Raw genomic sequence first — 54,930 nt, 5'->3', positions numbered from 1 at the left:
GGGGAGGGGATCGGTACCGGGAAGGAGGGGTGCTGGTGCCGGTAGGGAATGGGGAGGGGATCGGTACCGGGAAGGAGGGGTGCTGGTGCCGGTAAGGAATGGGGAGGGGATCGGTACCGGGATGGAGGGGTGCTGGTGCCGGTAGAGGGGATCGGTGCCGGTGCGCCGCTGACGGCTGTGGGCAGGGGCGGCTGCGGGCGCTGGCACTGGGAGGCTGCGGGCTGCTGCTGGGCTCGGCGCTGGCGGCAGGAGACGAGCGACTCTACGCGGCGGCGGTGATGCCCGCGCTCCGGGCGCTGCCCCCCGAGACCGCCCACGGCCTGGCTCTGCGCGCTGCTGCCCTTGGGCTGCTGCCCCCCGCCCGTCCTGACGGCCCCGCGCTGGTGCGGCTCTGGCAGGAGGAGATCGGGGGTGGGGCGGGGATTGGGGCACGGAGTCGGGAGGGCGGAGTGGACGAGGGGGCGGTCGGTCGGGTGCCAGTGGAAACCTGTCACAGTCCGCGGGGGAAGACGAGGGTTTCTCGGGCAGGCACTCCATGGGGCAGAGGAAGGGAGGTCAGGGGAGGCAGCTGGGGTTGTTCGGGAGGGGTCTGGAGCGAGGCCCCGGCTGTGGTTTCTGCGGTCGGTGGGCTCTGACTCAGACTTGTCCCCGCAGGAGGTGCGAGTCCTCGGGCAGCGATTCCGCAACCCCCTGGGCCTGGCCGCTGGCTTTGACAAGCAGGGTGAGGCTGTGGATGGGCTATACAAGATGGGCTTTGGCTTTGTGGAAGTGGGGACCGTCACACCCAAGCCCCAGGAAGGGAACCCCAAGCCCAGAGTCTTCCGGCTGGCAGAGGACGAGGCGGTCATCAACAGGTGGGATCTGAGGGCAGTGTTCAGCCGTGTCCTGCAGTCTGCCCACCTCGAGGGTGGTTATTTGGGGAAGGTCAGGGGTGATTTTCACCCCATGTCTGGCTTGCACTCATAGGGCAGCAAGTCCCTCTGTGCCAGCACCTGCGGGTGCACGTGGCAGTGCAGGGTTATTTGGGTTGTCCCAGCTCCGTGGTTGGTGCTGTGGTGGTTTTTGGGTTGGATGTGCTGAGCAGAGCTGCAGAGACTACGCATCTGCCTTGTTTCTCCCGTGTTCTGTTTGGGGTTTGTGGACACTAGCCCAGCCCTGAACCGTCTGTCCTGGTGCAGGTATGGATTCAATAGCCATGGCCACGTTGCAGTGGAGCATAGGCTGCGGGCCCGCCAGGAGACGCAGACCAGGCTCACTGGTGGTGAGACAAGCTTGTAAGACTTTGCTCTTGGGGTCTGCAGGGTGGGTTTGGGGGTCTCCCAGGTAGCTGTAGGCCAGAAAAGGTGTGTTACACCAGTGTCCAGGCACAGGAGCACCCTGGCCAGAGCAAGGTACACTCAAACAGCAGGACCCTCTTGGGGCTGTAGCCTCTCCCCTTGGGATTGTGATTAGTCACCTTTCTCCTGCCATTTTCTTTGGGACCGAGCTGCACATACTGCTTTAGGCAGAACATGTTAAAGCCAAAGCTAAGAGGACCCCAGCTGGGCAGATCCTGACAGCAACCTCTGCCAGGCTGTGGTGCTGGGAGGTGCTGAGTGGGGCAGCTGTGGCGATGCTCCTGTGGCTGTGGGACAGTGCCAGGCCCATTCCCATGAAATACATGGGCTGCATATCCCCATCTTGATTTTAGCTGGTCCTAGAGCCTCCCTTTTTGGTGCTCTGGCCCTTGAGTGGGGGTTGGTCCTGCCCTAGTTTAGCCATGTCTATGTTCCAGCGGGGATGCCCCTTGGAATCAACCTGGGCAAGAACAAGAGCTCCATAGACGCTGCAGCTGACTACGTGGCTGGAGTCCGGACACTGGGCCCTTTGGCTGACTACCTGGTTGTGAACGTGTCCAGCCCGAACACCCCAGGGCTGCGGGACCTGCAGGGCAAGACTGAGCTGCAGGACCTGCTGAGAAAGGTGGGTCACTTCCCCCAGCCAGCCCAACCTGCAGCTGCAGCACTGGATGCATCATGTGCCCTGGCAGTGTCTGCTCCACTCCAGCCAGTGGGTTTGCCCTGGCACAGGGATAAGTGGGGCAGCTCCCAGGAGTGGGGGGCAGGATTGCTGAGATGTCCCCTGATCAGCTGCTGCCGTGGGGTGCACCAGGGCACTGTACCCCAGCAGAGGGCTCAGGAGCAGTGAGGTATCGCCATCCACTCTGTTCCTGCCAGAGGCAGCAAGTCACCCACCCCATGGCTTTGGGTGTCCTCGGGGTCCTGTGCTGACCGTGTGCCCTAGGCCCTGTATTGAGGGTGCCTCTCTGTCAGGAATGCCATGTAGAGGAGCAGGGCCTGTCCCTGTGCTGGTTGGTGCCCGTGGCTCCTGGTCAGGGCACAAGGTTTCTCCCTGCCATGCACTGCCATGTGCACCCGCAGGTGCTGGCGGAGAGGGACCTGCTGCCCTGCGAGCACAAGCCAGCCGTGCTGGTGAAGATCGCCCCTGATCTCACTCCACAGGACAAGCGCGACATTGCCAGCGTTATCTGCGAGGTGAGATGGGAAGGGGAGGCTGGTGTGCCTCCTGCCTCACCTCACACAGCACGGGGGCAGGACCATGGCACTCCTGACAGGTCTCCTCTCTGAAAGATAGGTGCACCTGCAGCTCCCTGGCTGCCATAGGGGTGGTATCCTGGGTAGCTTGGAGTCTGTGAGGACCTATGTGTGTCAACCAGACCTTGAGTGACCCAGATAGTCCAGGCAGTGAGGGGCAGCTGCTTTGTGCCCAGGCATGTTTCTGGGGTTATGTGCTGGGGGAGCCCTGACCCGGCATCCCAGGAATGGGATGGGATGGGATGGGATGGGATGAGGGGGAGCTGCTTGTTGCTGCTGTGTCCTCACGCTGCTGGCCCCCTCAGCTAGGTGTGGATGGGCTGATTGTCAGCAACACCACCGTGAGCCGCCCCAGCAGCCTCCGGAGCAGGCAGCGCATGGAGCCCGGGGGCCTCAGCGGGAAGCCCCTGCGGGAGCTCTCCACACAGACCATCAGGGAGATGTACTGCCTCACCCAAGGTGGGAGCAGAGCAGGGCTTGGGGGGTGCATGCCCTCATCGCCTGTGCCTTCCTGACCCTGTGCCTGCCCACAGGCCGGGTGCCCATCATCGGGGTGGGTGGGGTGAGCAGCGGGCGGGATGCCCTGGAGAAGATCCGTGCCGGAGCCTCCCTTGTGCAGCTGTACACAGCCCTTGTGTACCATGGGCCACCGGTGGTGGGGGCAGTGAAGCGGGAACTGGAGGAACTGCTGAGGTGAGGGGGCTCCAGGCACCTCCCCAGGGAGCCCCTGGGCCCAGGGTGGCTCTGAACAACTTTGTACTGGTGCCCAAGCAGTGCACCACCAGGCTGAGCTGCAGTGCCAGGCTGGCCCTGCCATCTCGCACTGTCCCTGGTTAGGGAGCAGGGCTTCAAGAACGTCATGGAGGCGGTTGGAGCAGATCACCGGTGCTGACATGCTGCAGAACCAAGGTCTAGCCAGGAGGGGCCATGGCTGAGCAGGAATGAGTCTGATAATTCCAGTGCTGGGCAGGCTGGGACCAAGCCAAGGTCTTGGTTCCAGGCCCTGAGAAGAGCCTCTGATGGGTGAAGCAGGGGCTGCATTAGTGGGGAGCAGGGGAGGGGACCTCCACACCAGTGCCACTGCCCAGGGCTGTGTTTTGGCTTTCCTGTGGGCAGCCGAACCCATCCCAAGTATCAATAAACATTTGGCTCACCTAGTCGTGTATGCTGCTCCGGGGATGCCTCATGGGCTGGAGGGACACAGCCCAGATCTCCTGAGCCAAGCAGGATCGGCTCTCTATGTTGCTCCCACTTTTCTGGTGGGAGAAGCTGCAGGGTAGCTGAGCTCTGGTATGAACCGACAGAAGTGCACCAGGGCTCCCCTCATAGAGATCTCTGCCCGAGGCCAGGCACTTGGGGTTGCTGGGTGCCAGTTCTTCCCTTTGCTGCCAGTACACAGCTGTTTGGAGATGGCTGCGGTTATGCCCTGTTATTGTGGAAAAGGTCTGATTGGTAGTGCTTCTGCCTGTTGGTTTTGTTTCTGGAGCCTCCAGCACTGACTGTTCCTTCACCCTGAACTTCCTGAAGTTACCTTGGGCTTTGCTTGAACAAGAGCTTGCCCTGGACACAGCATTTCCTTTGGCAGCCTTTCGCAGTCCACCCTGCAGAGCAGGATTGCGCCACAGCACTTCCCCAAAGTTGTTTACAGCTCCTGCCCCTGCTCCGAGTGGCACTCAGCTCGTGTCAGGGTCATCACCAACCTCCTTCCCCCTTCTGCAGCCCCCTGCACCAGCCTCTTCATGTCCCAGATTCTCTGCTGTGGGCAGGTGACACCTATCACTGCTCTAACAGGGAATTCACCTGATCTGTCGGCCAAGGTGTTGATGTGCTTTAGAGAGTGCCTGGAAGACTCTTGCTCTTTCAGGCTGAGGGTGACACAGCACCTTCCTAAGGTACTGGTGCTGTTCACGGATCAGAGCTGCCAAGCCCTGATGCATTTGGTGCTGGACTCAAGCCTTCTGTGTGGTGGTACAAGTATGGCTGCTGCTGGATCAGGGATGTCAAGCTCTGCATTGTTTGGGAACACAAATGCCCCATGAGATGGGAAGAAGCTCACAGAGGATGGGAAAGCCACCTGGGGTGTCTGGGACCAGCCACAGATGTCCCTCCTGAGCCCAAAGAGCTGGAGCATCCAAGGGGCAGGGGGGCACTGGCAAGACCCTGGCAGGCCAAGCTTCAATGGCTCAGGGCTGGGGCTAGCACCACATGCTATGAATGGTTTTGGGGTGGCTTCCCTGCAGCACTGGCTCCCTCCTCTCCTGCTGCCCCTCAGCTGTACTCCTGCTGGAGGCAGACTGCTCGTGGGAATAGGCTGATGTGCTCTGCCCTGCACCCCTGCTGCCCAGCCACATCCAGCTGGGCACTGGCCAGCAGTTGCTGCTGTGAGTTCCCGTAAGCCTGGGTTGAGCCCTCGATGCTGCTGACAAACAACCTGCACCCCTGGGGCCAGGGGCTGCCAGGACACAGGGCTGTGGCCCCACTGCGTGGGAAGGGGTGGTTACGGGTTGGAAGCCGGATTGGCTGCAGTCCCTCAGAACCTGTCCCTGGTGTGGGACATGCTGCTCCCCTTGGCCAGCAGGGTGGCACTGCCCAGGGCACTGGTACCCCAGCTCTAGGTGGGTGTGCTCTGACTGTGAGCAAAGCCAGGCACAGGATGGGATGGGACCTGGCTCCTGGGACCCAGCTTCTCCTGCCAGCACTGGGGTGGTCACCTGTGCCCTGCAGGGACTGTGGTAGGTGTGGGCACAGGGCAGGTTTGCCAAGGGCAGTGGCTGGTCTGCTCTCTGTGAGCCTCAGCTGGTGTCACAGTGCCAGGGCACTAGTCTGCAGCCAGACCCCCCCATATTTGTAGCTACAAAATCCGGGAAACTCTTGGCACATTGGCTTCCCGTGGGGGCTTGGCAGCTTCTCGAGAGCCTCTGCCAAGCCGGCACAGAGCCAGGTGGGGCTTTTTGTGCTCCTCCTGCTGGGAAAGGTGCTGGCTGCAGGCAGCAGGGTCAGGAGGTCTGGAGCTCTTGGGCTGCACCAGGGGGAGGAAGGTGACAATAAAAGGGGTGAGGAGGGAGCCCCGAGCAGCAGTGACCTGCAGGAGGAGGCTGCTGTGAGCAGGGAGCTGCGAGCATGGGGTAAGCAACACTGATGTGTCCCTCCATGTGCTCGGTGCTCTGTCTGTCCTGCTTGCCTGGCTGAGGGCCTGGCTGAGGACCTGGCCCTACTGAGGGCCATGGCAGAACCCATATTGGGCCTGGAAGCACCCCAGGTCCCAACACTGCAGCCTTGCCCTCTGCAGCAGCAGGGTCCAGGTCTGGCTCCTGGCTGTCTGATGGGCAGCCCCGAGGGCCCTCCTGGGACAGGACAGGAGCCCAAACAGGGTCCTGGTGGAGCCCACGGCTGGGAGCAGGGGAGCTTTCTGGGAGCTCTCTGCTGATGCTGCTCTCTTCTCCCTGCAGACCTGCAGAGCTGCTGATCGCTGGCCTGGCCTGGAGCGTGCTGGGGACTGCAGCTGCCACCGGTACCTTCCAGGGCAGGCAGGGAGCACTGGGGTTCAGACGAAGGGGAGGGGACTTGGCAGGGAGCAGGCAGGGTCAGGGAAGATGGAACTAGGGAGGGACCCAATGGAGGTGAGAGCATGTCCTGGGCTCAGTGCTCTGGGCCAGCTGAGCATTGTCTGCCTGCAGAGCGGAGCTGTGCAAAGCCTGCAGAGATTGAACACGGCCACGTGGAGCACCTGGTGGTCAGGTACCGCTGCGACCCATACTACCGGCTGCGCGGCTCCGATGATGGTGAGGCACATCCCCAGCTCCAGGGGATGCAAGGGGCTGCCCCAATGCCAGGGATGCAGCCCCCTACCCCACTTCCTCAGGGGTATGAGTAGCTACATCTGCTCACCCAAGCCCCAGGGAGGTACAAGCACCTCTGTTCCTCCCTGGCTGCAGGGCAGGGATGTTGACTCTGGTTTCTCTCCAAAGGGACATACAAATGTGATGGGAATCAGGTGTGGGTGAGTCCTGAAGCTGGTAAGGAGGTGCCTGTCTGCGAGCCAGGTGAGAGCAGAGTCACAGGGGCTGGGGCTGTGAGCAGTCTGCGCAGCCAAAGGGCTGTAGGGGCTGTTCCCTGGGGCTGCTGAACACCACTGGGCTGAGAGGGCTCAACCTGGGCCCTGCTCTGCCCTATGCAGTGTGTGGGAAGCCGAAGAACCCCCCCAGGCAGATGCAGCGCATCATTGGGGGTCTGCTGGCTCAGAAGGGCAGCTTCCCTTGGCAGGCCCGGATGGTGACCCGCCACAACCTCACTGTGGGGGCCACACTTATCAGTGATCAGTGGCTGCTAACCACTGGCAGGAACGTGTACCTGAACCACAGCGAGAACACCAATCCAGAGGAAATCGCCCCTACGCTGCAGCTGTTCCTGGGCAGCCGGGAGCAGCCCGCCTTGGGCATCGAGCGCATTGTGCTGCACCCCGGCTACCCACAGGCTGTGGACCTGGCCTTGCTGAAGCTCAAACAGAAGGTGCTTGTTGGAGAGGAAGTGATGCCCATCTGCCTGCCCCAGAAAGACTACGTGCAGCCAGGGCGGGTGGGCTATGTCTCAGGCTGGGGCCGTGGTGCCACCTTCGCCTTCTCTGACATGCTGAAGTACGTGATGCTCCCAGTGGCTGAGGACAAGCAGTGCCAGGAGTACTACGGGGCACGGAATGCATCCTACTGGGTGCAGCCCATCCTCAGCAACGATACCTTCTGCGTGGGCATGAGTGAGCTGCGGGAGGACACCTGCTATGGGGATGCTGGTGGGGCCTTTGCTGTGCAGGACCCTGATGACGACACCTGGTATGCAGCTGGCATCCTCAGCTATGACAAGACCTGCACGGCCTCCAAGTATGGTGTGTACGTGGACGTGCAGCACGTCTTGGCCTGGGTGAAGGAGACAGTTACAGCCAGCTGAGGGGCCACGGGGGAATAAAACTGTCCTGCCTCGGGCTGCAGGCTGTGTCTCTGTGCAGACTGTGTGTGTGTGTCTGTCTGTCCGCAGGCTCTGTGCAGCACATGGGCCTGTCTGCGCAGGGGCGAGCATGTGCCTCCTCTCGCCCCACCACATCCCGGTGGGTCCCTGGAAGCCTTCGCCGGCGGTTGGCTGGAAGGCTCGGGGCTGCAGGGACTACCCGGGGCTCTGGGGGGTTCTCGCCGCCCTCCGCGGTGTGTGAGTGTCCGTGGGGGGCTCTCCCCGTGGGGGACTCTCTGTCCCCGTGAGGGCTCTCTGTCCCCGGGCTGCCGCCGCCGGTCCCGCCCGTCCGTAACTCCCCCGCTGCCTCAGCGGCCACGTGACCCCGCGGGCGTTCCCCACGCCGGAAGTCCGCCAGGAGCGATAGCGCGTCTTGCCCAGCGGTGTTTTCACCCTGCGGTGGCGGCGCTCCCATAGGCCCTGGCCGCTGTGTCTATGGTGCGTGTGGCTAGAGCGGCTCCTCCCGCGGAGCACTGTGGGGCGGCCATGGCGGCGCTCGGGGAGCTGGGTTACGGTCGCTGAGGAAGCTGCGGGCGGTGCCGGCGGGGGGGCCCGGGCGGCGCTGCGGCTGCGATGGCCGCGGCGAGCGAGGACTCGCTGCACCGGCTGTCGGGGACGAGCCCGGGCGGTGAGGCGGGCGGGCTGGTGCTGCGGGCGCAGGGCGCCGAACAGCACATCTTCAAGGCGCCGGCCCCGCGCACCTCCCTGTTGGGCCTGGACGTGCTGGCGGCGCAGAAGCGGCGGGAGCGCCAGGAGGAGGAGGCCGGAGGGAAGCGATCCCGGGTCGCATCCTACAAAGACTGGGAAGAGGGTCGTGACGAGGCGGGCAGCGCCGAGGAGGAGGACGAGGAAGAGGATGAGGACGACCGGAGCAGCCGCAAAGCTCGCAGGAACAGGTGGGGTCTGCGGAGGGCTCCTGATGCCCGCGAGGGTCGCTCCCGGCCGGGAAGGGAGCGGGGGGGCGAGCACAGGCGGTGTCACGGGGCTGCGGCCTCCGGCGTGGCAGAGAGGGAGGCCTGAGGGGGACCGCGGGCCACTATGGCAGAGCTTGAAACTGGAGCCGTACGAGACCAGCTGAAAGGCAGCTACTGCTCAGCACTCCTGAGCGTTTCTTCTTTCTGCTCTGCCTGCCCAGGCATTACCGCTCCGTCCACGTGGAGACACCTTCATACACAGGGGGTGTCAGCGAGGAGTTCTGGGAACGCAGCCGGCAGCGGGAGAGGGAGCGTCGGGAACACGGAGTCTTTGCCTCCTCCAAGGAGGAGAAGGAACGGAAGAAGGAACGCAGTAGGGAGCGGGACCACGATCGTAAACGGGACCGTGGTAACTGCTCAGAGACCTTTGTGGTGCTTCTTGGTTTGGGTCTGGGCTTGTCCTGCCGCCTGTTTGTAGTTCTTAGCTAACGTTTGTGGTGATTTCTCCAGCAGACTTGGGAAGCTTGTTTGTGCAATAGGCACCTGATCCTACTTTGTTTTCACAGAGGAGCGGGACAGGAGTCGTCACAGCAGCAGATCGGAAAGGGATGGCTTGTCAGAACGGAGCAGCAGGAGGAGTGAACCTGAGAGCCCCCGACATCGGCCCAAAGGTGGGAGTGGGACCCGGTAGAGCTCTTGTCTGAGACTTAACAGGGAGGGGTTTGGTTTTTTTTTTTGCTTCCTGCTGGTTGTATAAGGACAGAGATGCGTGAAAATCAGGCAGATCTCTGCCGAGTGGGGTCTGTTCTGGGTCTGTGTGATGGAAATGTGGCCCTTTGGCAATTCCTTGGAATCACTGGGTCAGCCCCTGCCCTTAGAGGGAGGGAAAAAGGAATACTCTCTCTCCCTGCTCCTTGCTAGAAGGTGTTAGGTGGCTCCAGTTGCTCGGGGCTGCTGTTGGAACATCAGGTGTCAAACCCCACCTCCTCTACCAGATGCAGCCACACCATCTCGCTCCAGCTGGGAGGAAGATGATAATGGCTACAGCAGTACCCGTCGCTCACAGTGGGAATCTCCCTCACCCACGCCTTCCTATCGGGACTCGGAGCGCAGCCACCGGCCATCGTCACTGCGGGACACGGACCGGCGGGAACGGGACAGGTACCAGTGCCTGGGGTAGGACTGTGAGCTGTGGGGCTGCAGAAGGGGGACAGTGTGCTTGTGAGCAGCGCTGAGCTGTGACACCAGTTTCTCACTCCTGCTCTGTTTTCAGGTCTGTGAGGAGCAGGTACTCAGACAAGACGCCATTGCCCACCCCGTCGTACAAATACAACGAGTGGGCTGACGACAGGAAGCACCTCGGAGCCACACCACGGCTGTCCCGAGGGAGAGGTGAGGAGTCTGGGCTGGGCTGCCCAGGGTGGGCAGTGCGGAATCCCTTTCCCTGCGGCACAGGGTCAGCTCTGTGGGGTTTCCTTGGGAGCGTTCTGGACCAACTGGCACACCTGCAGGGCGGCGCGCAGATGGCGAGGAGGGCATCACCTTTGAGACAGAGGAGGAGCGGCAGCAGTGGGAGGATGACCAGCGGGTGAGAGCCGAGGGCAGGTGAGGGGCTTGGGGCCGCCGGGCTCTGGGGACGGGCAGAGCTGAGTGCTGCACCTCTCCCTTCTCAGCAAGCTGACCGGGACTGGTACATGATGGATGAGGGCTATGATGAGTTTCACAACCCCTTGGCCTACTCCTCTGAGGAGTACGTGAAGAAGCGCGAGCAGCACTTACACAAGCAGAGGCAGAAGCGGATCTCAGCACAGCGGCGGCAGATCAATGAGGTAGGGCCAAGATGTGGGGTTTGCTGCCCCTTGGGAGACCATGGGCTGAGCCCTTGCTGTCAAGTGGAGAAGGACACTCTTGGTCCTGGCCCAAGCTGAGGGAAGGCTCACCGGGAAGCTGTGATTGTGTCCCTCTGGAAATTCCAGCTCTGCATCTCTTGTGTGGGCAGAATTTGCAGTTCAAGTGGTTGGTGGATTGCAGTTCCAAGGCAGCAGGAGTGCAAAGGGCTGTGCTCCTGTTGTTATGGGTGTGAGGTACATTTACTAGTATTGTCCACTATTGGCCCAATGGATGCTGGGGGCAGCTGCCCTCAGCACACGAGCAGGACTATGTCCAGGCTCTTCACGTATTCTGAGTGGTATGGGGGCCTTGTGGGCAGTGTCTGTCCTGCATTTCCTTGGAGGCAGTCCTGCTGACCACGTGGCTCGTATGGCCAGTCTGTTTCTTGTACTCTACTTCCAGTTATTGTTTCTTCCCTCATGCTCACTTTCAGGCTCCCTAGGTTGGAACCATCAGTTCCATCCTGTTGCCAGTGTGGTGCCCAGGCCTGAGCTCAGTGTTCTGGTGTGATCTCTGGGACTTTCTGTGAGTCTTCTGTGTGTTTATGATATGTTGTTTCTTGCAGGATAACGAGCGCTGGGAGACGAATCGCATGCTGACCAGTGGTGTGGTCCATCGGATTGAAGTAGATGAAGATTTTGAAGAGGATAACTCTGCTAAAGTTCACTTGTTGGTGCACAACCTCGTGCCTCCTTTCCTGGATGGAAGGATTGTCTTCACTAAGCAGGTAGAGGCTGAAGCTGAAGGTGCTGATGGCTGCATGTGTGAGCCCTTTGTACTGAAGCAATGCCTCCTCCCTCCAGCCAGAGCCAGTTATCCCTGTGAAGGATGCCACCTCGGATTTGGCCATCATAGCCCGGAAAGGCAGCCAGCTGGTGCGCAAGCACAGGGAGCAGAAGGAGCGTAAGAGGGTATGCTGTGACCTTTTGGCTTACTGCCCACTGTACATGTTAGGTAGTGCCTCACAGTCTTGTTTGGACTCTGCAGAATTTGGGCTTTGGCAGCAGTGATGATAAGGATTTCTTATTTTTGTAACTTGGGACATCTTGGCAGCCCAGCTCACTGCATTGCCTCATAGCAGCTGCTGTGCTGTGATTGCCTTGGGCACTGCCTGGGACATGAATCACTGTGCACTTGTGCAGAGGAGGCTGATCCAAAGGACATTTGAGTTGTGGAAGAAGAAAGCAGATGGAAGAATGCCAGTCAGCTTAGGGACAGTCAGCAGGCAGTATGGTAGCAGTATGGCATACTATTTTCTTAGGAGGCGGTTGCTCATCCTGTGCCTGTATCCATAGCAGTGTCTTAAAACTCTGCTCCAATTCATTTGGAAGAGGGAGACCTGATGAAGAGTGGGATGTGTATTCTGCATTGGGAAATTGTGGGACCTAGGCTTATAACTAGGATTGTCTGTGCTTCTTGTGGTAAAGTTATGCTGCTCTCTATCTTTCCAGGCACAGCACAAGCACTGGGAGCTGGCAGGCACTAAACTGGGAGACATTATGGGGATCAAGAAAGAGGAGGAGAAGGATGAGATGGTGACGGAAGATGGCAAAGTGGATTACAAGTAGGGACTTGCTCTGAATTTCTGTGTTCAGCTGGTGATGGGGGCTGTGGGTATAGCAGAGTGTGTGGAGAAGCAGCTTCAGGACTTGTGATGTGTCCTTAGGACTGAGCAGAAGTTTGCTGAACACATGAAAGAAAAAAGTGAAGCCAGCAGTGAGTTTGCCAAGAAGAAATCAATCCTGGAGCAGAGACAATACCTGCCTATCTTTGCTGTGCAGCAGGAACTGCTCTCCATCCTCAGGTATGGCTGCCAGGGCATCCCCAGGACATTGGCCTACATTTGGGAACCCAAGTGAGGAATTCTCCTAGACTCGTGGCTGTTTGGAAGCTGTATTCTTGGGGAACAAACGGCACTGCTGTCCGTGGGTGACGGCAGCTCCTGCCTGAGCAGGATGATACTTGACTGGCGAACACAAAAACTTTTCTTCGTGGTGTACAAAGAAATACTTTTTCTCTTTCCTCAGAGACAACAGCATTGTGATTGTGGTAGGGGAGACGGGGAGTGGGAAGACGACTCAGCTGACGCAGTACCTGCACGAGGATGGCTACACTGACTATGGCATGATCGGCTGCACTCAGCCCCGCAGAGTGGCCGCAATGTCGGTGGCCAAGCGGGTCAGTGAGGAGATGGGGGTCCGTCTGGGGGAGGAGGTGAGTCTGGCAGAGGGTGCAGGGGTACCACCCAATGACAGTGAGTGCATGGGGCTGTTGGAAGACTTGCTGGTATCTCTGCCTTCCCAGGTGGGCTATGCCATCCGTTTTGAGGACTGCACGTCCGAGAACACAGTAATCAAGTACATGACAGATGGGATCCTCCTCCGTGAGTCACTGAGGGAGGCTGACCTGGACAACTACAGTGCTATCATCATGGATGAGGCTCATGAGCGCTCGCTCAACACTGATGTGCTCTTCGGGCTGCTTCGGGAGGTGTGTGTGAGCCTGGGCTAGAAGACAGCAGCGTGGGGCAATTTGAGCAGAGTATTGGCAGGGACAGCCCTTCTCTGCCAGGTCTGGGAGAGGGAAGCAGAGCTGTCATGTCTCTGTCTGCACTTGCTGCTCCAGTATCTGGGTTCCTGGTTCTGGAGGGTTAAATCTCCCCTGGTGCTGTCGGAGTCTCACTGACTGAGTGTCAGAACTCTCAGTACAGAGATCTTTGCTGGCTTAAGGCTTCCTGGACCAAGGTTGGTGGGTCTTTTTAACTGCACAGATCATACAGCACATGTGCTCCCTGGCATGAGCTGCCAGTGCCTCTGTAGACAGCAGAAGCTCTGTCCTGTGCCATTGTCTTAGTTAAGAATGGAAGCAGCCCACAGCCATGCACAAATACCCCTTCCTTATTGTTCCTTTCATCTGCTTACTAGGTGGTGGCTCGACGCTCAGATCTGAAACTTGTTGTCACCTCGGCCACCATGGATGCAGATAAGTTTGCCTCCTTCTTTGGGAACGTTCCAATTTTCCACATTCCTGGGCGCACTTTCCCTGTGGATATTCTTTTCAGCAAGGTATGGTCAGTGTTGTGGAGGGAAGTACTGTTGTGACAGGAGGGGGTTGTGACCTGGATGTGCTGTACTCTGGGGTGGACACACAGGACAGGGGAGGAGTGGCCGTAGTGTGCTGCACACAGGACAGGCCCTTGTTAACCTGAGCTCTGCCTTTCAGACCCCACAGGAGGATTATGTGGAGGCTGCAGTGAAACAAGCCCTGCAGGTCCACTTGTCTGGTGCTCCTGGAGACATCCTCGTCTTCATGCCTGGCCAGGAGGACATTGAGGTGAGCTGGAAGGGCAGGCACTGTCCTACCCCCTTGTTTCAATCTGATGCTTATGCCCCTCTTTGTGTTTAGGTGACCTCAGAGCAAATTGTGGAGCACCTTGAGGAGCTGGAGAAGGCACCTGCTCTTGCTGTACTGCCAATCTATTCTCAGCTGCCCTCGGACTTGCAGGCCAAGATCTTCCAGAAGGTGCTGATGTGTGCTCTGTGATAGGGGTGGGGACAGGGAAAAGTGGAGCAGGAGGCAGTACAGAGCAGGAGGGAGGGGTGTAGGAGACATGTCTCTGTATTGAATGTGGAGGGTGAGAGAAAGCATGTGCCCCCTTCCACCTGTCACTTGGGGCTCTGTGTTGCTGCTCCACGCTCCTCCCTAGGGGAGCCTAGCCTCGCCTCGCCCAGGGGTGTGACTGATGTGTAGTGTGCTTGCAGGCTCCCGATGGGGTCAGGAAGTGCATCGTTGCCACTAACATTGCAGAGACCTCACTGACAGTGGATGGCATCATGTTTGTCATTGACTCTGGCTACTGCAAGTTGAAGGTCAGCCAGGATTTCCTGTACTATCTGTGACCTCTGCTGCATTTGTGATCCAGCCTTCCTCTTACTTCCATCTGATCTTCTTGTGCCCTGCAGGTTTTCAACCCCCGCATAGGCATGGATGCGCTGCAGATCTACCCCATCAGTCAGGCCAATGCCAATCAGAGGGCAGGCCGAGCTGGCCGGACAGGCCCAGGCCACTGCTTCAGGTAGGCACATCACTGGTGTTCCCGTTCCTTTTGTATCCCGAGCTTGGCATCAAGTTACCTATGTTTTTGCTCACTGGAGCTGTTCATTATCTTGAACTCTGGGGGGATGTGGGCAATAGGCAGGCCTGAAGGACTCCTCCTTGGGACCCAGTTCTCTGCAGAGAAAAGGATGTGCTCCAGCTTCTTCCTGTGCCCATCTTCACTTGTGGCTGTTCCGCCCTGGATGCTGTCAGGATAGCAGCCAAGCCAAAGGCCTTTCCCAGGCTTTGCTCTGAGACCAGGGAAGGGCTGTGCTTGGGTGGGTGCTGTGCTGCAGCCCAAACACCCTGATGTGCTGGGGAGGACACGCTTTGGCTGGGGTAGAGGTGCCCCCCAGGGTCCTGCTGTCTGGGTGCAGGGTTGCTGCCTTGTGCCATGCCAGGCTGGGCTGGGCAGAGGCTGGCAAGTCTGTAAGAAACACAGTGGCCAGAACAGGAGGAGCATGCTCTTGGCATCTGTTCCCAGGCTCTACACCCAGAGTGCTTACAAGAATGAGCTGCTGACAACCACGGTGCCTGAGATCCAGCGCACCAACCTCGCCAACGTAGTGCTCTTGCTCAAGTCCCTGGGTGTGCAGGACCTGCTACAGTTCCACTTCATGGATCCACCCCCTGAGGACAACATGTTGAACTCCATGTACCAGCTGTGGATCCTGGGGGCCCTGGATAACACAGGTATTGGCTGCTGAGGCAAGCTGCCAGCACATGGAACTGGGACCTGCCCAGCTGCTGATCACTGATCCCTGTGCTGTTCCTACAGGTGGTCTGACCTCAACGGGACGTCTCATGGTGGAGTTCCCACTGGACCCTGCGCTCTCCAAAATGCTCATAGTCTCCTGTGACATGGGTTGCAGCTCTGAGATCTTGCTTGTTGTCTCCATGTTGTCTGTGCCTGCCATCTTTTACCGTCCTAAGGTACCCGTTTCATTCCAGCAGCTTGGGGCGTTTCCCTGCTTGGGGCCCTGCTTTTTCTTGACTAGTCTGTGTTCTTTGCTCACCCTTCAGGGCCGAGAGGAGGAGAGTGACCAAGTGCGGGAGAAATTTGCTGTTCCAGAGAGTGATCACTTGACTTACCTGAATGTTTACCTGCAGTGGAAAAACAACAGCTATTCTACCCTGTGGTGCAATCAGCACTTCATCCATGCCAAGGCCATGCGGAAGGTGAGGCTGTGGCCATGAGCCTGGGGGAAGGAGCCTTGTGCCGGAGAGGGCTCTGACTAGCACACACCTTTGCAGGTGCGGGAGGTGCGTGCCCAGCTCAAGGACATTATGGTGCAGCAACGGATGAGCCTGGCGTCCTGTGGTACGGACTGGGATGTTGTCAGGAAGTGCATCTGTGCTGCATATTTCCATCAGGCTGCAAAGCTGAAGGTGAGAGGTGTTTGAGCTGCCTGGGGGCTGTGAGGTCCTGCCTGGGAACAGGTGGGCTAAGCACACTTGTTTTTGCAGGGCATTGGGGAGTATGTGAACATCCGCACAGGCATGCCCTGCCACCTGCACCCCACGAGCTCTCTGTTTGGCATGGGCTACACACCAGACTACATTGTGTATCACGAATTGGTTATGACCACAAAGGTGAGCTTGAGCTGAGGGCTGCCAGGAAGGGTGACAAGTGCTCCAGGGGAGGTGGGAGGGCTTTGCTGTGAGACTGGAATCTGCCTGAGTGGCAGTTCTCAGCCTTTCCCATCTGTACCAACTAGGCACATCTGTGTCATCTGCAGGGTCCTATTTGTCTCTTTTCCACTATTTTTCCCTGGCCTCTGTGGGACATGTTTGAACCTCCTTGTGGTCTCACCAAATCTAACCCATAGCAGGGGGCCCTCTGAGGCCAGGAGGAATTGTCTGGAAGGGGTATGGTTCCAGCCTGAGAAGTGCCATCAGCAAGTGGGGGAGAATGGGAGCTGCCATGGCTCTGTGCATAGTGCCCAGGCCCCAAGAGTACCACACTGCTACCCTGGTCTTCCCTTCTGTCCCTGCAGGAATACATGCAGTGTGTCACTGCTGTGGATGGAGAGTGGCTGGCAGAGCTGGGCCCCATGTTCTACAGTATCAAACATGCTGGCAAGTCACGCCAGGTAAGTCTCTTGTTCAGGATGAGCTGGCAGATGGCAGGCCCATTGTGTGCCTATTCTATTGCTGTGTGTGTGTGTTTTGACATGGAGGGAACAGGCCATCCCTCTCTTGTCCCTGACCTGCTGCTGCCTTGCTCCAGGAGAACCGCCGCCGTGCCAAGGAGGAAGTGTCTGCCATGGAGGAGGAGATGGCTTTGGCGGAGGAGCAGCTGCGTGCCCGCCGGGAGGAGCAGGAGCGTCGTAACCCACTGGGCAGTGCAAGGTGGGTGCTGGCCCTGCCTGGCCATGGCTTGCCTGCATGAAGCATCCCAGCTTCCCCATGGGCATTCTGGCACAGTGAAAGGTTGCATTTTCCATTAATCACCCTTGTCGTCTCTGACAGATCTACTAAAATCTACACCCCTGGGCGGAAGGAGCAGGGGGAGCCCCTGACGCCACGACGCACCCCAGCCCGCTTTGGCCTCTGAGATGGCAGTACCTGTTGCTTTGAGACTTAAGGACTTCCAGGAGCAGCTGAGTCTCAGGAGAGTTCCCAACTCCCCTGATCACTGTATTCTATGAGAGGCCACAGCTTGTGGCCCAGGAAGGCTTTGGTGCTTGGCACTAATTTTGCTACAGAACAGAAAGAATTTTATTTGTTTAAAGGTTGTCAGTCTTAATCCTTGCTTTCTTTTGCGCTGCTTCTTGTCCCAGAGGCAAGTATTGGGTGGAGGCAGCTCTGCAGAATTGTGCAAGGCTGGTGCTGTCAGGTTGTTGCCCTGTAGAACCTGGAACAAGGCACAGAATTTCGGTGACCTGAAGGACAAATACAGCCTGTCCCTGTTTCAACCCTGGCCCGTACTCATGCAAAGGCAGTTCTCCCACAGCCCGTGCCCTTGGCAGGTAGCTTGTGCCCAGCTGTCCCTGCACACCTGGGACTGTTGGCCCAGCCCTGTTTCAGGCCAGGCTGTGCAAGGGATTCTGCTCACTTTTTCAGCTGCTGACACTTGTGGGGCTGCTCAGGTGTTCTGACTGTGAGGTGTGGGTTCTCCTGCATCCTGCCTGGTGTGTCTTGAATGCCTGCTTGTATCCTGCACCTGCTCTGTCACCTTGCTGAGCTCTTCCATAAGGAAAGCCAGCTCCACCTTGCAGACAACCAGCTCCTCTTCTCGCAGAGCCAGAGCTCTCTCACTGTCCACATGTAGCTGCTGCCAGTGTTGGGCTTGTCTGCTCAAGTCCTGCAGCCTCTCCTGGAGGGAGTAGACATGCCAGTGGCACAGTGAGAGAGATGGGCTGAGGACAGACTCCTGGTGCCCCACAGGAAGGCTTGAGACATCCTTACCTCTGGCTTGCTCTGCTGCTGAGAACTCTTCCTCAGCCCCTGATGGAGCTGCTGCCGTTGTGTCTTATGGACTGTGATCTTTTTCTCCTGCTTGGTGCTCTCTCGCCAGGCTTGGGTCAATTCTTCCTGCAGGTTGGCTGTGTCCTGCACCTGCCCGCAAAGCTGTGGGGCAGGGAGAGTGGTTGGCTGCACCATGGGCAGGCTGAGCGTCTCCTGGAGGCAGGAGAGGGCTCTGGCACTGAGGCTGCATCCCTGTCCTGCCCTGCCCTCACCTGTTGCTGCAGCTCTACCACTTCTTGGTGTGGGCCTTGGATGGTCTCCTCAGCTCCACTCAGCTGCTGCAGACTCTGCTGCTTCTGGGCCTTGGTGGCTCCCAACTGCTCCTGCAGCTGAGCTGGGCTGTGGTGCGGGCCCTGGTTCTCCTGTGTCCCCAGCTGCAGAGAAGGCAGTGCGTTGGTGGGTTGGCCTCGTGCTGTGTGCCCTTCCCTGGGCAGGAGCACAACTGCCCTCCTTGTGCCGCAGGAAGCTCTGAGCCAGCTGGTGCCCGGCTGTGTGAGGCAGTGGGGGAAAGCTGGCGTTGCCACCGCCCGCCCTGCCCCAGGGTTTCTGGGGGAAGTGGAGCAGGGCTCAGCCCTGCAGCACGTTTTGGGACACTAGCTGTATTGGCTCCTGTGCCCCCCCAGACTGCTTCCTCCCAGACTTGATGCAGTGGCTGGGGGGTTGCTGGCACTGACCTGCTCGAGCAGCTTTCTGCTCTCCACTGGGATATTGTGGCTGGTGACAGAATGGCTGTGGGCAGCCACGTTGGAGGTGACCTCTGTCTGCACCGCTTGGTCCTTCAGGTGGAGAGGTGCATCACTGACCTGCGGGTATCCAGTAGGATGTGGGATCACCCTGTGCCCCTGCTGTGCAGAGCTGGGGCTGGAGGTGGAGCTACTTTGGAGCTACTTTGTCAACCCATGGACAATGAGCTGTGGGGGAGGGCCTGTGGCAAAGGAATGTGGCCTGCACCAGGTGGGAGGCAGGAAGGCTGCTGGCTTCTGGCCCTCTCATCCCTGTGCAGCCCCCCCTGTTGTGGCAGTGTCTGCTGGACAGCCAGCAGCTCTAGATGGCCATCCTCGTGGTCCCTGACCTGTGATAGAGCATGGTCACAAGGGAGAGTGGTGATCCCAGCTCACTGATGAGGTTGCAGGCTGCAGCAGTGCCACCAGCCCGGTGCCCAAGGTGTCAGTGTGGCCATTGGGGGCTGCAGTCTTCCAGCTCTGCTCAGCTGAGTGGACTGGGTTGTGCCAGCCATGCCTGCCCTGTGACTGTGCTGCTCTGTACAGGGTGTGGTGCTACAGCCCTGTCCCTTGCATGGCTGGCAGGACATTCCCTACCCTCCCGTGGGGGGTCACCAGCTGTTTGCATAGGCTGTGGGGCAGGCATGGTGCCTAGCCTGTTACGGGAAGGCAGTGGGGGACACATGCAGTTTGGCCTGCAGGTGTTGTGCCCAGCAGTGGTACCTTGTCTATCAGCACCTGGCACTGCTGCATCAGAGAGACCAAGTCCTGGTGCTCCTGCTCCATTTCACACTCCTGCTGCTGCAGCTGGGCCAGTCGCTTGCGGTTCACATCCCTGCAGAAGTCTAGGTCCCGCTGCAGTGCCTGTATTGTGGCCAGTACCTCAGCTGGCTCCAGCTCCTGCTGCTGTGTATCCTGGCATACTCTGGGCTCCCCAGGCTGTGGCTCCAGCACTAATGATTGCCTTTGGCCCTAGGACACAGTGTGAGCAGCATCTGTCCAGCTTGCCACTGTGGCCAACCCATATTGCAGCTCCTGCCTGGCAGACACCAGGGCTGGACAAGGCTGGCAGTCCTGATTTTGTGCAGAGCAGCAACAGAGCATGTTGCTGATAGGTGGGTACAACCCTACCCCCCACCAGACAGCGTCACCCTGTCTGTGTGTGTGTGTGTGACCCACACAGCCCCCCTGGGCTCACAAATGGCCAAGCCCCCAACACCACTGGCCCTCAGCACTGCAGTGACACCAGCATGAACTGTGGCACTATGGGAAGCAGTGGCCGTGGGACCAGTGCAGCCACAGCAAGACTGGATACCCCCAAGCCCTTGTGCTCTCCCCAGCCCTGGGGACAAGGTGTCTGGTGGCTTAGTCAAGGCTGGCCAAGGTGTCCTGTACCACCTGGCCACCAGCCTGTGGCCACATGACCAGCACCTGGGTGGAGCACAGGGTCGGCACTACTTACCTGGGGCTGCCAGGCCTCTGTCTCCTGCTGAAGCTGCTGGATGGATTCGCTCAGCTCTGGTGTTGTCTCTTCTGCCTCTGGTAGCCCTGCACAGTTATACCTTTGAACCCTCAGGTTGGCCCTGAGGTGCAGGAACCTCCCTGGATGTGTCACATTTTGGCCAATCCCTCACTGCTGGAAGGACCACAACAGGGGACAGGCCTTTCCCTGTGACGCCAGACAACCCTCAGTCCCAGGGATGTCACCCAGCCCTGCCTGGGGCAGCCCCACCAGCCCATGGCATTGGCACTGCCACTCCCCATCAGGGGAGCACCTGGTGCCAGCAGAAGAGGCCGAGCCTGGGACCCCTAGAAAAGCATGGTAGAGCTGTGTGGGACTGCAGCCCCCCCTCAGCAGCACCTGACCCTGCCACTGCCCACAGTCCTCACCGCGGTCTTCCTGGGCCATGATCCTCCTCACTGCTCTGTATCCCTAGCACGCTGTGGCACTTCCCTGTCTGCCACCATGAGGTCACCAGGTTCTGGGCATCATCCTCAGAACTGGGCCAGGGCACGGCAACACCCTCCTGCCATGGCGGGGCCTTGCCACCCTCACGCTGCCCCTGCCCTGTCCTCAGGCTGTACTCAGCCTGCGGCTGGCCCCAGGACACACCGCAGGCCTGTGGCCAGGGCTGGGTGGCAGCGGGGTGAGCAGTGGTGCCACACTTGGGGCTGTGCCCTGGGACAGCCAGACACAGCAGCCTCCCCAGTGTGGCCCCTCTGCTTCGCACCCCGTGCTCAGGGCAGGGCCGGGGAGACCCACTGCAGGGGCACGTCCTGGTGGAGCCACAGGCCACAGGCCCCAGCAGAGGCTGAGTGTGCCCAGAGAAGGCTGAGCGTGTGCGTGGCCGGTAGACTCGCCCTGCCTGGGGCCACTCCACAGTGCCTGGGTGCTCAGAGCAGCAGAGCGGGTCTCTGAGTGCCAGCAGCACCCTGAGTGTGGGCACAGACTTGCCGCTGGCCTGTGCCAGTGCTACAGGGCTCCTTGTGCTGTGTGCTGTCCCTTGCTGACACTCAGTGCAGTTTCACAGGTAAGTGTTTTAACTGGAAATTTCCAAGGCCAGGCTGGGCCCAGAAGGTGAATGCAGATGTACCATAATAGAAATCATCGGTTGCTATGACAACCTGCTCCACCAGCGGGTTGCAGCCACAGGCGGTGGGAGCAGGCGCAGCACCAACAGTTCTGCTAACAGGGCTGCTGACCCCCCCGGCCAGAACACAACAATTTGACCATAATTTCTGCCAGTTGCAAGGGATTTCAGTCTTGTTCAGGCAGCGACAGCTGGGGCACAGAGCCTCCATGGGGCACAGAGCACCCTGGGGTACAGAGCCTCGTGCTGTGTGCTGTGCTGTGCCATGTTGCATTGTGCCATATGCAATGCCATGCTGCATTGTGCCAACACATGTGCCACACCGTGATGAGCTGTGGGCAGTGCCTGTCTGGAAGGGCTTGACCCTGCTCCAGCTCTCTATGAGCCTGTGGGGCAGCCCCGCAGCCCTGACCCACAGCTGCCCACCTAAGCTTGACTAGTGCTGAGGGGACAGGGTGGTCAAATTGGCCCCTCTGCTGGGTGAGCCGCAGTCCTGGGGGTGGGAGTTGTCTCACTTTAATTACTGCCGTAATGTTATTCTTTTCAGTGCCACGTTAATTGAAATTAAACAGCTGCCGCGTTCAGGCTGGGACAAAAGTGAATCCTTTTTCATTCCCCTCTGGTTTAATGAAGACTGACATGCTGGGAGAAAACAAAGGCGATCCTGCCGCTGCCTCTTGCTGGCACACACACACCAGCAATTACTGGGGACCCTGTGGGCCAGCAGAGACACCCTGGAGCACCCAACAGCTGCCAGCCCCAGGCAGCCCCATCCTGTGTCCCAGGGTGCTCCTACCCAAAGGGTCTGGCCAGGGGGATGGAGGGGATGGGACGTCCACAACATGGGGGATGCCAGCATGGAGGTCTCAGTGTCCAGAGTCCAGGCTTTCATTCTGTCTCTTAAGAACCATCTGGCCACCAGCCATGCCCCAGTGTGGCCCCTTGGCCCTGCCATGCTGCCAAAGTCCTGCCATCCCTGTGAGCTCAGCTGGCTTCAGCCTTGCAATGTTCACAGTCACCAGCCGGCCCATGCAGCCCCTCAGCCTCAGCCAGGGCAGCAGTGTCAGCCCAGGTGGGTGCCACTCTCTAGCCTTAACCTTTTTTCTGTTTTAGGACCAGGAGTTTGCTCGTGATGCCATTCAGAACTTTAAAATATGCAAAATGAGGCACTGGTACAAACCTCATTAACACCCGCCTCCAACATCATTAAGATGTTTCCAAGAAAATTAATTGAGAGACTCATTAAAAATAAATTAAGAAAAATGTGTTGCAGAGCGCCTGCTCCGAGCTCGTAAATCACGGCTCAGAGCTCCAGGCCGCTGCACAGGCAATTAACGCCAGCCAATTTGTTTTATCCCGGCTGCGAAAATTAGAAAGCAGACATGGAGATTAGATTAGGGCTGTCTGTCAAGCGGAACTTGGAGTGAATATTTTAGGATACAAAATGGAAATCAGGAAAACAAAGCTGGGACTTCATTTGGGAGAGCTGGCGGGCAGGGGTGGGGGGAGGAGGGAGGTTTGGATGTTCTCTGTTCTGAGGACGGCGCCATGGCTGTGTGCTGATGATACCCATCTCGCACTTCCGCCGCCGCCAGCTCCATCCTCGCCTGCTCCTCACCCGTCCTCCGTGGCTGCGCAGACGCCGACAGCCCCTCTTGGGGAGTGCGAGCTCGCAGTGAGAGCGCTCTGAGCTGCTGTGAGTGACACAGCCCAAGCCAACATGTCTCCCGTGTGTGCCGATTACACACTTGGCTTAGCAAACACAGTGCAACTGGGTGAGAACACTGCTTGGGGCTCCGTCAGTTTTGGGCCATTGGTGCCCCTTTGTCAATCCCCAGCACCTTCCACCACAGCAGCTCTAACCACTTTATATTCAGGAACCGAACTGCAGGGCCCCTCTGCAAAACAAGTGCTCTGATCCCCATTTCACAAAGGGGAGCCAAAGGACTAGATGAGTTGAGGTCTTGCTTGTACCTACACTGCTTGTGAATGCACAAGCAGCTTGTGCAGCAGCAGCCACTGCACTGGCACATCCCAGTGGTGTGTGGGGCATGCCAGTGGCTGCTTGTGCAGCCAAATGGCCAGCCATGGTGGCAACATGGCCCTGGTGGCAGTGGGGGCCCATGTGCTCCCACTGCTCATGGTACAGGGGGACCTTGGAACTCTGGGAAAGGCTCTAGGAGAAGACATGGGCACTGTGTCAGCCTGCATGACTTAAATGATGCTGAGTGAGGGGTAATTTGGTCACACATCAGAATGTAACAGCGGAAAGTGGGAACAGAGCTGTTAGGAGGAGGCTCTTGGGTCAGCAGGTGAAAATGCATGCCAGTCTGATGGCTGAGACAAGCCAAACTGAAACTGGAGTACAGCACATGCAGGAGTGGTTACCTCTAGGCGGAACAAACTGGACAATGGGCCATCCACGGCCACTTGGAACCAAGTCTGGATGGTTTGTTTCCAGCTCTGCCCACCTGTGCCTGATCCCAAAGGAGACACTGATGCTGGTGGTCCCATGGTGGGGTGGGACACACCGAGTGAGGTCTTCGCTGCCCCCCTGGTGCCCTGAGTTAGGGTCCCCATCCCTGGGCACCTCTGGGGTGCCCCAGGCTCCAGGTGAGCTATCTCAGACCTTGGGCTGGAGGTTGTGTGCAGGCTCCCAACCTGCTCAGGGGGCTGTGCCTGAGCAGCAAGGGAGCTGAGGTCACCTGTATGTCACTGTCTGCAGGCTGGGGACCAAAGTCACGGCCTGTGCCACTTGGGCCAAACTCCTGGAACACTCCTGTTTGCAGCTAAAATTTTTCATGTTGAGTTTTTGCGTAAAAATACATTTAATTCAGGTGTTTGATTAACCTCCTTTCAACTATTCCTGAGTTATGGAATAAGTGGAGAAGTTTTGCATGTAAAAGATTACTGGTATTAAAAATAATTGTAACCACAGGAAAAATAGCATACATTTTAGCTAGATTGGACTCCATCCTCCGGTAGCCCAACTCTGACCTCAGAATCATGTTTCGGGCCCCCTCCGTCAGCCTTTGCTGGGAAGGGGAAAGGAAAAACGAAAAAACGAAAGCCCAACCAACTATCCCAGGATTAGTGTGGGGAAGGGTCTGGAGAGCTCTGGAGAGCTGTGGGAGCAGCTCCATCCGGGGCTCCTTGTGCATTTCAGTGACAAAACTGACAGAGATGACATGGCTGCTTGGCAGAGCCTGCTGTGGGACCGAGGAATTGTAGAAGGGTTGGGGTTGGAAGGGCCTTTAAACTTATCTTGTTGCACCCCCTGCCATGGGCAGGGACACCTTCCACTAGACCAGGTTGCCCGGTCCAATCTGGCCTTGGACGCTTGCAGGGATGGGGCAGTCACAGCTTCTCTGGGCAACCTGTGCCAGTGTTGGGAGGGGGCTAAGAGGGGACTGGGGATGAAAGGAAAGAAGAGAGTGAAAAAAAACAGGAGGCTCCGGGACAGGGGGTCCGGGCACGCGGGTGTGCCGGGATCGGGAGTTCTGGGGGTGTCCGGGGGACAGCCGGGGGGGTCCCGAGCTCTGCGGGCAGACGCATCGCGCAGGCGCGCGGACAGACCCCGCTCCCCGCGCCCGGCAGGGGTCGCTCTCGGCCCGCGCTGCGCTGCTCGCCCTGCTCGCGCTGGGGGCGGCTCCGCCCCGGCGGCCCCGGCACCTCAGGGGCACCTCAGGGGCACCTCAGGGGCACCTCAGGGGCACCTCAGGGGCACCTCCCGGCACCCCCCGGAACCTCCTGGGCACCCCCCGGGCACCTTTGTTCCGCCGCAGTCCCGGTCGGGGCTGGGCGGCGCGCCGGGACCGCTGCCTGGGCCCGGAGTACCCGTGCGGGGATTCCCGGCGATTGGGGTGCCCGGTGCCCCCGCCGCAGCGCGGCCGCAGCCTGTGGCCGGTGGAGGGCCAGCGGGTCCTGAAAGGGGAATGGGATTCGTGAATGGGATCAGCGTTTGCGTCGGTAGAATTTTATTGAAGCTTATTTCTGGGCGGTTTCAGTGACAATTCCCAGGTCTTCCTGTTGGCAGGGAGCTGTACCCTGGCCCGATCCCATCAGGTGCTGCCCGGGGCGCGCTCCTGTGTTTGGGATGAGGAACAGCAACAGCAATACCGGCAGCGTGGGCAGAGTCCACCGGGAGCGACAACAACTGGCACAGGCTTGCAGGCTTTGCATTCCGCACTGGGAATGATCTCATTATCCTTCCCGGGGTCTCGGCCAGCTACTTGAAAAATACTTATTAAAAAACCACGGCAGCTCTCGGGAGAGGGTCCTCGCCAGGAAATGGAGAGAGAACAAACTGGATGTGTATTAACAGAGCAGGGGGAAACAGCCACAGTGGCAAAAATGGGTCGGGACCTGCCTTGCTGTGTTCCCGGTGCAGACTGAGAGCCCAGCCCACGTCCCAGAGTGGACAGCAGTGCTTCGCGTCTCCTCTGTCCCTTCATCCGCCACTTGTTCCCATGAAAACTAGGAGTGGGGAATGTTGGTGCATGTGGGGGTCCACCCACTCCAGTCACACAGGAGCCAACCCTGCGACATTCCCATTGCTCAAACACAGGGTCACCTGGCTCATCCCCTCATCCTGCCTAGGCAGGGTCAGCCGGAGCAGGCTGCTCAGTGCTGGTTGGGTTTAAATGCCTCCCCCCAGGGCCAGGAGAAGGTGCAGAAAAGCACAGGAGTGACCCTGCAGGGGTACAGCAGCCCCCAAGGCCACCTCCTGCCCACGTGCTGGCAGTGCTCTTGGGGCTGTTGTGTATTCACGCCATCACAGCACCATTTCCACTGCTCCTGCTGTCAACTGCATCTTGGTTTTTTGAATCTGTGGGTTAAGGGCATACACAAGCTGTGCAGGAGCTGTCATGTTCCTATAAGGAACCATGAGTTGGAAATCAGCAGGAAGCAGAGATCCCGCTGGAAAAAGGAAGGAATAAGTGAGGGGAAAGCAGCACTACTTAGGTCTGGTCACAGGACACGAGGCATCGGTTGTTCTTGCAGTTACAGCCACTAAGTCTGGGAGAGAGGGATGGTGTACCAGGACAGCCACGTCAGCGTCTGGGGCCTCCTTTAAGCTGGCAGTGATGGCAGCAGTGGGTGGGAAAAGGTTGGGAAAATATGGGGCTGAAGGGAGGCAGAAACCTTTCCTTTTCCCTTTTCCCTTTTCTCTTTCCCTTTCCCTTTCCCTTTCCCTTTCCCTTTCCCTTTCCCTTTCCCTTTCCCTTTCCCTTTCCCTTTCCCTGGTTAACCTTAAGTCTCTGGCCAAAAAGAAAGGAGCATTCTAATATAAAGCATAAAAACAAAAGGAAACAAAGTTGAGACCTATACTGCTGCTGCATAGAAAGGTTCATTAGCCCTGTTGGCACAGCAGTAATCAGAGAAAAAAAATCAGTAAAAGTGATGCGAAGGGACTGACTGCCAGGGGAGGACGTAATGCTTTTGCTGTCTCTTGATGTCTTCAAGCCCAGCTGAATGCCCATCTGAAACTGCCTTAGTCAGACAAGTTCTGAATTCCACAGTAACACGGTGAAATTTCCTTGGCTGCAGATGCAGGAGGTCAGGCTGCCCAATCCATTCCTACTCATCCTGGGAATCTGCAGGAAGGAAGTGCAAAGGAGGACCACAAGAACATGATGTTATTTGTGCTCTTGGGTAGGACTTCATGCCAGTGCTGATCCATCTGGCTCCAGCAGTGTTCCCTGCGGAGCCATGCCTGTGATGGGCGGTGAGAGGTCCCATAATGCCTGGGTGATGGGGATAGCTGCTCTTCACCCCTGCCCCATGTGGGCTGCCTGTCCCTGGGCCACTTGGGTTGTCCCTGTGTCCCTGGGCCACTGGTGCTCCTGTGCCTGTACCACAATGACCTTAGTGCTCCATGTGATGGTGAAGGTGAGGTCTTGGAGGGAAAAGACTCCACAGGCACAGGCATTTTGCCTAAGGAGGCTCCATGTCCAAGTGCAGGGCAAATGTGGGCCCTTCCTGGCTATTCTGCCTGGCTCTGGTGAAAAGCTGGCTCCCGAGCTCTCCCCACAGGGTTACTCAGCCCCTTAGGTGGGCAGATACTTGAGGGTAGACCTGCCTGGAAGAGTCCAGGTCTGCAGTGTGGTGAGGCTGACCATGTATCATTATTTCTTCTTTTTTCAATGTTTATCAGACTATACCAGTCTCCAAGGTATGACACAGCCAGGTAGGCCTAATCTTACTCAGGATCTGGGATGTTTGCGCCATCTTGCTCACAAGATCTCATTGCAGTCCCAGCTGCTGTAGCTCTGTTCCTCCTCGGGAGTGAGGGCCTGGAGCTGTGCTAGATACAACCAGATGGGGATGGAGAGATAGAGGTGTGGAAATATTTGCTTAGTGCCCAGGAGCAGCCTAAAAGGCAAACTGCCTGTTAACAATTATCAGAAAAATAATGCAGAGCAGATCACAGTTCTGCCACTGAAGAGATCCATGGTGGAAGTGTCCTGTGATTTCCATATGCAGCTTTGTCTGCATCTCTCTAGAAAAAGAGTTGGAAGAGTTTCAGAGAAGAGCAACAAGGATGATCAAATGCAAAGAGTATTTTCCATGTGAGGAAAAGGTGAATGGTCTTTTTAGACAGGAAAAGAAATGACTGAAGACAATTATAGTATCAAGTTCGGCAAATAGAACTTGTCTGCAGTATGATTTCTCTTTGTCCCTTCAATATAAGAACCAGCAGCACCCCATAAATTAGCAGGTAATAATCACAAAACAAAAAAGAGTTCTTTTTTTAATGTCATGTGCTGTGTCAGACTGCTTCACACAGGGTATGGTGGGCCCTCAAAGTTCATGTGCATTCAAAAATAAATTAAACATTTTAATGGGAGAAAAATATCCACTCACATTGATGGAATGCTCTGCTCCTGCTTCTGGAGCTGTGAGCTGTGGGTGGCTGGCACTGGCAGAGTGTTCTGGGCATCACGGCAGGGTCTGTGTCTTCTATACCCCAGTGCAGATGCACCAGCCAGACTCCAGGAATCAATCACCAAATTGCACCATCTTCTGGAACAAGCTACCAGTGGAGAAACAGAAAACAGGGGGTTTGTAGCTATGCTGAAACTTCAGAGTTGATTTTAAGCCTCTTAGACAATATAATACTGACTGCGGATTCCTACTCAGGGCTATCAACTGCAGCCTGTGCCAAGGTGCATGGAACCCCCTGTGCCATGCCTGCATGTGATGGAGTGCATCCCTGCACCAGCAGTGTGACTGACTCAGATCAGAAACCAGCTTCCTGGGATTTCCCACCAGCATCCTTTCAGATTGCCAGCCAGCAGCAGAGATCTGTGCAGCCATGAGGTGACAGGCACCAGGAGACAGCATTTTCTTCAAACCACGGAGAGGAATTAGCACAGGCTAGAAGCAGCCCCCCACTGCCCTCTGTCCAGGGTGGGACATGCTGCCTGCTGGGCTGGGGGGAAGGAGGGGGCTTGCCCTTCAGATATGGCTTTCCCAGGTCAGCTGGCCTTGTAAGCAGACACCGTGGCAAACAATCTGCCTGTTCTTGCAGTGTAAATCCTAACCTGATTCTCTCAAAGCTCCTGCTGTTGTGCTACTGTGGTGCTAAGCAATGTCTGCATGGTGGAATACAATGCTATACCTTAAATACTTAAAATTAATTGAGAGCAGTGGGGGTTTTGTGCTGTGGGACCACACCAAGACCACTGATTGTTTACAGTCCTGTAGGTTAGAGCAGCAAGGCAGCTGCATGGGTTGCCTGGGCAGGATGGGCAGAATGGACAGGCCACTAAAGCAGCTCCTGGAGTCAGTTGCATGGTGCTGTTCCTGTTGTCACTTCAAGCAGTGCCTCTGCTTTGTCACACACTTCCTATTTTGCGGCACACTGCTCTCTGCAGCGCAATCACAAATCCTCCATCTTTTTATCAAGGTGATTCCTGATCACCATTATTTTTGCATACCTTCTACTACAAGAAAGAAGAGGCAAATACTGAGCTGCAGTGAGTGCTTAGCCGGCACAGTAACCAGCCAAATTCCATATTAGCAGCATGGTTTAAATGCCTGGCCTGGTTCTACGTGGTGACCAAGAACACAGTGAGTGGAAGGGGCCCCTGCTCTGGTTTGGTAATGCTCCCCTATTTCCTCTATTTCTGGAGTTCATTAGTACAATATCAAAATTACAGACCACAACACTTTCCATTTCTTTCCTTCATTCTGAATTAAAGACCTTCTACTGAAGACTCTCACTTCAAAAACCAGCCAGGCACTTTCTAATATCAAGCAAAATGCCTGAAGAACAAATTGCTCCTATCAGAAATAAAGCATTTTAGTTCTGCCACAAGCAGAGAGATCTGTGTTTATAAGTCCCTCCAAAGGCAACTCCATCTTTCCTGCTTTCCTCTCATTTTCTTTTGATGCACAAAGCCTGCACACTGCAGTGTTGTGATTGGATTCAGCTTTGGAGCAATGTAATTGTAAATATTCATTGGAATCCAAGCTAGTTTTCCCAAGTCTCTCTTAAAGGCTCTGCAGCTATACAAACAGCCGTGGTTCTGCATTAGCCTCACAGCCTGGAGGCTGCCTATTCCTCCCCAGCCCCAAAGTCTGCTCCTTCAGAGGCTGCATGGAGAGAAATCAGCCTTGCTGACCATTTTAGTCAATGCTCTATTATTTTCTTTATTCCCTCTTTAATGCCTGTGTTGTAGAACTGACTCTCAGATCCAGGTGCCCGGTGGGGTTCCTTGCTGGTGTCTACACAAATAACAGCTCACCTCAGCTCACAGTTCCCCTGGCTGCTGTGGCCATGTGTTTCTGTCCCTGTCTCTCTGCTGACAGTGATGAGATGTCTGCGAGTGGCTCTGTGTCCTGATGTATGGTATATGGTACATGGTATAGGGTACACGGTGTAGGGTATTGTGCCTGTGACCATTCCACCCTCCTCTGAGGATGCTCCATGGCTGCCCTTGCACAGTGGGGCAAGGCCAAAGGCAGCAAACTCCTACAGCTTCCAGGGAGCTGAGCCCCGTACATCAGCCAGACTCTGCCCTAGTGGTGCCTGGGCCAAACCCTGCATAGCCAAGCTGTGAGCCCCAAACCGACCATGCTCCCCAGGTGGTCTCTGACTGCAGCCATGTCCTGCACAACTCATTTGCAGAGCAGCACATGTAAGAAACTGCACACAGCTATTCTGATGAGAAGGAAAATTGAATCCAAAAGTTCTGATAGCAAATCTATCCTCCCATCTCTGCCTCATCCACTCTTGTGTTCCCCACCACGGGTGGGACTGCACTGCTCCGGCCAAAGCCTGCGGCACAGCGGCACATGTCATGCAGATGGTGGTATCAGAGCCTTCATCACCCACTGACATCCTCCAGGCTCTGCTTGCTCCTTTCAGCATGTTACAGCACATGTTCTGCCTCCCAGGGAACCTGGCACCAGGCAGGTCAGCAGTAAAAGGGGCAACACTGAAGGTGATGTGGTGGGGCTCTGGGAAAGGTAGAGCTGTGTTTCAAGTTATGAACAGGGATAGATTTAGGAAATGAGCAAGGCTGGCATGAACCTCAAGAGACTGATAGTCCATCTCCCAATTCTGAGACAGGGGAACCTACAAGTGCTGTGTGTATTGTGTATCTGTCCTTAAAGCTCTCCTGTAATGCAAGATCCTCAGAGCCTGGCAGTCTGTCACCTGTTCTGTTCTCCTCCCCTTTAGAAAACTGTTCCTAACCCGGATCTGTTCTGATGCAGGCTCTGGCCATTAGTTCTTGTGTGTTCCTTTATGGACACGGAGAACAGATGGCTTTGTTCTTCCTTCCAGGAGTTACTTAGATACAGCTGGTGTTGTGAATTTCCTCGGTCATGCAAAAATTAAAAATAAGAACAAAACCAACAAAACAGCCAGATCATAAATAACAAAAGAAACCCTGTCTAGTGGAACTCCCAACCACACAGAGCAACATCTATGAGTGCCCTGTGAGAGCAGATGAAGTAACAAGGCCTTTATAAAGATAACAGCTCCCAGAGTCACAACAGCCCATGGAGAGAAATGCCCTACTCCTGTAGATTCATTTCTTCTGGGGGCAGCCACCAAACTGTCCTCTTCATCTCCTTTCATACCCCAGAGGCATCAGCTCAAAGCCAGCTGCCTTCAGATGTGATGAAGGAGATATCCCTGGGGAAAATCCAGCCTCCAGCTGAAGGGAAGGAACGTGGACAACCAGATGGTCATGAGGAGGGGCTGGATGGTGAGATGTGCCCGGTGGCAGGGGCAAAAGGAACCAGTCTCTGGGGTCCCTGTGGGAAGCCACCCTCTCTTCTCCAGATACAACACATTGCATTTCTCCCACCTGTGGTGTGACACCATGACTCCTCAGTGTCTGCCAGGGAGGGAGCATGCCAGTGGACTTGTCTGCAGGACCTGACACACAGCCTGGAGCCCCATCAGGGTCCCTAGTGTGAGAACACAATGGTCCTTTTGCTGCACAGTCCCTGTGCAGAGGAGTCTTCCTGGCATGAGCTGAAAGCACAGTCCTTCCCTTCCAGCTCCATTTTCCAAAGCAGCCAGAGCAGTGTTCTTCGGCGCTCCCGCTTGGATGATTTATCCAGGTCATGGTGAGGACAGCTGGCTAACTGAGGTTAACAGCTTTCTCGGTTTCATTTCAAAAAGACATTAGCATGGGGGCTGTATTAAAGAACGATATGCCAAATCCTGATTCATTCACCAGGAAAGCTCATGATCAGGTGGGGGACTGAGATGACAGGCAGGGCTGCGCTGCCAGCCTTTCCGTAAAGGGCAGGACCATAACTCATGCTCCCAGTGTTAAATTACACCTGGCACTCCTTGCAGAGGACTCCTGGTGTGTGCTGCCTGCTGCAGGCACCCGGGACCACCAGCCTTGGGAGCCCTGAGCCCCCACATCAGGAGATTTATCAGCAACTGGGGCTGGCTCAGAAAAATATATCGGAGCCCTTCTGTCTGGAAGAAGGATGATGGGAAGGAAATATGACAGAGGTCTATAAAATCAGAAATGTCACAGGAAGGTGACTAAGGAGTGACTGTTCATGGTCTCTTCCAATAAAACAGTGGAAATTGTCAGGGGACAGGTTCAAAACAAACCAAAGGAGTTGGCTTTCTCATCCCATGCATGGTCAAGCAGGGGAACTCGCTGTTACAGGACATTGCAGAAGTTGGATAAGATCTGAGTTACAAAATTAGTTTGACAAGTTAGAGATGAAAATTCCTCAAGGGCTGTTAAACACAAAGACTCCTGCTTGGGCTCAGGAAGCCCTTTCACCACAGAAGGTGGGCGAGCGTCTTGTGGTGATATCACAGATTTCTCCTGCTTTTCCCAGGGGAAAAGAGCTCCTTCCCAGGCAGGGGCATAAGCTGCCGCCAGACACAGAGCCAGGTGGAACACTGTTCTGCCACAGAATTGTGTTATATTTTTATGTAACAGGGCTTGATGCTCAGTACTTTAATTGGGAGTTTTGTAAGAGAAAGTTGAGAGCTGGGCTGTTTTATCTGCCACTTTCACACCAAAACCAGGAATGAAACTCAGCTGAATTTGGTATCAATGGATGGGGAGATGGGAAGGGAATAAGAAGAAACAGAGTGTGATTCCCACCCTCCCATGCTGGGCTTGCACAAATCAGCAGACAGTCACCCATATGCATGTGCAGAACGCCTCCATCCACACACACAGACAAAGGCACACACGTCCTGCTCCCGCCTTCACTGTGGGCAGTCGGAGCGAGGGCTCACCGTTCACAGCTCAGCCCACGCGCTGGGCTGGCTCCTCACACAGAACAATGGATGATGTGGGAGTAAATGGAACAACATCTCATTACCTTCCTTCAAATGCAATGAATGTAATCAGTGCATTGTGTCCATATATGATGCAATATATGTATTATTCTATATATATGAACATATTCATATGAATATATTAATCACCACCACATTAAATGAAACAAAATGTTTCCCCTTTGACTAATAAAAGGGACCCCCCATCCTGATTTTAAATGCTACGCAGTGAGTTGCTGCTCAGACAAACCAGTGTTGCTGAGTTCATCCTGCCATCCAGCACCACCTGGTGCTCCAATGTCAAAAGTACCTGGTTTATTCTACTAGAACCCTGAGCATATTTAACTATCAAGTTGTTAAAATAGACACTTTTTTTTAACGTCTTATGCGGTGCTGAAGGGGACAACAAAGGGGTACAGGTTAAGCAAGTAATGCTGCAGTGTGTGGCAGCAGCTGCCCAGGTTTCCAGGACCAGCTCTCCTCACCCCTGTTTGCCATGTAGATCCGAATGAGAGCTTGTGGTCAGAATACACTGAGGAATGCCGTGGAATGCCGGTGCCCAAGCAGACATCAGGCAGACAGCCAGATGGCTGCAGAGGCGGGAGCGACTGTGCTCTCCCAAGCCAGGCTCACATGCCAGAGGAACACACTGAGCAAAGAGTCTGACTCCTACAGCTTCTGAAACACAGGGGTAGGAGAGGGGGTCTGTAGCAGCACAGGGGCAAACAGACCCAGCATGGAGCAGACTGGCCCAGGCTCCCCAGCAGGCCTCCAGCAGGAAATGAGGGTGCTCCTACCCTGATGTCCGGGAACAAACTGAGGGTTTTATCCACAGCAAAATAGCTGAACAGGTCTCAGCAAGCCTCATCTCCTGGCTCACGGCACGTCACTGTCACCACCAGCTAGGACAGTGCTGTCCTGCGGCAGTGTCTTTGCGGCCACCCTGTTCCCATCTCTCCGAGGTCAGCAGCAGGAGCAACACCCAGGACATCTGTGCGTGACAGCCATCACACCCCCACACCAACTGCGATCCCAGCACCCATTTACAGCCAGCAGAGCTGTGGCCATCTCCCTGCTGCCCTCAACCTTCCCCTCCTCACTGGGAGGTGACGGACTCTACTCTAGCATTTTCAGCCCTTTCTTATGCTACCATGTAAATGAGAGCAGCAGATTATCACTATTGTTGTGAATGCATCAGAGTTCCCTTCTCAGCCTGGGCTTCCAAGCTATACCAGGCTGGCATCTTCTCCTACCTGCTCCGAGCTCCCTCCCGCAGCTGGTGGCTGGCCCCCAGGTTCTGGCTGAGCTGCTGGTCCGGCTGCATTTCTGCTCCAGTTCTGCCTGCCTCTCCCTCTGCTTGGTCTGCAGTTGATAGATCCTCTGCTCTTGAGCATCCAGCTATTGACCCGCCCAGGGAAAGAAAGAAAAAATGGAAAAAAAAATCAATTAATACTAAACGGCTTAACAAAACCCCGAACAGCACAGGCCTGATGTTGCTGGGGGTGGGGATTGGCAGGAGTAGACACCCCCCCACACATCAGCTGCAAAAATCTGATGTTCTGGGGACAGGAAGCCAATATGGTAGGTGCGATTTGACATGCTCACCTGCAGCAACCAGACATGTCCAACTCAGGGAAGGCAGAGACTCCACTGCACCAGGGCACCTGCCTCTGCTCATGGAGGGGTATCAGATTGCCTGGGTGAGGGAAGCAAAGAGCAGCTGAGCAAGACCAAAGTTATTCTAACCAGTAACTAAACACCCAGCTGCTGTTCTGGCTGCGTGCTGAGCTCTTCAGGCATTTCCCCTGCGCTGTCCTTGGAGCAGAGGGGAAGGGGCTCAAGTACCCCACAGTTTGGCCATCCGCTCCTGTCCTGCCTGAACAGGAGCAGCTCTGGGGGCTCAGCATTTTCACTTCTTGGTGTTCCAGGTGTAAGGAGTTTACACAGGGTGGGAGCAGGGAAGGATCATGGATGTCAACTAAGGAGCACTAGCACAACGACTCGAATATTGACCCAGTGCGGCAACAGTCCTGAGGCGAAGACACTCTCCCAATGACTTGGCAATGGATACCTCAGGGATGCTTGCTCACCTTCTTCAGATGGGTGAGAGGAGCCACAACCGGCTGGCTCTGCGTGGCTCCTGTCCTGCTCAGAATGGGGAGGTAAGAGAAAATGCTGGCCAAGCAGCTCAGGAATTGGTCTGCTTGGTGGTTTAATTTAGCACAAGAACTCCTCTGCGCTGCTGGCTGCGGACTGTGCCGTGCTCTGCCATAACCAAGGGTCCTGTGTGCAGCGACACTGTCACTGCAGCTGTGAACAGCATCTCACCTCTGCTGCCCAGGTGTGCCCAGAAGCAGTGCTGTGTCCTGGGAAAAGGGGCCTCCAGAGCTTCCTATGGACACTGCTTTGCCACCACCACCTCAGCTCCAGCTGGCAGCACTCCCTCCTTTGGGAGAGCCATGCTTCATGGGGGGAAGCTCTCCCAAGAGTGTCATGTTCCAGAGGCTTCTTCCTCGGAGCATGTGTCTGTCTGTCCTGCCAGCAATGCCACTGTCCCTGGCCCCCCTGGGCCCAGCTGTGCCCCACATTGCTGCTGGGCACAGTGCTGCTGGCATCCACTAACACTGGCAGCAAGAGGGGCCTCATCAGTGTTCATTGACTCTTGTTAAACCTAGAGAGGATTTCGATATTAATTAGATGCTAACTGATTAGTAAAACATATTTACTGAAGACTGTCACCCAGCTGTCAACATTCAATAAATACATTAATAATCAATTTGCATGTAATTAACATGAAATGATGTTAATGTCTACATTCAAAATGCATTGTAGCACACAGAGGTGGTGTGTGGCCTGCGGGGCTGGCATGGCACTGGGAGGGCCACACCTTGGCACAGCCAGGTCCCGGGTCCTGCAGATAGGGGCACAGAGGGTTGTGCTGGGCAGCTCACAGAGTGGGCATTGGGAGGTCCTGGGCAGAAGGGTGGGCACCCACCAGCAGCAGCAGTCTGGATAGATTCCAAAGCCATGGGCTCACAAAGCTTTGTCAACAGGGATAATGAGAGATAGATGAGAGATGGAGAGGAGCTGATGTCTCCTCACCATTCCCCTTCCCCCAGCTGCCAGGCAGGTGAGTGTGTTTGGGAGGCAGAGTGATTCTAGGATTTTCAATGCAATGTGGGTCCCTGCCAGTTCCCCAGCACCAGGAGTGCCTGTGACAACAAGGGATGTCACAAGGCTCCATGGAGCAGCATCTGCCTGTGGGTCCAAGCTCGCCAGGGTGTGCATCCTGCCTGAAGCAGCACTGCTTGCCTGAGTTTCCCTCCTTCCCCATATACCATTCAGACAAGCCCACCTTTCCTCTGTCCCCACATAGCCCCACGCAGTGATGTGCTTGCAGCAGGAAAGAAGGTGGCATGTTTAGGGTGAGCATCCCCCACCCCCACCCCTTCCTCTCATTTAAGTGGAATCAATTGTGCCATTTCTGCTTTGCTTTTCAAAAGCAATTACTTTCATGTCATTTTTACAGACATTCACGGAGAGCGAGAGAGTGAGGGCTTGATTATCCCCCCTCCCATCCCCATCCTGTGGCTTCCGCAGTGGCGGTGAAGTATTAAATTAAATGAGGTGTCTATGGAGCGGCGATGGTTTCAGGTCAGAGGCGCTATGGAAAGCTGTATGCTGCACTGCTCCTGTATATGTAAATGGATATATTAAAACCACTGATGTCAACTTGCAGCACTCATCTCCTCTGCTCTCGGGTGATCAAAGCTGATTGCAGAGGCAATTACTGCGAAGGAAAAGAAAATCACGGCCTCCTGCTCATCCCTGAGCTACCGGAGTTTAATTGCTTAGTGTAGCTGAAGCTGCCTCTCCATCTCCCTGGTGTGCACACACACATGTGGGAGCAGCGCACGCCTAGAGACAGACAGGAATGGACATTTTTGGGGATGGGCAGTGAGAAGCACCCCAAGCAGGGGAAGACCACAACATGAAAAATAATGGTGCTTAAAAATGAATTAAACCACTACAGCAGGCAGGGCTGTATCTTAGCAAGCTGCTGGATCGATAGCACAGGGAGAAAACCAGGGCAGCATAAATAGATGCCTATGAGACAGACTCTCCTGTTCTCTGCTCTCTGGTCCAGGATTCACAGTAAGTCTGGTTCAGTCTTTTACAGGCTGTAGCTAATCAGATTCCCAAACCCTGGTGACACAATCATGACCCCTGTTTTACAGCTGAAGTGACATGAAGGGAAGGTGTAGGTGCTGTCCTGAGGAGTCCCAACTCCTCACCCTGGTCTCACCTTTGTATTTCACATGGGATTCCATAGGTGCACTGTGAAGGCAGGGGACACTTTAAGGCAGGGGACACTGTAACACAAACACAGCACTTGACCAAGTCACAATGAGCCCCGTGTCACACACCTGCCTGGGTTGCCCAGCTGTACCACAGGGTCACTCAGTGCTGTGGGGTCTGACCTGTTCTGAAGCAGGGAGGGCTGAGCACATGCTCTCTGCATGCACACCTGTACCTGGTCTGAAGCAGGGCTGAGCAAAGCATAAGGATCTGTCACTAAGGTGTTACAAGGGAGCAGGAGAGTAATAAAGAAGATGGGGAGAGGAGGCAAACAAAAGGCCTGCCTTCCCGCCTGAGGGCAGTCACAGTCAGCCCTACAGCACCACAGAGGTGTTGGCATCACACTCACACAAGGCAGCAAAGACCCCAAGGCTCTATTTTCTGCTATAACCCAATTCTCTCTGATGTCTGTTGCTCTCCTCCCACCCTTGGCTGGGCTGAGTGCTCCTGTCAAAGCCATCCTCACCTGACACCCAGGGAATGGGACAAACCCAGAGAAATCCAATGCCGCAGTGCATAGCCAGAACAGCCACCAGCAACAATTCCCTCAAAGGCAGAGGAACAGAAACATCTAATGGTGAGGACAGTTCTGCCATCCCACAGCTGTGTTTGAGAATGATGAGTTTGGCTCTCAACAGCAACTGTTTACAAAATTATAAGTGCTAAGTTACTTGTTCTTCTGAATTTTTGACCCTTGAGGGTTTCACTTTTGTGCTTTTCTCCTGAAGCACTGGAAAGTGAAGTATTGGGGTTTTTTTAAATTGCAACCGAAGCCTGGGACTCTGTTCTTCCTGCTTGATTCTACAACGGGAGCTTCAAAAATCCACAGAAAATCAGGAAACCCAGAAGTAAGCCTTGTGATCTGCTCTTGCTGTGGGAGCACCAGAAGCCCTTGGCAGCACTGCCTGGCCCCTGGCCACGGATGGGCTCTGCCACGCGCCCTCCCCTTCTGCCCTGTGAATCCAGATTTTCAGCCCAAGGATGCAATTCCTTTTTTATGAGCTGCCTGTCTCTTTTTGTTTAGCTGAGAGTGCTCGAAGCCCTTCCCCCACCTTCTTTTCCACCGCTGCTGCTGGTTTTATTCAATTCAACACTTGAGGGAACTGCAGATGAAATGTCTCTGAATCTAAATTGCCAGCGATAGATCTAACAGCCTTTTTCCCTCTCCCCTCCCCGAACTCCCCTCAGACAGAATGCTCCAGCACATTGTCTCTGCCATGCTTGACTCCAGCTGCAGAATGGCAGCACCAGGATGGGAACATGGCAGTGGGAGCGTGGGGCGCACAGCCCTCTCTTGTCCTGTGTGCAAGCATGTGAAGGGAGAGGAGGTTGTCCAGTCCGAGCATCAGCCTGAGGAGATGGGAAATGTGCTCTTCTTTTGGGTGGGAATCAAGGGAGAACATCCTCGCTATTGGTAGTGCCTGCATGCCCAAGCACTGCCAGGCTTAGTGTGGGGCATGTGATGCCAGGTGGGCAAATGGCACAAGAAAGGCTAGGAGGGGCTAAACTTCTTTCCATACAGAAAACCCTTGACCTTAGAGCATAGAAAAGTGGTCAAAAGGAAAAACAGCAAGCCAAAGAGGAAGAATGAGCTAAAGCTGGGAGACAGAGAGGAATTAAGAGCCTGAAGGAATCCATACCTGGGGAAGAGGCTCTTGAGCAGCCCTGCCAAGCAGCTTCCTCCACAGAGCTGGGACTCATGGCATTATCTTCATGCTGGGGAAATTAAATGCTTTTTGCCCTTTGGCTGCAGAGAAAAATAAGAAAATATTGGCAGAATATTACTGAAACAATAAATATTTTTTTCTGAGTGTAGAGAGAGAAAGTGAAGCGTTAACTGTATGAGGGATGAAATACTTCACTGGACAACAGCTTAAAAATGTCAACTTTGCAACTTCAGTATTATTTTAAGGAAAAGACCAGTTGGTGTGTTTATTCCACAACTGTAAATGATGTCCACTCAGATAATAAAAACCAAAACTGACCTCTATCCCACTCTCCCAGTCCTTCAGTCCCATTCACTCCTCATATACAGATGGTCAGTATGGAAGCTTCCCTCTCAGCAGAAGCACATTTGAGAACAAAACAAATAGATGGGGTATAAAAATAAACATACCAAGAGGCGTCATGCTGACTGCATTATAGATTTTCATATTTAATTAACAGAAAATCTGCCTTTGAGTGTCTGTCAGGAGAACAGAGCCCTGCTGTTGAACCTGCGGCCTGTCCAGGGTCTGGAACAGTGCAGGTTTCCACGGAAATCTGGCTTGTTATCTGCAATGAGAGCTCCCCCTTCACAGGAGGTTTGCTGCAGCAGGGCTGCCATGGATCCAGGCGTTTTTACACCCATCACGAGGAATAATCAGACAGCCCTTGGTATGAAGTGCTGGAAAGGGAACTGCTGGGTGTTAAAAGGAGCGGAAAAGGGATCATAAGGCAACATCTGAACACCACCAAGACACAGTCCCTCTGGCAGAGCTCTGGGTTGCCTTCTCAATGGAAAAGTCAGGGTTTTCTGATGAAACAAGAAAACTACAACTAGGCAGCTCAGAAAACACATACCTTCCCTGCCCGACATCCCCATGTCCCGACTCGCTGTGTGAAGGGTGCAGACATGTTCCTCCCACCACTCATCTCTTCTCACTGCAGCATCCTCATCTCCCACTGGCCTATCAGGTGATGACACATGAAACACAGGTCACTGGGCACACTCTGAAGTGACAGGCACAGGGTCTGGTTTTCAGGAGCAATGGATCTGTGCAGCTCCCATGAGCACCACAGGGATGCTGGATGCTGAGGAAGGGAAAGCAGAAGCTGTAAAACAGCTACACTCATCATTGACACACACATGTAAGTGAGGGGAAGCCCAGAAAAAGAAGATGAAAGCTGGGCTGAATACACAGAGGAGCACAGACAAACACAGAAGTAAGCGAAGACCTTAAAAATATACGAGCTTATTCTGAGGTCCTGGTGACTACATTGATGTTATTGCCAAGCTGCAAAACGGAATGATTTCTGCTAGAAGATCACTGACACAGAAATCACCCCAGTTGTTCAGTGTCTGCATGAAAAGAAGGACCAAAAAGGGCCTCCACATACCAGCTGGTTTTCATCTCTTCACCAGTGCTATGAGACAGTCCTGGTGCACCTCCACTGCAGCAGCTGTGAGCACCCGCCTGCTTCACTCACTGACCATGGCTGCAGGCAAGTGTGGTGATACTGAATTATAACCAGGAACTTCACTGGAAAACCTTCAAGGAAATTCTTATCAATCTATCCTAAGATTTCCTGAGTACACAAATTCCCCAGCTCTTGTCCAAGGAAAAATCTGAGATGCAAATATGAGGATTTGATACACATGGATGTATCACTCTGCTGTTCGCTGTAAAATTAGTCTGATATGTCCACTGGAGACCAAGAGCATGTAGAAAAAACCCACAAGTGAAGTCTGTGGCTTTTGGAGCTGGTGCCAATGCATCCATGGTTGCTCTATGGACAGCTGAGGCACATCTGTCAATACTTGAGGGCCCCTTCTATACTGAAGAAATACACAGCACCTATAAACACTGTAAGAAAATAACCTGTTCTGTGAACACATAACAGCCATGATGCAGAGCCCCACTTCATCCACTTCCATGTCTGAGGCTTTAGCAAGGAAACAAACCTCAGCTCCAGCCTCCTGGCCAGGCTCTGTGAGCTAACTCCCCCAGATTACCCACTGCACCCCAGACAGCCCTGATTCTGCAACTCATGAGGGTGACCCCTCATGAAAACAGCTGTTCTGAGGGGACAGGGATTCCCAGCACACACTGTCACTCACTGAACACCCCTCTGAACCCCTGCTCCTGCACTAGAGAGAGATCACTTGTCTCGGAGCAAGACTTGCTGCTGAGGGAATGTGGCTCGAGCTAAAGGAAACAGATGGGCCCTTCAGACTGTGAGAGCAGGCACAGGCAAAGGGCTCCAGGGCAGCACAGCGCAGCAGAGAGGAGACACTGATCTTACTGGGGCTAAAACCTGCTCTGACAAACAGCAAAGCTGAGCTGACTGCTGGGACAGGAGCCCAGTGTGGGCAGGTCCCACTGCAGTGGCAGCACCATGGGCAGGCTGAGGGCTGGCAGTGGAGCCCCTGCCCTGTGCCACAGTCGATCTCGGCATCCACAGGCTCCAAAGAGCTCCCAAGGGCAGCGAGGCTCTCCCAGAACCTCATCAGCCATTGCTGACAGGAGGTTTTGAGGCAAGGTGAGAAAATATCACACAGATAAAAGGAAAAGATAGGAGGAAAACCTTAACCTCACTTTGCAATCATACTAGCTTTGTCAAAATAAAAGTCAGAGCTAAATCCTGCTGCCACACACCTTCCTGCTCCGGAAACCGCTCAGGCACAGACATCTTCCATTAGCTGCCCATTGCAGGCACAAGGGAGAGACTCCAGCATTATGTCTGCACAGCAGCACCAACAGCAAATGCTGCAGCAGTAACGGGAGATTGTTGTGATGTAAAGCAGCAAGGTCACACGGTGTGTCCAGGAGCCCTCAGAAAGGCAGAGGCTCTCCAGATATTGCAGAGGGAAGCTCAGAATTGGTCTTGGTTCATTAGGCTTTGCCTGAGGGGTTTTCTTCCACTATTAACTACAAACAAGGTTCAGGTTTCGTGCGTGCAATGCAAAAAGGTGAAGGGGAAGGTTTACCAAGAGCCATTTGTAAATATGCTAAGGCAATTCAGATCTGTTTTTAAAACCCATCAGATATCCTGTGTACTAAGTCACCTTAAACAAGAACGTTGAAAAAGATCTGTCAATACAGCAGCATCTTTTTCTGCATAGAAATTTTACATCAGCTCTGGCAAAGAGTCTGTGCATAAATTACAGGTCGCAGAACACACAGTGCAATTTCCTTCCCTCCAGGCACCGACACTGTGTTCCCCTGCAGCCCGCCTGTTCCTCCCAGCTTTATGACCCCGGTGAGATGAGCTCTCGCTGTTTTTTTCCTTGTTACATTCTGATATTTCAAAGCATGGCCTGCTTCTCACTCCCATCTCCCTGCTCCACATTATTAATGAATTGGAAAGCAGACATCATTAGTTTTTGGAGACCATTTCTTTTAAAATTTACAGAACCCTTCATCTGAATCCCCAGAGCCAGTCTGCTGTTCTCATCTTGGAATCTTATTAGCATCATATCTCCTGGATCCTGCCATGCAAACTGCATTGCTATGCACTTTCCAGCACTTGACCCTTTTGCGGACGGAATTAATTTTCTCTTTGAAGCAGGAGCAGCATGCTGTTGTGCTTGTTAAAGGAAGAAAACTCACAGTGGAACAGAGGGAACAAGCAGAGGATATTCTCAGTTAAATATAGGCCACTATAAGGTTTTATATAGGTGGGCTGAGAAAGGGAAAGATTGGCCAAAAGAAATAATAGATTGATGACGCTTTATTAGCAGAAACATCTCCCAAAATAGCACACAAATAAACTGATGGACAATACTCACTGGGAATTTCTGGGTTTATAGCATCTCCTGTTCAGCAGCATTGCCTTCTCTGTAACCCTCTGCATCCTCCACCTGCTTATGTATCCAAAATGCACCCAGACTTTTGGTTGTGGAATTAATGTGACAAATATGAAGAACCAGAATTTGATCCCTGCTCGGGCCAATTGAAAGGTGCCCAAGTGCATAAATTAAAGCCCAGGTACACAGAGGTGGTTCTCTAAAAGAGAGTAACATCTAGCATCCCAAGGACATCAGTGTCATTGCCCTGATTCCCTCAAAAGGCAAAACATTCCTAACATATGAAGTAAACTAGAAGATGTAAAGTGTTTGTTGCTCAGTTTGGGCTATTTCTAGTTCCACGGGACTCCTGGAACTGAAAAATTTCCCTCATCTGCATTGTTTTTATAGTATTGGTCCTGCTGTCTGGTTTTAGCAGCAATCTTTACTATGACTGCTGTAGAGGAAACTCCTTAGATGAAGCCTTCATCCTTTCCAAATTCTCATCAGGAATAAGTTAATAAAGAACTGCAAAAATTTATTTTTAAGTAACTTCTTGCAAAAAATACAAGGCCAAAGAGCCCAGAATAGCAGAGCAAGGCTTACAGCTTCACTATCTGCAAAGTGACCAGGCTATACTCGGGAATTGGAATGGGTCCTGGATGGCTCACACAACCAGAGGTGGGATGGGTCACCAGTTTAAATTGAGAGCTGACTGGATTGCTCTTTTCTCATTGCTGGGCAGTGGTCCAAGTGAAAGAACCAGAGAGGGATCCAGCTCATCTCAATCACCCCAGGGAGCCACAACCCTGGAGTCCTACTCAAGTCTAAAGGAAGAGGAAAGGCTACCGAGCCTGGTGGGACTGGAAGCAATTCATTCCTCTCTGCACACACCTGACCTGTCCACTAAAGCCAGCCCAGAAGTCAGCCCTGGAGATGGTCTTTGCTGTGAAGGTTAGTTGTACCTCATTTAGCTCACAAACAGCCAAATCTTGACAGTGCCATCCAGGCACTTCTTCCAGCTCTCCAGAGGCCATGTCACAGTCATATTCAGCACCTCAGTCACCTCTTTCTCCCCTTTCTATCTTGCCACAGCCTGTAACATTGGTCTGTCTGGGAAAGCAAGGATCCCAGACACAGGTTCCTCAGGCGGTGATAGGATGGTGCCTCATGGTGTGCAGAAACCCTGGATGTATTTTCCAGGCTATTGTGCTGGTAACACTGGGTGAGTGAGTATCATGTCTATCATCTTATCCTTTACCATGTCCTCCAAAGAGCGAGAGAACTGGACAGCTGTGACTCACTGTTTTCTCCTCATTCACTCCTCACCTTCGGAAAACGTGGGGGACATTGGTGCAGAATTTTTCAGGCAAACGGTGTTACAGCGGCAGCACAAGTGCCAGAGACAGACTGGCAAGAGCTTATGAATAGCACGATGGATGATCTATAGCCAAAGCCATGGGCAAGCACTAGCCATTAGTCTGGGCGCTGGTAATGCACTCCCCGAGTCCATTACTCACCAATCCATCAGGCAGCCTGCTACAGACGGAGAGATTCCAGCACTTCTAAATCTGTAACGCGATGGCTGGCAGCCTGCACTACATGCCCTAGGTTACAAGGGCACAGAGGAAGACAATTCATTTTGTGTCATAGCCAGTATTTCTTCTTCTCCTTTGCTGTGTGTACTTAAGAAATGGACCTTCTATTATCTGCAGATTGATAGCCAGGAGAATGCTCTGGTGTCTCCCATCACATTTACTACTGAGGAAGCTTTCAAAGGATGCCAAACCTCGCAGTTCTCATTAGCTGGACGAAGTATGGAAACATGCACAAGTACAGATGGAATTTCTTAATTTATGAACAACGCCTACAGTTATTTTAGAAAAACACTACAATTATGAGATACTATTGTAACACTGGGTATGACAGAATCAATGTTGCCAGCATAATCTGGGCCCTTCTGTGTAAGCGTATGCTATGGGCTCCAATGCACATCTCACGCTATCCTGGACTCATCCACATGGAGAATAATGTGCACAGAAGAGGCATCAGTCAGTGCTTCCTGCTCTCTGCCACAGCTCAGTGTGACTCCAGCTCCACCTTGCATTTAGTGCCCACTTTTCAGACCTCTCACAGAACTTTGTTATTAAGCTGCTTGTGGAATTCCTATGACATTCATCACTCTCAATTCTCCAGGAGCATTCCCTAATCTCAGCACCCCTGTGAGGAAAAAGTTTTATCATCTGCACTTTACAAATGTCAAATAGAGGCAGAGAGAGACCCAAGCACCAGATTTGTCCTCTTATTTTACGTTCTTGATTCAAGGTGTCTAGTTCTGATTTGTGAAGCACTTAACGACTTTATAGAGTTTCATATGTTTCAAGCAAAAGCATGAGTGCTCAGCAATTCTGCAAAGAAACACCTTCGTGTTCCAGGATGACAAAGTGGAAGACAAGGACAATTAGAGCTGTCTCTGCAAGGGTCCTGGCTCATCCACTGCCTCCAGTAACATAACAAACACAGCAACCCAACAGCTGTATCTGTCACTAAAGGCAGCTCCCAAGCCACTACCTGCCATCCATCCAACACTTCCAGGTTCCACAGCAGCAGGGTGAGGAATCCCTCACACAGCAACCACCTGTGCCACATGCTGATCTGTTCCCAGCACAGGATCTGTGCACACAGCAAGTCACCAAAGAACAGGCACTTGCACCTGGGGCTGGGCTGAATTGCACCAGCATGTCAGGGTCTGCAGGTTGGGAATGTGGGTCAAGAGGTGCCAAGCAACCAAAAAGAGAGCCTCTCCATGCAAAATGTCAATACTACCTTTATGTGACAATATGAGTCAATATTTTCGTGGAAATTAAACATGGGAACTTCACATATTAAAATTTAAATAGCAAATCAACTTTGAATCCACAGTTCTAGCAGATGTTTAACTTTCCCTTGCCACAGCCAAAATCTGTAATGATGAACATACGAAAACCTCCCTGTTCTCTTCCCTGACCCTGTTTTTCCCCATCCGCAGCTGCCTTGACGCCTGTTTTAACCAAGCTTTTTATCCAGGACTCTGAGCAGAAATAGGAAATGCTGCTCATGTCCAACATGGGTGGATTCATGTTGTGGTAAGCACAAGAAATTTCTCATTTCATGGCTTCTGAACACCCAGATTTGCAATTCAAAAACCACTGACATATTTTGGTTTGTTTTCCTTTTCTGAAGCCAGTCTGGCCATAAGAGAACAGGGGCAGCCTGAAGCATGAGGCATGGCCAATGCAACCCACAGGAGCTCCCACACCCTGCCCTGGCCAGAATGAGGATTAGGAAGCAAGGAAATGGAAAAACAAATAAAAAATGGAAAAACAATGCAAGGAAAAGCATATGAGCCTGAAATCAAAGCTTTGTCATGACAAGGAACATCACCATCCCACGGAAGGAGGAAGGGACAAAGGGACGCAAAGCGATGAAATAGGAGCAGTAGGAATTCATTTGCCTTGGAGGCATCCCCACGCATGAACTCACACAGGCACAGAGCAAACCCAGCTCCCGCTATTCCTTCAGGGAACCCTCACCCTCAGGCTAATCCTAAAACAAGCATTAACCTACTTATTGCGCCCTGGGGCAGTTTGCAGGGTGAGGAAACTGCCTGTTTGGGGGGAAGAGGAGCAGATCTCAGCATCTTAGTACAATAACCTGAGAGCGACAGCAGGAACCTCTTGTCATTTTGGCAGAGCTGTGTTAAGGCAGGACACCCTCCAGTCCTTGTTTTGAGCCATCTCCTCACGTGATTAGATATGTAACAAGTGTAACTTTATTAGAACAGATGTGTCACTGTTTTAGGAGCCCTTTGCTGGGGCAGCTTGGGAAACTTCAGCTTCTTTGTTCTGCCACTAAAGCTCTGCCTGCACGAGTGCCCAGGTTGAGTCACCTGTGCCAGATCTGTTCTGTCTGTCTCATGGGATGGGGGAGGGACAAGGGGACAACGTGATGATCCCTCTGCTCACAAGACACCCCCAAATCTCAACTGCTCTCGAATAGCCAGACACCACCTGCCAAAATGGGGGAGTGCTCTGGGGCCAGGCTCACCAGGTTTGGCTGGTTGAGCAGTGTTGGTCCCTTCAGCAGATGTATCCTGCATCACCTGTTTCCCCTGGCTCACCACCAAACCCCAAAAACCTGCTGTTGGCCTGACTGTCACCCCGGCTCTTCAGGAGCCAACACCAGTGTTTACATTTGGATGTATGACCACAGCAGCAGGAGATACTGCTGCAGTTTTTAGCACAGGTCACCATGGTTCCACCTTTGAGACACAGAGGTGTAGGTGATGGAGCAGAAAGTCCCAGTCCTGTGTGTGGGGACAAGGGCAAAAGCAAAGACAAAGAAAACAAAATCACTGAGCTGGCAAAGTGAGTGGGCACCACTGGGATGTGCAAAACGTGAGAAAGGATGGCAGACAGTGTCTGGGGGAGCAGAAACCACAGGCACTGTGCGAGCAGGCAAACAGGAGGGTCAGGGCGAGAAGAAGGGAGGCACCAGCTGGCTGCAAACACTGAGTGACCACAGTGACAGTACTGCTGGCCTTTGCTGGAGGGCTTTCACCTCTCCTGTGACAGCTACAGCCAGTGATGTCCCTGTACTTTACACCTTGGAATGTACACCTAGGAAAGGAACACATGGTTGGTTCTAAGGAAGACAAAACCCTAACCTCTCCAGCTAAGAGCCTAATCCTGCAAAATCTGCTCCTTCAGTTACTGAAGCAAAGTCTAAGTGGCTGAATTTCACTGTGCCAAGATATTTAACCATTTCATTGCCAATCAGAGCTATCTCTGCAAACATAGATCAGCTCCAGTGACCACTGTGGAGAGAGTACCAGAGCCACAAACAGGCCAGTCTGATGCTTGGGACCTTAACATCAGGCTGAACACTGAGAAGCATCCTGATTTCCATCTGGGAATTCAGCAGCTTGTCCTGTTCTGCTGAAGATGCCATCCACACAGCACCCCTTCATTCCCTGAGTCTGCAGCACACAGACAATATCTGCTTGTAGGATCTTTGACACTTTTGAGTCATGCTGTACAGAATTGTGCTGTACTGCCTCATCTCACCGAATCTTTGACTCCACTGATCCCAGGACCTGTGGTCTGGTTACCATCCTGCCACCTTAATTTTATCTACACTAAAGAACATAGGAGCTGCACATTTTACAGTCTGACTGTTTTCACTGTATATGTTTTCTCTGTTCTGCAAGTGATCAGCTTGGTTCTTTTTAGAGCCTGCAGTCAGCTCTAATCTACTTAGCTGGGATTAATGAGAGATTTGTTAAAGATTTAAAGATTTTATACACTTTGCTTACAAGTATTGTTATCTACAACCATCAGGCAAAAAGCCCCATGCAGACAAGCTGTTCCTGATGCCAGGCACAGTCAGGTGTGCCAAGGCTGGTAATGTGATGCTGGTGGCTGATGCCTATTGCTGGCAGACCAGTGCCTCCATGGACCTGGTCAGACAGCAGTGCTCAGACTCTGCCTGCACCTTGCCCTCTTTCTGCAAAACTAAGCAAGGATGGGACAGAGCTGCCAGCTCAGAACGTGGGTCACTGAGTTGGCATCAGCAGCTCACACTGTCACAGAGTTCAGCACTGATAGGAATGGAAAACTGAGACCATCCATCCAGCTGAGGCTGGCATTGCCTGACGGTGCATGCCTTACCCAGGAGAGGTGAGGAGGGAACTGGAGGTCCTGGAGGTTATCTGTAACTGTACCCCACTACTCAAACCAGCAGTGGTACAGGAGGAATGGAAGGAGGCAGTAGTTGTTTAAAAGAGGGACTCTATGTGGCAACTATTCTTGGTGGAAATGATACCAACTGGTAATGCCAGTAGGCACATGGCTGAACTGTGCTCTGCTGGGGGGGCCCCAGGCACAGAGGAGTCCCAACTCACAGGTCCCTGGATCAGTGCTGCAGATGACTTACCTCATCAAGAGACAAAGTCCTGCAGGCAAAGGCCCCAGGAAGTCCCAAGGACAGAGCTGCAGGGAATTCTTCCAATGCCACCGGTGAGGAACCACAGGAGAACACTGGAGGAGAGCAACAAGGGTCTGTCAGGCATGCTCTGTTCAGCTGACAAAATGCACCACCTCAATAGAAACCCAGACCATGAATGAGCAGGTCTGTGTGAGGGATTCCTGATGCAGTGTCCCTTATTTTGACCTACAGAGACCAGACTATCTTGTCTGGCAGATATGGAGGTTTCAGTGCATGTTCTGGATGAGCTTTCCTTTTCCCACCCCAAAGAAGCTCTTTCATCCCTAAATACAAAGTTCAGAACATTTGCCAGTCCTCGCTGCAGTATCAAAACCATAAGAGAACCTTCAGGTGTTTTGGTGGTTTGATAAAAATATCAGAAAACAGCAAAGAGTGCAAGGAGGGGGACCAGGACCAGCATACCACACAGCCCAGAGCACATGGGGGACTGGGACCAGCTCCCCATGCAGCACATGGCATGAGGAGGGGACCAGGACCAGCTGCCTGCACAGCCTAGAGCACAGCGAGGCGGCTCTGCACGGAGCTGTGGGCTCTCCCCAAACAGACACTGAGTCCCCTCTGGCACCTGCTAATTACCCCATAGCCCGAGTTCCTCCTCCCACCCATGGCCCAGCCTTGCTGCTGGCCAGCCCTGACAGTCTGCCCATCCTTGTCCCCATCTGGAGAACCAGCACCAGTCGCAGTGCAGAATCTGCTGATGCTAAACCACAACAGATAAGCAGACATTCTCTTTTCCTTTCCAGCCTGCAGGAGTCTTTGTGACAAGCAAAGCAGAATGGTTTGCCTTGAGGTTAAAAACATCCCTGACCCCTGGCGCTGCAGGGCCACTGATCATGGAGCCATGGGACATTCCCCAGGGCCACCATCCCACTCCCTCCCACTGCCCTTGGCCCTTCCTGCCCTCCACAAAGCACCCGGTCTCCAGCAGGAAACACTAGTTGTTCCCAGTGGCCCTGGTCCTGCACTGTCTCCAGATCAGACTCAGCTACTTCTCTGTGCCAGCAAGGACCAGTACAGGGAGAGTGACTCCTTGGTGCTGGGGGGACAGTCACCCTGCAGTGAGGGGGCAGGCACCAAACCTGAGCAACAACAAGCAAAAGATGCTTCAGAGTCTGGCTGTGCTGCTGCCTTTCACTGGTGTCACACAGAGTATGTGCCAGTTTGTACCCTGTACCTGATGCAGAGGGTCTCTTCATATTCCCGCAACAGAACTCCCCAGTCACAGGTAAAAGCACACTCTATGAACTCACTTCTTTGTCCTGGAGGCACTCAGCAAGACTCACTGTCACAGCCTGGAGCTGCATGCACTAGACAAACCAAATGCACAGACACAGTGTTTTGAAACTGATGAAAAGTGTGAGATTTGTCACTTTAGAGGTAGCTAGCACCAAAACTGATTTGGAACCAGTGAGATAAACACATCTGGGTTTTACAATTGAAATGCAGACTCTCAAGAACAGCAAATCACACTTTCTTGCCCAAAAGCCCTTTCAGGGACCTCCCAGAGCTGAGGAAGGCCAATGCTGAGCTGCCCCGACCCCTGGGCTCTCCCATCCCGCTGCTCCTCGCTGGATGCTGCCCAGAGTGGGCAGACTATGACCCACACAACTTTCCACGGGCCAGTGCATTATTATTTACCCTCTCCCCATGCAGGCAGCTCGGGGCAGTGGCATCCCCAGGTCCAAGAGCCCACCTGCATCCTCCTGGTGCTCTCCAGATCACCAGACATGCAGAGAAGAAGGAAAAAAAAGACAAAGTCTTGATACCTGTCCTGCATGTCCAGATATTCCAGAGACCTTTCCAGTGCTGACGCCGAGCACTGCGGCACTGGGGATGACACTCAGGGTCCCTCCGCTGGCAATGCCAGCCCTGCGCTGACCTCGTAGCTCTCCCCAAGGTCATGGAGCTTGGATCCAAGCAGGGGCTGGACCTGGCACGTGGCAAACCAGCAGGAATCCCACCGTGCGGGTCAGTAGAGGCAGAGGCTCGAGGCAGCTCTCCGATGCACCGTGCCCATGAGCTCACTTACCTGAATGGTGCAGGGGCTCTGCAGCTGTGGAGAGCCCTGAGGGACCTGAGCAAGCCCTGGCTGAGCCACCTGCAGGACTGCCCGGCCGTCCAGCCCCACGCCCCAGCCTCACACCCTCAGAGAAGTTTGAGGGGAGCAGGTGGGGACTTTGCAGAGGGAGAAACAGAAAATAAAGCAATAGAACAGGGTGGGAAGGGGCGTCAGTTCTTATTCCTGAGTGTTTGGGCTGCTGGGCTCAGGCAGACTTTGCAAAGCAAGCGTGGACCCTCCTGGCAGGGCAGCCAGCAGCTGCCTCCCCACGCTGCAGTTTTTATAAATTCTGGGAAACACTTTTAGACAGACACTGGCACTCATAAATTATACAACTCATTTGCATATTCCAGTCATGAGACATTATGCAAATGTGACCTGATTTGCATAATGGATTCCTCTCGTCGCTTCACTTGCTTCATGCTTTTAAAAAACGAAATAAAATGAAAGCACGGGAAGGTGAAAGCAGCAAGTTCCCAGCGTCGCTGCGCCTCCTCCCGCCACACCGTCACCCTCACCGGCAGCACACTGGGGCGAGGGAGAGCGAAAAAACAAAGCCCCCACATGGGTTATTTCTCTCGTAATTACAACAAACTAACTTTCCCATGGTTGTGATGCTTCATCCCAAGCCACACGTTGGAGCCGATAAGGGGAACTGAGCCCTGGCAGGCGGGATGAGCCCATGAGGGCCGGGGGCCCTCCGACGCCCCATGTCGTCATGCAGGGTGCTCGGGCTGGGCAGCCCTGTGGTGCGAGACATTGCCGGACTCTGATGGGACTTTGGGGGGGACAGCTTCCCTGCTGAAACTTCGACAGAACTATTCCTGAAAGGAGGGTGGGTGGGAGAGGCGAGGGGAGGGGTCACGTTGATTGTTTATAGCAAAATACAGTGGTGACATGTCCGGAGGATGAGGCAGGAGCATCAGCTGCCCCAGCCACACTCCAACAGTCGACGGCCGTCCATCCATCCCTCTGCAGTGGCTGGTTTTGCTGCGAGCTCTTCCCTGCCCCCCTGCACCCGCGCGAGGCAGAGCCGTGCCAGGCGGCTGGCGTCCGTACCCTGTGGGAAAAGTTAACTGTAATTCTTCAGCTTTTAAAATCAATTAACCCGTGTGTTAATTAACATCAAGTCGACGGGAGGAGGAGGAGGAGGGGAGAGCGGGAGGGAGGAGGGAGGAAAAGAGCTGCAAGGGCGGATGGCAGCGGAGTTGGCACAGTGCCATCCATTCAGTGGCAACGCCACAGCTCCCTGTGATCGCGGCAGCGGGTATATGTTACGGGGGCCCTGTGCGCGGGCCAGACAGTGCCGTAGAGCCAAGGGAGATTATCCAGACCCCCAGGAGCAAACGGCAGGCAGCGACCGGAGGCACAAGTGCCAGGATTACAGACCAGGCTCCTCTGCCGCAAGCCCTTCCTCGGACGCACACCGTGGGGACGGGGCTCCCCCACCAGCACCGCACAACTCGGACTTCCAGCACTTTTTCCCCCCTTTAGACGTCATTCTGCCGCAGTGGAGCCAGCACAACGGATGCTTTCACACCCTGCGAGACAAAGGCCGTCGTCTCCGCCATGACACCGCTCCGTTCCAAGCCGAGGCCGGCATCTTGGAGTCTTTAAAAATAAATGGAAAAGGGAAATACGAACAATAAACACAGCAACTGAAAAAACCTCATCAACAAACCCCTTGTGCCCGCTCGCCATGCCAGGGGCAACGTGGGCATCTGTCGCAGCAGAAGGCGTTTGTGTGGGGCTTTGCTTTTTTTTTTCTTTTTTTTCCCCGCAAGCTGTTGGTGTGTTTTGCCATTCAGGTTCGTTTACAATTAATGCCAAAAAAAACCCCAACCACACCCAGACCAGTCAACAACAAACAAAAGGGAGTAGCCGACATGGAGGAAGAAATGCCATGAGAAGCTACAAGAATGCGAGCTCTGGCCAGTGCCATTTGCCATTCGGACAACCTCGGGGAAAGGTGCCAATTCTGCAGCTCAGGAGGGACCCCAAGGAGGGAGCACGAAGGTCTCGGAACAGCACGCTGAGGGAAGGAAGGGAGGAAGGAATACCGCTCTTACAGGGCAGGATCAGAGCTGCACACAGCCTCTGCTGGGAGGAGAGGGAATGTTTGACGGTGTAGCGAGATGCCTGTGTATGCACACGCACATGGAACAGTGCATACGGACACACAGACATACACGCACACACTGCCTTGGGTCGGTGAAGAGGAGCTGTGTGAGTGGGGGGGTGAGGAGGTGTGTGTTTGCCTCTGTGTGTGCACACACGTGTCTGTGTGTGGATATTTATTTGTGTGCACGCGTGTAACACACACACGCAGGGAGAAGTATGTTTGTGTGCCTCGGTGAGAGAGAACGACAGGGAGTGAGGAAGAGACAGACACAGACACACACACACACTCACCCACCGTCAGTATACATCCCACTTTTTGACCTAGGTATACACGGAAGACAAAATAAAAATCATACTGGAGCAGCAAGCAGGCAGGCAGAGATTTATCTACATTCACTGCTATCACCAGGGAGATGAATGGGGCCGATCTGAAGCCCTTCACGAGATCCACTATGGGAGTGAAGGAGGAGGAGGGATGCCACACAGACATGCACAAACTTGAAGACAGAGAGATTTGGAAGGTGCTACTTGTGAAACCCAGGTGGCACTCGGAGGGCGAGCGAGGGAAGGAGCCACACGGGCGCTCCACAGGGTCTGGAGGGCGCAGGGCTTCTGGACGAGGGCATCAAGGGACAGCTGGCTACTTACGTTGTCTGCGCTGCTGAGGATCCTGCAAGGTGTTCTGTTGGCACCGGGCGCTGAGCCAGGGAAGGGCACTGGAGACAAAAGGGAGAGACAAAAAAATAAAGTCATACAACGGGAATATTAATTGCCTCTCTTGCGGATTTTACAAAACACACAAAATGTTTTCTTTTTGCTTGGTGTTTTTTTTGTGGATTGGCGCACTTCCCTTCTTCATGGAAAATACTAGCATGGGATTTACAGCCCAGCTACAGGGCTCAGGATTAACAGCGCTGGCATCTTTTGGGCATATTTTTTCTTTTAATGAATGAGCTTTCGCTGTTAATGAGGAATAATCGTTTGGCTAATGAGCTTTGAAACATTAAGAGAAAAGAGGTTTTTTTTCCCGTTAATCGCCCTGGTGCGACCGCATGGATGGATTACAAAAGACAGCAGTAGGAACGCAGTACAAAGAGGGGGAAACGTCTCCTGGAATGGGATAAATGCAGAGATGGGTGATGTGTCCCCGCACCTCTCCTTCCTTCGCTCTCTCTTACTCCCTCTCTGCCAACTGCTATGGGTTTCCATAACTCCGCAATCAAAGTGGATGCTCGGGAAAGATTATTATAGTCAAACAGCGAAGCGTCGGCGGTTAATGTCTCCAGTGTTTAATCATCATACAGTAGAATGGTTTTATGCATATTTCATTTGCATATCATTAAACCGCGCTAGCGCGGGACATTCAGAGCTGGAGAGGTACAAAGTTGGGGGGAGAGAGTGCGAGAGCGAGAATGAGACAGAGGGAGGAAGGTCCCTATGATGCCTATCTTCAAAAGCCAGGGACTTGTTCCATGATCTATCTTCTCCTTTTATTAAAATCATGATGACTTGGAAACCTTTGAAGTTGGATATAACCTTGGATTCTTCTAATTCCAGCAGAGTGATGTATTAGAAAGGGGGAAATGATGCTGCGCTAGACATTTAAAGGAATATAAGCTCCAGTGGAATGGAAATAGGAGCTCTTTGGGGAACGAACTGGCAGAGCCAGCCACAGCTTCGACAAACACCACACTGCTGGGTTCATACTGGTGAAGGATACCAGAGTAATAGAAAAGAAATGAAGACAACATATACATTAAGATGGGGAATATATTTCTCTACTCTTTCTCTTTTCCTTTTT

General features: G+C 54.1%; 4 protein-coding genes and 1 long non-coding RNA gene across 7 annotated transcripts; 3 read left to right on the top strand and 2 right to left on the bottom strand.

Annotated features, from left to right (window-relative positions):
• Positions 1-148: 148 nt before the first annotated feature.
• On the top strand, positions 149-3,738 carry DHODH (dihydroorotate dehydrogenase (quinone)). Its single transcript, XM_017816171.1, has 8 exons — positions 149-383; positions 655-854; positions 1,179-1,261; positions 1,775-1,962; positions 2,421-2,534; positions 2,900-3,053; positions 3,128-3,287; positions 3,432-3,738. The coding sequence occupies exons 1-8, from the start codon at positions 279-281 to the stop codon at positions 3,484-3,486; spliced, it is 1,059 nt and encodes a 352-aa protein (XP_017671660.1). The 5' UTR covers positions 149-278; the 3' UTR covers positions 3,487-3,738.
• Positions 3,739-5,601: 1,863 nt separating this feature from the next.
• On the top strand, positions 5,602-7,592 carry LOC108497960 (haptoglobin-like). Its single transcript, XM_017816126.1, has 5 exons — positions 5,602-5,719; positions 6,044-6,105; positions 6,272-6,376; positions 6,563-6,637; positions 6,772-7,592. The coding sequence occupies exons 1-5, from the start codon at positions 5,715-5,717 to the stop codon at positions 7,533-7,535; spliced, it is 1,011 nt and encodes a 336-aa protein (XP_017671615.1). The 5' UTR covers positions 5,602-5,714; the 3' UTR covers positions 7,536-7,592.
• Positions 7,593-8,165: 573 nt separating this feature from the next.
• On the top strand, positions 8,166-17,229 carry DHX38 (DEAH-box helicase 38). The gene is made up of 26 exons (XM_017816320.1): positions 8,166-8,488; positions 8,728-8,915; positions 9,073-9,177; positions 9,502-9,667; positions 9,780-9,898; positions 10,018-10,094; positions 10,180-10,335; positions 10,962-11,123; positions 11,200-11,307; positions 11,848-11,960; positions 12,063-12,200; positions 12,424-12,610; positions 12,701-12,886; positions 13,321-13,461; positions 13,619-13,729; positions 13,802-13,918; positions 14,158-14,265; positions 14,359-14,471; positions 14,976-15,184; positions 15,270-15,424; positions 15,515-15,670; positions 15,746-15,880; positions 15,959-16,084; positions 16,489-16,584; positions 16,722-16,843; positions 16,964-17,229. Exons 1-26 carry the CDS (start codon positions 8,166-8,168, stop codon positions 17,046-17,048), a joined length of 3,702 nt encoding a protein of 1,233 aa, XP_017671809.1. The 3' UTR covers positions 17,049-17,229.
• On the bottom strand, positions 17,205-21,236 carry LOC108498048 (antigen LPMC-61-like). Of its 3 annotated transcripts, none has more exons than XM_017816322.1 (8): positions 20,575-21,236; positions 20,147-20,223; positions 19,408-19,656; positions 18,637-18,765; positions 18,175-18,324; positions 17,903-18,064; positions 17,550-17,810; positions 17,205-17,348 (listed from the first exon to the last, which is right to left on the bottom strand). In XM_017816322.1, exons 1-7 carry the CDS (start codon positions 20,591-20,593, stop codon positions 17,580-17,582), a joined length of 1,017 nt encoding a protein of 338 aa, XP_017671811.1. In that variant the 5' UTR covers positions 20,594-21,236; the 3' UTR covers positions 17,205-17,348; positions 17,550-17,579. The 3 variants fall into 3 exon arrangements, with proteins under 3 accessions (XP_017671811.1, XP_017671812.1, XP_017671810.1); XM_017816323.1 differs by having other exon boundaries at positions 17,207-17,348; positions 19,423-19,656; positions 20,147-20,232; positions 20,575-21,235; XM_017816321.1 differs by having other exon boundaries at positions 17,208-17,348; positions 20,147-20,232; positions 20,575-21,234.
• A 5,692-nt stretch (positions 21,237-26,928) lies between these two features.
• LOC108498065 lies at positions 26,929-35,397 on the bottom strand. The gene is made up of 3 exons (XR_001875056.1): positions 34,663-35,397; positions 34,311-34,455; positions 26,929-28,311 (listed from the first exon to the last, which is right to left on the bottom strand). It is a non-coding gene; the product is annotated as an uncharacterized LOC108498065 (long non-coding RNA).
• Between the last annotated feature and the right edge of the window lie 19,533 nt (positions 35,398-54,930).

Source organism: Lepidothrix coronata, unplaced genomic scaffold, assembly GCF_001604755.1.
Source record: "Lepidothrix coronata isolate B3197 unplaced genomic scaffold, Lepidothrix_coronata-1.0 Scaffold54, whole genome shotgun sequence".
Taxonomy (NCBI): Eukaryota; Metazoa; Chordata; class Aves; order Passeriformes; family Pipridae; genus Lepidothrix; species Lepidothrix coronata.
This window is presented reverse-complemented; position numbering and strand designations above follow the sequence as displayed.

What these genes read in the sequence shown, in the direction of transcription:
- DHODH (XM_017816171.1), top strand. Translation starts at nt 279, where the DNA reads ATGCCCGCGCTCCGGGCGCTGCCCCCCGAGACCGCCCACGGCCTGGCT. An exon ending in GCAGACCAGGCTCACTGGTG is followed by an intron (nt 1,262 to 1,774) that starts GTGAGACAAGCT and finishes TCTATGTTCCAG; the next exon opens with CGGGGATGCCCCTTGGAATC. An exon ending in GATGTACTGCCTCACCCAAG is followed by an intron (nt 3,054 to 3,127) that starts GTGGGAGCAGAG and finishes GCCTGCCCACAG; the next exon opens with GCCGGGTGCCCATCATCGGG.
- LOC108498048 (XM_017816321.1), bottom strand. An exon ending in CAGAGGCCTGGCAGCCCCAG is followed by an intron (nt 19,657 to 20,146) that starts GTAAGTAGTGCC and finishes ACTGTGTCCTAG; the next exon opens with GGCCAAAGGCAATCATTAGT. An exon ending in TGGTAGAGCTGCAGCAACAG is followed by an intron (nt 18,065 to 18,174) that starts GTGAGGGCAGGG and finishes CCTGCCCCACAG; the next exon opens with CTTTGCGGGCAGGTGCAGGA.
- LOC108497960 (XM_017816126.1), top strand. An exon ending in GGGGACTGCAGCTGCCACCG is followed by an intron (nt 6,106 to 6,271) that starts GTACCTTCCAGG and finishes GTCTGCCTGCAG; the next exon opens with AGCGGAGCTGTGCAAAGCCT. An exon ending in GGTGCCTGTCTGCGAGCCAG is followed by an intron (nt 6,638 to 6,771) that starts GTGAGAGCAGAG and finishes TGCCCTATGCAG; the next exon opens with TGTGTGGGAAGCCGAAGAAC.
- DHX38 (XM_017816320.1), top strand. Translation starts at nt 8,166, where the DNA reads ATGGCCGCGGCGAGCGAGGACTCGCTGCACCGGCTGTCGGGGACGAGC. An exon ending in ACGGCTGTCCCGAGGGAGAG is followed by an intron (nt 9,899 to 10,017) that starts GTGAGGAGTCTG and finishes GCACACCTGCAG; the next exon opens with GGCGGCGCGCAGATGGCGAG. An exon ending in AATTGGTTATGACCACAAAG is followed by an intron (nt 16,085 to 16,488) that starts GTGAGCTTGAGC and finishes CTGTCCCTGCAG; the next exon opens with GAATACATGCAGTGTGTCAC.